This window comes from Macrotis lagotis, chromosome 1 (assembly GCF_037893015.1).
Source record: "Macrotis lagotis isolate mMagLag1 chromosome 1, bilby.v1.9.chrom.fasta, whole genome shotgun sequence".
Classification (NCBI taxonomy): Eukaryota; Metazoa; Chordata; class Mammalia; order Peramelemorphia; family Peramelidae; genus Macrotis; species Macrotis lagotis.
In genome coordinates, this window is record NC_133658.1 from 20,711,689 (window position 1) to 20,782,937 (window position 71,249).

The 71,249-nt window shown below is 39.5% G+C and overlaps 4 protein-coding genes across 10 annotated transcripts; 3 read left to right on the plus strand and 1 right to left on the minus strand.

Moving 5' to 3' along the window:
• The first annotated feature begins 3,771 nt into the window (after window positions 1–3,771).
• LOC141516449 (lithostathine-1-alpha-like) lies at window positions 3,772–8,450 on the plus strand. Its single transcript, XM_074227776.1, has 7 exons — window positions 3,772–3,805; window positions 5,495–5,559; window positions 5,672–5,756; window positions 5,984–6,103; window positions 6,522–6,661; window positions 7,974–8,085; window positions 8,383–8,450. Exons 1-7 carry the CDS (start codon window positions 3,772–3,774, stop codon window positions 8,448–8,450), a joined length of 624 nt encoding a protein of 207 aa, XP_074083877.1.
• An 11,878-nt stretch (window positions 8,451–20,328) lies between these two features.
• Window positions 20,329–28,682, plus strand: LOC141494344 (uncharacterized). Its single transcript, XM_074195436.1, has 6 exons — window positions 20,329–20,517; window positions 21,976–22,083; window positions 23,558–24,103; window positions 24,761–24,927; window positions 26,242–26,354; window positions 28,071–28,682. The coding sequence occupies exons 1-6, from the start codon at window positions 20,406–20,408 to the stop codon at window positions 28,225–28,227; spliced, it is 1,203 nt and encodes a 400-aa protein (XP_074051537.1). The 5' UTR covers window positions 20,329–20,405; the 3' UTR covers window positions 28,228–28,682.
• A 2,051-nt stretch (window positions 28,683–30,733) lies between these two features.
• Window positions 30,734–42,099, plus strand: TPRKB (TP53RK binding protein). 3 transcript variants are annotated; one of them, XR_012470420.1, is made up of 6 exons: window positions 30,734–30,912; window positions 31,161–31,283; window positions 31,976–32,152; window positions 32,549–32,652; window positions 38,707–38,933; window positions 39,127–42,099. XR_012470420.1 is itself a non-coding variant. In XM_074195447.1 (5 exons), exons 1-4 carry the CDS (start codon window positions 30,772–30,774, stop codon window positions 32,633–32,635), a joined length of 528 nt encoding a protein of 175 aa, XP_074051548.1. In that variant the 5' UTR covers window positions 30,758–30,771; the 3' UTR covers window positions 32,636–32,652; window positions 38,707–38,936. The 3 variants fall into 3 exon arrangements, 2 of the variants coding, with proteins under 2 accessions (XP_074051548.1, XP_074051554.1); XM_074195447.1 differs by lacking the exon at window positions 39,127–42,099 and having other exon boundaries at window positions 30,758–30,912; window positions 38,707–38,936; XM_074195453.1 differs by lacking the exons at window positions 38,707–38,933; window positions 39,127–42,099 and adding an exon at window positions 32,929–34,124 and having other exon boundaries at window positions 30,758–30,912.
• Window positions 36,327–60,182, minus strand: NAT8 (N-acetyltransferase 8 (putative)). 5 transcript variants are annotated; one of them, XM_074195460.1, is made up of 3 exons: window positions 60,077–60,182; window positions 48,775–48,921; window positions 36,327–37,116 (listed from the first exon to the last, which is right to left on the minus strand). In XM_074195460.1, exon 3 carries the CDS (start codon window positions 37,081–37,083, stop codon window positions 36,412–36,414), a length of 672 nt encoding a protein of 223 aa, XP_074051561.1. In that variant the 5' UTR covers window positions 37,084–37,116; window positions 48,775–48,921; window positions 60,077–60,182; the 3' UTR covers window positions 36,327–36,411. The 5 variants fall into 5 exon arrangements, with proteins under 5 accessions (XP_074051561.1, XP_074051570.1, XP_074051579.1 ...); XM_074195469.1 differs by lacking the exon at window positions 60,077–60,182 and adding an exon at window positions 48,990–49,094; XM_074195478.1 differs by lacking the exons at window positions 48,775–48,921; window positions 60,077–60,182 and adding exons at window positions 37,475–37,735; window positions 48,089–48,108.
• Between the last annotated feature and the right edge of the window lie 11,067 nt (window positions 60,183–71,249).

The following is a 71,249-nucleotide window of genomic DNA, read 5'->3' on the forward strand; positions in this document are numbered from 1 at the left end:
TGAGTTCTATATTTTTATTATGTGACCAAACTGTTTAAGCTTTGACTTCAGCACTTGACTATTCCAGTGAATAGTCTGAATTAATTTCTTCAAATATTGAATGATTTGATCTTCTTACTGTCCAAGGGACTCTCAAAAGTCTTTTTCCAGATTCTCAATTCAAAAAGCATTAATTAAGCTTCTTTTATATTCCAACATTCACATTGCTACTGGAAAATGAAAATTTTGTCTAGATGAATATTAGTTATATATATATTTATTGTTTATATATCTTGAACACCAAACCCTTGACAGAGAAATTTGATACAATGATTTTTCTCATGCAACCACTTCCCCTCTTAGCCTACATGTATCAGTGGTGTCTGTTTAAATACTTTTATGTTTCAAGTAATTATTTATTTTATCTTTGATTTTATTTATCAATTTATTTTATTTATCAATAAAAGATTTAAATTCTCTTTGATAATTACCTTTATCTCTTATTTGGTCAAGAATGCATCTCATCCATTGCTATGAGGGAGCTTTGTTTTTCTTCTATTTTTTTTTATAGTATGAAAATATTTAGCATAATTATACTCTGTAATCCATATTAGATTGCTCTCTGTCAGGGGGAGGGGGAAGGGAAGGGAGGGAAGGAGAAAAATGTGAAACTCATAACCTTACAAAAAATGATTTCCATGTAATTGGAAAAATAAATAAATTGCTTTAAAAAAGAATTAGAATAAAAAGTAGACAACATAAATTCCTATCTCTCTCCCTGCCCCCACCTTTTTTCTCCCCTGACTTTGCTTTCTGGGATTCTTTGACTTCTTTACTATGCTCTTTACTATGTCCCCTCCCAGTTGCATTTTATATTTTGTCTTTCCCCAGGGGCGGCTAGGTGGTGCAGTGGATAGAGCACCAGCCCTGGAGTCAGAAGTACTTGAGTTCAAACCCAGCCTCAGACACTTAATAATTACCTGTGTGGCCTTGGGCAAGTCACTTAACCCCATTTGCCTTGCAAAAACCTAAAAAAAAAAAAGGTTACATTTTGTCTTCCCTTGATTATAAGGGGGCAAGGGGTATATTTCTCTTTTTGTGACTATTTCCCTAATACTTAGGAAAGTGCTTAGTAAATATTCATTGATTTTTGGAAATGTTCTCATGCTAATGCACATCCTGGCCTTTAGAACATTGACCCTCAAGTTCACTTTTCAAAAGAGACAACACTCATGAGTGAGCATTGAGTGAGAAGATGCCACTTTTATGTACTGGACTTATACCAAATTGGAGAACTTTTTTTCTAAGATTCATAAAATCCAAGAAATTCTGAGATTCATTTAAACATTTCCATTCCTGTGGGCTTACGCATGAGAAGTCAAGAAGCAGAGGGTTAAGGGGTCCATTTGTGTTGCCTGAGGAAGTCAGTTCAGAGAGAACTTATTAAGCACCTACTATGCGCTTACATACCAAATATTGTGCTAAACACTGGGGATACAAAAAGGCAGGTCCCTGTCCTCAAGGAGATCCCTGGCTAATGGGGGATAAAACATATAAATGATTATAGACATGCATACACCATTTATACATGAAAAATTGAAGATGTTAAAGTCTAGATATCCAAAGAAATACTGATTTCTTCTCTTTTTTTCTTTTGTTTTCTTTTTTTTGAAATATTGATTTCTTTAGAGAGTACTCAGTCTTGGGGCAGCTAGGTGATGCAGTGGATAGAGCACTGGCCCTGGAGTCAGGAAGACCTGAGTTCAAATCCAGCCTCAGATACTTAATAATTACCTAGCTGTGTGGCCTTGTGCAAATCACTTAACCCCACTGCCTTGCAAAAAGTGTGTGTGTGTGTGTGTGTGTGTGTGTGTGTGTGTGTGTGTGAGAGAGAGAGAGAGAGAGAGAGAGAGAGAGAGAGAGAGAGAGAGTCTTCATATAGCAGTAGTAAGAAATTAAGACTTAAAGAATCTTACAGGCTTGGAAGAACAATGACCAGGATGCTGGGAGACTGTCCTGCCAGGAAGAGATACTGGACAGTACTGGACAACGATCATGGTCTTTGAGGAACAATTTTGGGCAGAGATATTATGCAACCTTCATGGTTAGATCACAAAGGAGATTAATGATGTTCCCTATTTTCTGTTTCTGTATAAAAATCAACTCTTTCCCAGTTGAAGGAACAGTCATTTCCTTACTGTCCTCCACCTTAAGGTTTAAAGATAAGAGCTTAGAGAATAAAACTTTAAAATGTCTAACCTATATTTTCTGTCACTTTATTTAACCCTGTTTTTAAAGTTTTGTACAACATTGGGATTGACAAAGACAATCACAAAGGAAAAAAGGGAATTTAGGGGAATTGAAAAGCAGGCCATAAAATTCAGGGATAAGAAAAGAAAATAGAACCTTTACCCACAGAACACTTAGACCGGACATCTCTAATCATTATGAAGAAATAGTATAAACAATTCCCTGCCCATGGATTCACAATAGTCCTCTATTGACCTTTGCTTTTAAACATACTGATCTCAACAGACTGATGAGGCTGGTTTTGGCTTACATGCTGGATCTGGTTGACAGATTTATGATGCTAAAGGAAAAAACCCCAGGTGGGGCTTTCAGAGAGATGCATTTCTTCCTATTCAAGAAGACGGAAATCATTCACAAATCTCTCAATGAATGATTTCAATTCTTGTTGTTTGTTCTTCATTCTCGAAAAGGCCATGACAACAGGAAATACCACCATGACATGCAAGCAAATTGGATTTGAGTAAGGGGGACCAGCCTCACTCTCTCCTCTGGAGTCATCTGAGTCCAGTGGCTAGATATGGCTCAAGATGACTGGAGATGGCCCTGGATGCAGTGGAAGACATTGATCTTTAGTCATTGTGACAATCAAATGAGATATGGAAAGCTTGAGACACTTAATAAATATATGCTGCTTCCCTTCACTTCTGTCCTTTACCTACCATTGTGGATTGTTCTGGATTCATTGTTCTAGTGTAACCTGTCACCTCCATGGAGAAGCTAGATTTTCTCACTTCAAGTTCTGAAAGTATCTCAGATTGTTAGGGAATAATTATATTTTCTTAAATACTAGTTTAAAGGAACTTCCCCATCTGGGGTGGGGGAGTGAAGGGTGTTATAAAATAAAACTTTTTGGGCCATGCCCTCAATAATGGCTCAAACTCAAGAACAAAATTTAAAGTTTACTGTATCACCCAAAATAAAAATATATGGAATGTGGCCAGACAATTAAATTCAAACTCATGTCTTTTTTACACAATATTTTATATACGCAAGTCCACAATAAGGAAAAATCAATCATGATAGGGACACATTTCTAAAAAGGAATGGACTAATATCACTTCTCTCTTATTACTGCATCATAGGAAAATGAGGCCAGAGATAAGGAAATGGGGTGAAAGTGCATGCAGCTAGTTGGAGGCTGGTGCTACAAAGGACAAAGGAATGTGGAATCAAAGTGACTTGTTGCTTTGCCCTTCCAAGTGACTATTAAGACTCTGGAAGACAAGCCAGACTGGAAATAATGGACTGGTTCATATTGACTCAGCACTCTCTTCTTCTTTTTTTTTTTTTAGGTTTTTGCAAAGCAATGGGGTTAAGTGGCTTGCCCAAGGCCACACAGCTAGGTAATTAATAAATGTCTGAGGTCAGATTTGAACTCAGGTACTCCTGACTCCAGAGCCGGTGCTCTGTTACCTAGCGGCCCCTCAGCACTCTTTTCAATAAGAGTAAAAAGGGTAGCCCAAATACAATCAGAAATCAGGGATGTATGAGGCAGTTCTCTTCCCCACACTGAAAAGTGAGGGTTAAGCAATAAATCACAGAAGAATCACATTTGAAAGACTAATTTTCAAGAGACACTTTAGTTACTGTTATTAATAGCATCTTTATTTTCCTTATTTTACAGAGAAGAAAACTGTGTTTAAGTGACTTTGCTAACATCACTCAACTACTGTTAATGCGAGGCAGGGCTCAAACTTGTCTTCTTGACATCAAGTTCCATACTCTATCCACTGAAGCACCTCAAAGGGGACCAGATGTTGTGAAGAGTATACACCACTATGTCAGAAGTTGTAGAGGTCCCATGCTTTGGGGTTTGTCTTTTCCCTCAGAAGGTCTAAGTTTATACACTTCCCTTCACCTTCAAATTTTCCCTTTTTTATTGGTATTAGTTTAGGAGATACCCAAATATGTTTTCCCATATATTCGGTTACATGGTCTTTTGTCGCAGATTCTGAAATTTTGCTCTAAGCATTATGCTAAAAAGTGACTAGACTTTGACCCATTATTGCATTGGGAATCATATATTCCGAGGAGGTCCCCCACAGACACCAAAATATTCATAGTAATGCATTCTGTGTTAAATCAGAAACAAAGTAAATATACATTCACAGGGAAGTAATTCAGATTATTTCTGATACATAATGCTATAATTTTGTCCTCTGATAAATGATGAAGAGATTAGAGAAGCATTGGAAGATTCATCAAAAATGATTTCAGAGAAAAGCATTCAGAACTAATTTACAAAATGTATAAAAATGATGACAACTGTGCAATTAAAAGAATAGCAACAATAAAAATCAAACCCAGGGGCGTCTAGGTGGCACAGTGGATAAAGCACCAGCCCTGGAGTCAGGAGTACCTGGGTTCAAATCTAGTCTCAGACACTTAATAATTACCTAGCTGTGTGGCCTTGGGAAAGCCACTTAACCCCAATTGCCTTGCAAAAACCTTTTAAAAAATCAAACCCAGAACTATGTCATTATAATGAATAGACTTGCTCTCCAAAGAAGAAATGAGAAAGCTTCCCTTTTTTGGAGGGGTGGGGATTTTTTGATATGGAACATCAACAGACAAAATACAAGGTCATTCCATTAGACTGCCCCACTCCCAGACCTTCAGGCTCTAGGGCTAAGTTTCCAAACCATTTTAGCTTATTGAACTTTTGTCCTTCAGTCTCCAACCAATCAATGTCTTGCTGAAAGGTGATAGCCCTTGGGTCGATTCCCAGTACTATAGGAATGGGCAATAGGAATCCTCCAGAAAAGGGACTCTCCCTGTGCCCCTCCCAGAATATCCCTTTGTCCCTGTGTCTTAGGAAGAGACCATTGCCAATATCTATCTGCTGCTTGGAGACAGGTGCCATGAATCACCCTATTACCAACATACATATTCTGACATCTTATTACTATTTTTCCCATTCATTATTTCTCAGCTGATTATCAGTTACTTTTCATTCCTGTCCATATCCCTTCCCTCTGAGATTCAAACTATAAAGCTTCTGACATTGCCTTTTCAGACACACCATCCCATAGCCTGGCCAGACAGGTAAGGACCTGAGGAAAAAGAGTCACCTGGAAGAAGCAGAAATTTCAGGGAGGGGGCTGCTTTGGAAGGAGGATTGGTAGGTGGCCATCCTAGAAGTGGAATGGTGAGGCTCCTGAGACTTAGATTCGCTATCCATCAGCTTGTCTGCTGTTCCCCATAGACCTGGGGAAGGGGAGGAGGAGATGTCATGAGAACCTGCCACTGAGTCTGGAGGGACTGGGAATGGTAACACAGAGGGTCTTTTGTCCTCCCCCCCTTTTCCTGATCCCATCTCTTGGTTCTTCTGTAGGCTGAGGTGCTCTGAACCTTAGTTTGTCTGGGCTTTCTATCCCTTCAGATTCAGACAATGGTGCCCCTTATGATGCGCCCCAGCTTCTCAGGACTGTTCTTGGCCTGCCTGCTATTCACAAGCCTGGCACAAGGTGAGTGCTTCTTGTCTTTCCTCCCTGACTTCCCAGATATGCTTAGGGCTAGCCCCATGTGTGTGAGGAAAGGTAGAGGGGGAGCAGACCTAAAGGGAAAAGGGAAAAGGTTGTGGTCTTAGGAATGGGGAGAGGAAGCAAAGAAGAAAGAAGAGGGCTATTCAGAAACTCAAGAAGAGAGTAGTCCCAGTTTCCCTGCTATCTGCTCCAATTTTATCTGTCTCCAGGTGAGACTGCCCCTGCTGCTGCTGTTGCCTCTTTTCAGAGTTCCTGTCCTGAAGGCTCCAAAGTATTTGGCTCCTATTGCTATGGCTTGTTCAGAATGGCACAGACCTGGGACAGAGGTGGGTTGGGGGCAGATATCTCCAAGCAGGGATGGTGATATTGGGGGGGGTTAATCCCAGTACCCCTTGAGGCTTAGTCATGAGCAATTAGCTCTTCCTCTCTCTCCAAAAGGCTCTTAAATTCTAGTTTCTTCATTTTCTCTGATAACCTTCATTCTCCTCCAGTTTCTTCATTTTCTTGATCCAAAACCTTAATTTTCTTCCAGTTTCCTCATTTTCTCTGATCCAGAACTTTCATTCTCCTCTAGCTCCATTCACTCTCCCCCTTGGCATCTCAATCTTTGCTCTTTTTCCAATGCCCACAGCATTTTCCTTTTTCCATCTACTAACCATCCTATTTCTTTGTGGTCCTGGAAAGTATGATATCTGTCTTGACTCCTATTCTTCACCCTGAGGAAAATTCTCTTTTCTCTTCTCCTATAGGTGGACTGCCAGAGCCAAACCTCAGGTCATCTGGTCTCTCTGATGAATGAGATTGAAGCTTCTTTTGTAGCCTCTCTGGTGGCTGAGAGTGGGGACTGTCCTAACCCCATCTGGATTGGCCTCTATGATGCTAACAAGGTTTGTCCCACACAGCCCTTCAGCCTCTCGGCCTGCCCAGATTATTGGGTGGGTGCTCTGGGGACCTTCTCAGGCAACATCATCCCTTTCCCATTTGGAGTTTTAGAAAAAAGAAATTGAGAAGAAGTGAGGGGGCTATTGAAAGGCATGCTCATTTCCGGGAAAATATAATTTTCATGACTCTATCCAGGTAGCTCTAGTCAGAGTCATTCTGTCCATTCAAACTCAATCTCTTTCTCATACATTCCTCATACATTATTCAAACTCTTTATTACTCTTCTTCATGGCTATTCCCTTCATGGGTGGTCATGGTCTCCATCTTGATGGAGATAAAACACAAAATTACCTAACTTTTCCTTTAGAGAACCAAGCAGCTGGTAGCATAGGGAGAGGGTTTTATTGTTGGAAAAGGAATAGCAGGGTGTGGATACCTTTTAATACGTTAACATTTTATCCACTGTGATTATATTTGTAACTGCTTCATGTAAGGTTGGGAGGCAGGATCAAATAGGGCCAAAGGGCAAGGTCCTACCTCAACCCCCAGATATTTGATATAGTATCAGAATATAATCACAGATATTAATACCTTTTTGTCTCTATCTCTGACTGTCTTAAAGGAACACATGCCATCATGACACAGAGCCGAGACTAGAACTCCATTGGTTGGTCAAGGTTGTCTGTGCTATAAATAGTCAAATTGGGGATAGATTAATGTAGGAGATATTAAGGATGGCTCCCTGGAGAGATAGATTTCCCATTAAAGCCCACAGATAAAGAATCCAGAATTGCAGAATTCGAAGATATATCTGAGGCCAGCTGGTTCAATTTGTTACCAAAATGTAATATCCACCTCCCCTCCCCCAGACTCCATACAAATTATCTTTGCTTGAAGACCTCCAGGGAAAGGGAATGCCAAGTAGCAAAGTAGCTCATTCTATTGTTACCGGTTTCTATTTGGGAAGACTTTTCTTACACCAAACCTAAATTCTCTTCTTTATACTTTAGCCCCACTGCTCAAATCCAACTCACATACTTGTCATGACAACATCTCCCTGATATCATGGTCTTCTTCAAGAATGAAGGACAAACATCAAAGCCAAGGAGAGCAATGCCAATTCCTTGTCCACACAACAACGTTTCGGGAATGATTATATAGTATTTTCATGAATACATAGCTGTATATTAGGAATTCCAGTAGGGAGGATGATGTACAGAAGAATTTAAGGGGAGAATAAGTGTGGGAAGTTGTGAGGAGAATGAGGAACAATTGTGTTTGAAGGGTTTTTCTATACTCTCTTACTTCCCCCTTCAGACCCGACGTTGGAAATGGAGTAGCAATGCCTTATTCACCTACCAAGCTTGGACTCAGAGTGCCCCAAGTAACAGTAATCCTGGATACTGTGCGACCCCGACTCCAGAAACAGGTGAGAGCAAAAGAAGGGAAATGACCCAATTCCTATTCTCCTTGTTTCACAAAGAATTTGTGTCTAATCAGGCCACACTCTCTATTTGCTAACTACCATGCTTTTGGGGAGGTGGACTTTTCTTTACCAATATAATGGGAAATCTTTTTGTTTCTCACTTGTGTGACCACAAGCTTATAACTGGTTATAGGTTTGTTAGTGGTTTGGGGAAAACCCTGAATCACTAAGTTGGGTGCCAGGGTTATGGGAATCTCCAGCCTAACTGCTAGTCACCTGATGGATCACATCTCTCTCTAGGATTCCAAAAATGGAAGGATCAATCTTGCAAGAATAAGAATTTCTACATCGGCAAGTTCAAAGCCTAGAAGTTACAAACCAGAGAAAATAGCTGAGATTCTTCCACCATGGAGTCATGTCCTGTGTGACTAACTATAGACTCTTTGCCCTCTCAGAAACATCTTCAATCCACTGTTTTTATAAATTGGTATCTCCCATCCCTTTGTTATTGCCCTTCTGCTCCCTCCTTTCCCTTTATTTAACATCTCCTTCCTCTATTTATAGTTCCTTATGGGCTGCCAAGTGTAAAACATAGGACAATCAAAATAAACTATTATTTCTCCCAATCTGCTTTCCTGCATCCTGCTTGAAGTCTGGCTTTCCAAATAAGGTCATGGTGTATGGTGGGGGGAAGTGAAAGGAAGAGGGGTGTTCTGCATGGATGGGGTAGTACCTTTTGTAGCTTCCTTTCAAAAGCCATGCTCATTCATCCATTAGGTCTTTACTAAGCACCTCCTTTGTATTCAGCATCCCTCGGAGACCACAGGGAAGACCTTGGCAGTCCTATTCGTTTTGGAAATTGATTTTGTTGACTCAAATTTACACTTATCCCTACTCAGATTCATATAATTGCATTGGGACCAATATTATAAACCCAACAAATCTTTTTGAATCCTGACTCTTTCTTCCAGGGTATTTCCTAGTACTGTATCATCTGTATATACTGAACATGCTGGTTATGTCTTTATTCAATCATTGGTGAACAAAAAGACAATTCTGAAAACCAAGAGAGACAAATTCTTTCTCTGACATACACTGTGTATGTAACCCTACTTAAATTGCTTAACCTCTTGGTGTCCCGGGCAATTTTCTAACACTATACATCACAGTACAGTTTCCTGTTGGTCTGGGGAAGGATGGTTCCTCACTGGAAGTGCTATACTGAGATAAATGACAATTTTGAACACCCCTGAACTCCTCTCCCCAGAAAGTCTGAATTGAAATAGTAGATCAAAATAATGTCAGCATAGCAGAAAGGATGCATTTTTAGAAAGAATTCATGATTGTTTGCCAAATGTATTTAGCTCTTTTTGATATTGATGTACCCTGGAAGAGAGAAGTTGCCTTTATGCTCTTACATAATTATGCCTGATACTTAAGTCACCCATCTACCTTGAACCTATGTATAACATCCCACATAGTAAAGGGAAAGAATAGAAACAGAGGCTGGGTGTCCTATGACTTAAGGCTAGCAAGAAAATTCATAGGCCACCTGGGCACAGGAAATTTCTGCCTAGTTCGGTCCATTTCGAGATCAGAAGAAGGATAAGAATTGATGACGGGAATGGGAGGGCCAGCTAAGAATTAGCAGGCCAAGTACCAGTTCTGGTTTTTTTTTAAAGGTTTTTTTTTGCAAGGCAAATGGGGTTAAGTGGCTTGCCCAAGGCCACACAACTAGGTAATTATTAAGTGTCTGAGACTGGATTTGAACCCAGGTACTCCTGACTCCAGGGCTGGTGCTTTATCCACTGTGCCACCTAGCCGCCCCATCCAGTTTTGTTTTTTAAGAAGTTGTAGAGAGGAAGATTTAACTATTTTTAACATTTTAATATATTATTTATTTTGAACATTCTTTTTGTCTTTCCCAGTGGATATTCAAAATTCCCCCAAACCAAAGGTTCAACATGATGCCAAAGAAAGAGACCAGGAGCTCCACATTGATTACATAAGTAATCTCTTTAATCATCACACTGGGATATTTGGATCTGGAAAGCCTGGGACATGCCAACACAATGGATTCCCCTGAAAAAAAACCATGGTAATTATAGAAACAAAGGGAGAAGGAGCTATAGGGTATGTTAGTATAGATGGGTTTCTATTTGGGGGGTTTACTCATCTCAGCATTAGGCTTGGGTCCTAGACACTTGGTGCCATATCAGTGCTCTTTGGGTTAGAGTTCTGGAAATGTGAGGCCATATGTCAGTTCCCTTATTATGACCTCTCTTCCAAATTCTCTTCCTCCTAATCACTCCATCTCCCACCCACTGAGAAGGCATGTAATATGATGTCAAATATATATATATATATATATGTACATATATGTACATATATGCATATATATAAAATCATGCAAAATATATTTAATTATATTTCAAAAAAAAGTAAGACATATAAGGGAACAAAATTATTCTTTGATTCACTCTCAAGTATTCATCAGTTCTGGAGGTGAATAGCATTTTTCCATCATAAGACTTTTGGAATTGTCTTAGATCATTGTATTGATCAAAGTAGCCAAGTCTTTCATAGTTGATCATCATTACAATACTGCTTTTACTGAGCATAATGATCTCCTGGTTCTTCTCACTTCACTTTATATCAGTTCAATTAGGTCTTGTCAATTTTTTTTCTGAAACCACTGTCTTCATTTCTTATAGCACATTAGTCCACCATCACAATCATATGCCACAACCTATTCAGCCATTCTTCAATTGATGAACATTCTCTCACTTTCCAATTTTTTGCCACTACAAAAAAAAGCAGCTATAAGCATTTTTGTACATATTGGTCCTTTCCTGTTCTTTTGATCTCTGACTTAATACTGGTATTGCTGGGTCAATGGGAATGCACAGTTTTATACCCTTTTGGGCCTAATTGTAAATCATTCTCCAGAAAGGTTAGACCAGTTTTCTACTCCATCAACAATTCACAAGTATACCTATTTTCCCACATCCCCATCATTTCTGATAGATATGAGATGATACCTAAGAGTTCTTTTAATTTATCTTTTCTATTCAATGAATTTTAGTTTTTTCATAAAACTATAAATTGCCTGTTTACATCCTTTGACCATTGCTGTTTTCTTATAAATTTGACTCCATTCTGTACTCAGTAAATATTTAAGAAATAAGGTGTTTATCAAAGAAACTTACTCAATTCTATTTATATTTCTTCATGGTCTTAGGAACCTTTTCACAAAATGAAGTCTTCCTGATCATCTCTTTTAAACAGGTCTATTTTTGACTTACATTTTGTTGGACATCATGTTTGCTACCCCTATAATTTTTCAATTGTAACATATCAGATTCTACTCTAGTCCTTTATTTTAACTCTATGTTTCAAGTGTCTTTTGCAAAGAAAATATTTTTGAATTCTGGTTTCTAATCCATTCTGCTATCTGATTCGGTTTTACAGGAGAGCTCATCTCAATCACACTCAATTATGATTACTAATTGTGCAATACCCTCCTCACTTTCTTGTGTATATTCATTTCTCTCTTTTTAAACTGTTTCTCCTCAAAAGCCTGTTTCACTTTTAATCTTTGCTTCCCTTAATATACCCCTTTTCTCTTTACCTTCTACCCTTTTCTCTTATTCCATTTCCTTTCTATTTTCCCATTTGGTATGTTATATTATTATACATAAATGAGTATGTGCATATATTTTTTATCTTTTTGAACCAATTCTGATGAGAATAAGGTCCAAGCACTGCCCATCACTACCTCCCATTTTCTCCTCCAATGTAAAAGTCCTTCCATGCACACTTTTTTATATATGATCATTTACCCTATTCTACCTCTTTCTTTTTCCTTCTCTCAGTGTATCCTTCTTTCTCATCCCTTCATTTTTTTGGAAATCATTCCAAACATAGTTGACTCATTTATGCCCTTTATGTAAACTCCTTTTTAACAGTCCTAATAACAATAAAGTTCTTAGGAATTATATGTATCCTCTTCCCATATATGAATTTAAACAGTTTAGCTTTATTGAATTCCTTATGATTAGTCTTTCATGTTTACCTTTCTTTGAGTTTCTTGAGTCTTCTATTTGAATATCAAACTTTCTATTTTGACTGGCCCTTTATTTCTTAAATTCCCATGTTTCACCTGAAGGATTACACTCAGTTTTTTCTGAATATGTAATTCTTGGTTGTAATCCTAAATCTTTTGCCTTCTGATATATCATATTCCAAGTTCTCTGTTTCTTTACAATGAAAGCTGCTAAATCTTCTGTGATCCTGTCGTACCATGATATTTGAATTGTTTCATTATGGCTACTTTCTCTTTGATCTGAGAGGCATAGAATTTGACTAAAATATTCCTAGGAGTTTGCATCTCTTTCAGGAGGTGATCATAATCCTTCAATTTCTATTTTACCTTCTGGATCTCAGATATCACAGCAGTTTTTCCTTGATAATTTCTTGAAATATGATGTCTAGGCTCTTCCTTTGATCATAGACTCCAGGTGATCAATTATTTTTAAAATATCACTCCTTGATCTATTTTTAGTTGTTTTTTTCATAAAATATTTTACAATTTCTTCAAGTTTTTTCCATTCCTTTGATTTTATTTTTTTTCTTGAAGCCTCATGGAGTTGTTAGCTTTTGCCCAATTCTAATTTTAAATTAGAAGCTTTAATCAATGGGATTTTGTACCTATTTTTCCATTTCTGGAAATTCTGCTTGATGATTATGGGCAAATCACTTAATCTTGTTTGTCTCACTGTTTCATCTATAAAATGATCTATAAAAGAAAATGGCAAACCTCAGTATCTTTGCCAAGAAAATCTAAAAGGGAGTCACAAACAGTTGCACATGAATGAAATGACTGAATAATGAAGGACACAGAGAAAGACCAATATAGTCCCTATGCTCAAAAAAGTTTGCATTCTGATAGCAGAAATATCATGTAAATAGCCAGTTACATTACAAGACATATCCAGAGTATGTAAAAAGGGTGACTATTAAAAATAAAAATTCCAGAAGGGATTTTTGCACAACAATTTTAGAAGTAAGTATCTACAGAGCATCTTGAACTTGAGGTAATGAACCTGAGATAACTCAACCTGCAACTCATAATTGTTAAGTTGGTGTAGGAAGTGCAGTGGCAGAGGTGGGAGTCATAAAAATGTTGTATTTTTATGTTTGTATGGATGTATGGATGTACGGATGGATGGATGGATGTATTTACATACTTAGAGAAATGGGTCATTAGTTTGCTCTATTAGAGAAATGCCATAGGAATTTACACAAATTTTAGAAAAATATTTAGGAAAGTGTTTCATGCTATTCTTTCATGAAAGATGGATAGATGTGTGCTGAACAACAGAATAATTTAACGGGTTAGAAAAAAATTGAATCCCTGGATGGACCAGAGTAATCATTAATGGTTTGATGTCAACCTGGAATGAAATTTCAAATGAAGTGCCCTGTGGATCTGTGCTTAATCGAGTCCTATTTAAAATGTTAATCCATAACTTACATAAGAGCATAGATTACATATTTATCAAATTTGTAAATAATATCAAGATTCAAGAGATGCCATTCAAGATCCTAAAAGGTCATGACAGGCTAGAACACATATCAAATATTTCTTAAAATGAAATTTGGTAACAAGAAATGCAAAATCTTACATTTGGATTCCAAGATTTAACATGTGAAGATCTGGTAAGTTTACAGGGCAGGATGCTCAATGTAAACTACTTAGGTCATCTGTCAAATCAAAAAGTGACTTTATGAGGATCAAATGAGATACTGTTTAAAAAATAATTAAAGGGGAGGCTAGGTAGTGCAGTGGATAGAGCAAAGGCCCTGGAGTCAGGAGTACCTGGGTTCAGATCTGGCCTCAGACACTTAATAATTACCTAGCTGCATGGCCTTGGGCAAGCCACTTGACCCCATTTGCCTTGCAAAAACCTAAAAAATATGATTAAAGCTCAATGCCTAGCAGAGGTATGATATAAACACTAGCTATCATTTTTCTCCTCATAATCATGATGCTCTCTTCTAGGGTTCCAGTTTAAGTAGGATATGGATAAGCTGAAGTGTCCAGAAGAAGGAAATCATGTTGATAACAGTCATGGGACTATAAAAATATAATACAGGAAGATTTCAGATGAAGAAGAGAAAAGAAGGAATTCTAGTGAATGAACACCTTTCCTCCCCTAGCAAAATATGAAATAAAGTCCCTATCTGAGAAGGTGGGGGGAAAGGTATTCTCTCTGAGACTGGAGAAGAGATATTATGGTGAGTAGTATTGCTATTTATCATTTATTTGCAAAGAGGATAGATGATACCATGCAAGAATTGAATATAAGGTGCAAAGTCATTGGCCTCACTCTTCCATAGGAATGTTCAGGGATGTTCACCTGGAGAAGAAAATATTTGTGGGAGATAATGAGAAGTATAGTAATTGTCTTCTACTCTCTGAAGGGCTAACATGTAGATATTTCCCCCTTTTCCTATTACTAATATGCCTTATTAAACCTCAACTTTGGATTACTTCTGCCATATTACTAGATGCTATTTGCTAGGGAAAAAAATCATGATAACTGAGTCCACTAGAGAGTCATGTCAAATCAATTCACAGGTCTACCTGTCACCCAGAAATAATTCACATTCAGATTTCATTTTGTTTTGAATTTCTAGTGTCATAGGAGATACTAAATGAATTCTTGATAAGTGGTAAATAATAATTATCTCATTTTATAAAGGAGAAAACTGAGTCTTAGAAAATTTAAATGACTTTTCCATGATTACTGGTTCTAGAGGAAGCAAGGAACAGCAGGGTTAGAGTGACATTGACCCCTTAGAATATATTAGGTAGTCTAACACAAGCCTAATTCTGCAAAGTCCACCTAAAAACTGAAATCCATCAGAAAATAGCTGAAAAAGATGGAATTACTTCTAGTAGGTTTCAAGAAACAATCCTATGCTTAAGCATCCAGCTAGTTCCCATGAGATTTTGATCCTCATTCAGTTAGGAACATGAAGGCAGGTAGCAGGAAACAAGCAATTCTAAGGTATTATTTTTTGCCTGGCCCATCAGATATAAGGCAGAGATTGACAGAGGCAAAGATGGAGAAGTAACTCTGGTCTGTGGGCTCAGCACAGAGGAAGGGAAAAAACCTTATGGGGTACATTGTGGTGGGTGATGAGGAAGAGTCAACAGAAGGCTTTCACTGGGGAGTTAGGTAATAGAAGGGTCAGAGTGTTGAACATAAAGATAAGTTCAAATCCTGTATTGGAATTTACTAATTCTGTGACCCTCTATGAGGTCACTTCTTTTTTAAAATTTTATTTATTTTTCTAATTACATGCAAAGATAGTTTTAAACAATCATTCATTTTTTGGTAAGGTCTTGAGTTACACCTTTTTCTCCCTCCCTTCCTTTCCTCCCCACTTCCCCTGACAGAGAGCATGTATAACATTGTTAAGCATATATCTATATTAATCATGTATGAAAGAAAAATTAAAATCTCCCACATGAGTGGGAGAAAAAACATAATACATATAACAAATTTTAAAAACTGAAAATGAAAAGCTTTGGTTTTCATTCAGACTCCAAAGTTTTATCTCTGGATGTGGATGGTATTTTCCATTACAAATCCATTAAAATTGTCTTTGAGCTGAGATGAACAAGTCCATCATAACTGATCATCATGCAGTGTTACTATTGGTGTGTACAATGTTCTTCTAGTTCTGCTCACTTCACTCAGAATCAGTTCATGCAAGTCTTTTCAGGCTTTTCTGGTCCCATCCCTCATGATTTCTTACAGTACAATAATACTCCATCACATTCATAAACCGCAATTGATGGACATTGCTTCATTTTCTAATTCCTTGCCACTCCAAAAAGACCCACTAAAAATATTTTTGTACATGTAAGCTTTTTAAACATTTTTGTAATCTCTTTGGGATACAGACCTAGTAGTCGTATTGCTGGGTCAAAGGATACGCACAGTTTTATTGCCAAATTTCTCTCCAGAAAGGTTAGATCAATTCACAACTCCACCAACAACACATTTGTGTCCCAGTTTTCCCACAGCCTACCAACATTGATCATTTTCTTTTTCTGTTATATTGACCAATCTGATAGGAGTGAGGTGTTACTTTAGATTTGTTTTAATTTGCATTTCTCTAAATGATTTAGAGCATTTTGTTCATGAATATAACTTTAATTTCTCCATCTGAGAATTGCCTGTTCATATCCTTTGTTGAGGTCACCTCTATACAAATGGTTAATTATTTCTCAACAAAGGTTTCCTATATAAGACTATGTGAGCAGTCTTCTCTAGGCACATGGGGAAAACAGGAACAAGGATAGTGGAGAAATGGAAACTTTAGACTAATACTTCTCTTTTTTTATCTACTGTTCCCTGACTCTTCTTGGGCTACTTGGCGCCAGCCACTTCATTTCAGTGGAACTGGGTGTTTCATGAACTGTACTGTGGTTTTAAAGCTCAGGTTATCTGGAGACTAAAATGAAACCTAAAATCATAACCCAGTCCATACTTTTAAGGCAAGGGAGACCAGAAGGAAAGAGTGAGAGCAGATGACTCCCTCCACACACACACACAAAAAAAAACCAGTTTGTGCCCATAAACAGCTCCTCATATCCCAACATGACCAGCTTAGACTTTGCAGCTTTGGGTTGTAGATTTACAGCTGCAAACAGACTTGAAGATCACTGAGTACAAGATACCAGCAGGAAACAAGTAAATATGAGGTATTACTTTTCCTGGCCCACCACATGTTAGGGAGAGATTGGCAGAGGCAAAGATGGTCCGTGGGCTCAGCACAGAGGAAGGAAAACCTTACAGGGTATATTGAGATTCAAAGGGGAAAGTGATTCATCTAAAGTCACCCAGAGAGCAAATGAAAGAGACTAGAATGTGAACCCAGGTTTTTTGACTCCCAATAGAACTTATTCTTTCTGTATCATTTGATTTACTTTTAATTAAAAACCATAAAGATGTATATGAATGTTCTTACTGCATCTCCTAGAAAAGATCTATAACCACTCAAAGGAACTGGTCTTGGTCATCCATAAATCAGGAGTTTCTGAATCCTTTTTTAATATCAAGACCCTTTGGGCAGTATCTGGCCAAATATTAAGCCCCTTCTCAGAAGATGGTTTTTAATGCATAAGATAAAATACACAAGATTATAAGGAAATCAATTATATTGAAAGGAAGTTATCAAAATACATATTTTTTAAAATTTTACAGATCTCAGGTTAAGTATCCCTGCTGCAGAGGAAAGAACAAGTGGATGAAGAATGTATACTGTCCAGATTATTACAAGCGTTTGCATGAGAAATTTTCAGAATTTTTCCATTGGTGTTCACACATATATATGCAAATTTATAGTAGACAGCAAAAAAAATGATGATGAGGTTTTACTGCTTACCCTATGGGGTAAGCAATTTAAAAAATGGACAGTGATTTAGGCCCAGAATGGAACAAAAATAGGAGAATGGCCTGCACTGCCTTTGGAAAATCCATAAGCCATTTTAATGATCCCAAGTTTCCAATGAAAACAAAGGTCCATCTTTTTCACCACTATCAATGTGGATGACTTTGTTTTTTTGAAACATGGTATGCTTAGTGTCTGTAGAATTAAAAGTGAATATCCTAATAGAGAACACTGGACATGTCATTAGTGGTTGTAATTAATGTCATGAAGAAAAGGATTAAAAGATGTCATTAGTGAAATGTATGACTGGTTGTCCAAGAAAAGGATGACAGCCAGGGACTGCACTGATATTCTTGTGACAACAGAAGAAATCAAAGAGGGCCTCTAGATCCACTGTAATGGATGAAGAAGTGAATGACTCAAAGAGGATAGACAAGCTGGGATGGGTTGCAATATGATGCACATTGTCCTGCATTATAGGAACATTGATCCATATAAGGATAGACAGCACAAAGTCACACATATTTCATTCCCCTCTTTGGAACACGGCATGCATTTGAACCAGACTGAGAAACCAGGGGGTGTCTGAGACTAAGTATCTAATCTTTGATCATAAAACATATCTTTCCCCTTTCCAGGGAAGGTCATCTGGCATACATTAAATTTGAATATGGATCTTGGGGTCATTAGCACCCAAACTCTAATGCATGTAGCTATACCCAAGAGAAAAGAAATATTTTAGAATAAGCTAGAGTCAGTCTAGGAAAATTTCTTGAAAAAGAAGGGAAATCAGAAGCTTTTAAGAGAGAAAGAAAGGTCAGCGAATGATAGAGATGAAGAGGATTAAAAAGTCAGAAGACTTAGTGGATCAGAGAACAATAATAGAAACAAATTTTAATCAAAGGAAATGACAAAAATGAGTCAATATAATTTATGAGATAAAGTTAAATGATTCTTTAGGGGAAATTTCTATCTCTTAATAATTTCATCAACAAAAGAGGGGGGGGAACAGATCAATGAATTGGAGAACTGAAAAAAATTAGAAAAACAATTAAGTTTTTTAAAAAATCCCAACTGAATAACAAAGTAAAAATCTTGAAAATCAAAGAAGAGATTAATGAAACTGAAAGAAAAACTTTTAAAAACCATTGAAGTGATAAATAAAACTAAGTGCTTTTTAAAAAAATCAATAAATAATTCACTCGTATTATTTTTTAAATGACAGAAGAAAACTAAATTGTATCAGAAATGAAAAAGAATTAACAATTGAAGATCAAATAAGGAAAACTATGAGGAATTATTTTTGCTATTTATGCAAAAAACTGATAACAGAGGAAGCAGATGAGCATTTTAAAAAATAAACTACGGGGGGTGGCTAGGTGGCGCAATGGATAAAGCACCGGCCCTGGAGTCAGGAATACCTGGGTTCAAATCTGGTCTCAGACACTTAATAATTACCTAGCTGTGTGGCCTTGGGCAAGCCACTTAATCCCATTTGCCTTGCAAAAACCTAAAAATAAACAAACAAATAAATACATAAATACATAAATAAACTACAAACAGAACAAGAACAAGAAATAAAAATAAATTACTTAGAAACTGAACAAGCTATAAATGAACTCCCAAATAGGAAAACACCAATGGATGGATTTACAAGTGAATTCTATCAAATATTCCAAAAATTAATTCCTATAAAACTAGGAAGAGAAGGAATCCTTTCACATTTATACTATGTTAAAACTATGAACTTGATAACCAAACCATGGAAAGATAAAAAGAGAAAGAATATTGTACAGCAATATTTCTAATGAACATCAATACAAAAATATTAAATACAATATTAGCAAAGAAGCTATAACAACACATTAAAAAGATTATGAACAAACAGGTTCGATATATACTAGGAATGCAAACTTGGTTCAGTGTAAGAAAAGCTATACACATAATAAACTATACTATTAATAATAATAATAAAAATTATTTTTAAAACATATCAACACAGGTAGCTAGAAAAATAACACAAAAAACTAACAACAAGATTATTTTGCAAAATCCAAAATTGACTACCATCGAAAACAGCAGAAAGTATTGTAATAAATGGATCTTTCTTTAAGATATCTATCTACAATGAAGACCCAATCTTGTATGCATAGGACACATGTAAAAGCTCAAGATCTTTCAATTAAATCAAAGACAAAGCAAAGATGTCTATTACTAATATTATTTGATGTTTAGAAATGCTAATTATAGTAATATAATAAGAAAAGGAAAATGAGGGAATAAGAACAATAAAAAGAGGAACTAGTCTTTGCCATTTACAAACCACATTATGGTCTAGAATGTCTATCTAGAAAACCCAAAAGAGTCAACTAAAAATTTAAGCAGTAATTTCTGCAAAGCTGCAGGATATAAAATCAATCCAGAAAATCCTTGAACGTTTGCATGTATTATGAACAAAATCCAACTGGAAAAGAAAAAGAAAGAAAAAGAGATTCATTCAATAATGATAGGATATATAATGGGAATGTTTCTACAGGATCTATACACAATTGGGAAATATTCCATAGAAATAAAAATAGATTTAAATAGAAATATTCATCATTCATTGCAAAGCTGTAACAAAATGACAACTGAGAATTCAGGGGCCCTGGAGTTTTTCTACTTCAAATCTGATCTAGCAGTTTCTACCAACTCAGCAGGGATCTGTGACTGGGTGTCATCTGCACAGGGTCTTAGGTCTATAGAGGTCAAGGGGATGTATCAGTTTTACTTCCCATTACTGTTAAAGGGGTAAAACATAAAAGGATTCTTGGAGTGTCCAGCAATAAAAACAGGATTGAGAGCATCCAGCGATGTACAGAGTGGACCAAGAAGACATGGATAGACAAGAAGGCCAAGAAGACACGGAAAGCCAAGAAGCTCATTTCAGTGCCCTTAGCCAACGCATCTTCCTGTGGCCCCAAGGTAAACCTGCCAGAATTCCTGCCCTTCTGTATCATCTTCTATCAGACACTCTCCTAGGCAGAGCTGAGCTCATCTCACTATGCCTCCTTCAGCAGATAGAGCCTTTACTTGCTGTTTAATCTATGGGTATCTTGCATCTATTTATTTATTAGTTGCCTTCATTACAATGTGAACTTTGTAACCCTAGAGTTTAGGTAGGGACTGTTCCTGGTACAGTGAGTCTTTCGCATATACTTACTGATTGTTTGACTTGGTGTACGGACATTCAATCAGAGATAGGGGATAAGTGGGTTAAATGGAGCCAGAGAACCAGTCCTACCTTCCTCCCTAGGGACCATTCATAGAGGTAGATATCTTAGTCTGTGATTTATTTCCTAGGGTCTGTCAGCCCAAAAGTATTTAAGGGACTAGTAGTTGGAGGGACAGGGGAAGCAAAAGCTCCCATAGGAAGCCAGGAAAGCTGAGAGGGAAAGGGGGAAAGAAGCAGAGTATTCCAGGTATGGAGTTTTCCAGGACAAAGGCACAGAGTCTGGAAATAATGTTGTATAGGTGGAAGAACAAGAATGTACTAAGTATGTCCTAAGGACTAAAAACTAAAAAGATAAAGAAAGGGGAAGGTTGTGAAGGTATTTAGATATCAAGACAATATTATATTGGATCCTGGATAGGGAGCCAGGGTTTATATAGAGAGGCAGAAGCTGAAGGAAGTGAATGATCAGAAAGGGCACTTCAGGAAAATTTACTGTGGAAGATAAATCAGAGAAGGGACCTGAGGCAGACCCTGGGATTCCTCCTTGAGAGACAGCACCTAATGGTGCCATTCACAGTGATCTTCTTGGCACTTAGCACAAGCTGATCATATTATAAATGCTTATGGATTGATTTCCTTCCAGAACCTTGAGTTCAGAATCTCCTAAGTGGGAGAGTAACAGTGTTTGTTAGCCCACTTAAGAGTTTCCTTTTTTCCAGATCCCCCCCACACACACATTTTGTTTTCCTTTACCAACAAAAAATCAAAAAGCATTTATTAAACAGCTACTACGGGTGAGATACTGTGCCCATTAACAATACAAAGAAAGACAAAAACAGAGTTAGCCTTCAAGAAACTCATAGTCTAATCGATATAACAGGTAAACCATAGATAAACAAGATATATATAGTCTTTATATATAATTATATATATATATATTATACATATAGTATATATATAAAGTCTTCTTTATCTCAGGATCTGAGACTTTATTCTCCTTTGAGCATTTCACAGCTTTCTTCCTTTTATTCCTTTATTTAGGGAAACTTTTACATACCCTTGGTAAGGATTCTGATTGAGGAACTTGGTGGTCTCTGCCATCTTGCCAAAGGGTTATTTTATCCATGTTTCCCAGAGAAGAAAACTGAGCCTTATGGTGGTTGGATGTTTAATATTAAAACCTTTAAGACACTGTTCTCATTCTCCAGGATTATTCTCCAAGAAAGAAGCGTTATCATTCTCCACGAAGTCAAAGATGATCAAAAGCAGCTTGATATTTCTGACTGTACTCTCCTTCCTTGTGGTCTTCATTGGGTGTAAGTTCCCCTGCAACCCTGGAGTATAATCCACACTGATCTCAGTTTCTGATCTAAGCACCCCCTTTACTTCCAATGTGGCTCAGAATAGACTTCTTCCTGAATTCCTGGGTCCATGGATAAATAAAGCTGCCCCCAGTTCCCAGATCCAACCATAGGACCTCAGGGCACTTGTCATAATGCCTGTCCTCAGAAAATTCAGATGCTGTCTCACAAGTCAGGTAGGTCAGTTTGCCACATCTCTACTGCAGCCTCTTGCCTCTTACCTCGAGTTGGAGTATCTGTTGGCTTTTCTCCCTCATCCTCAACTCTCTCCTACCTTTCAGGGCTTCTGGTGCTCTAATCTTGGAAATAACAAGTTTGCAGAATCAGAGATCTCCAAAGTAGGTAGACTCTACTTCAGTCAGTCAAAAAACACTTACACTCTACCAGGCCCTATGTTAAGTACTGGTGATAGGGATAAAGGCAAAAATACTGTCCCTACCTTCAAGGAGACCACATTCTAAAAGGAGACAAAAATTAAAATAACAAAGAACATACAAGATGTAGTGTAGATGTGAAATAAACTCTGGGAGAAAGAGTGGAGAAGGAACCAAAGATATAAGGTTGAGTAGTAATGAGCCACAAGGGTCATCTTAATAGTCAGATTATGGTGAATAACTACCACTCTGGGAGTCATCAGGAAGAGTGACTTCTGCTTACATTTGAATCACTAGATTGCCCAGTCCCTAGTGTCTACTCTACTCCTCTAACCCAATACATAGAAAAAATGAACTACCTGTTATGCAAAGACCATACAATCTGTCCTCATGCCTCTTGAAACCAGGCCAAAACCAATAGCTCTTTGCATCAACATTAGGACACATCATCATATTTATTAGGAACAAGGCAATAGATCTGGAGATATTATCCAATCTCTCTGCCTCTTCCCCCTTTTACCAGGAAGAGGTCAGTATGCATATATGAAAACTGTGTCTGATGCAGGCTGTATGACCTGTTACCCTGGTGATTCAGTGGACAGCATCCAAGAGACAGTGGAGATGGTATCAGGGTTTAAAGAAGACCACATCTGCAGTCCTCATCTGCAGAAAGGGATCTAATCAGATTTAGACTCAACACCCTTGGGATTCAAACAACAGATTTCTAGGTTGCTTTTAGGAGCCCTAAGATAGAATAAAAAAGCATCAGTATAAACATGCTATGTGGCAGGCACAAGCAAGTGAAACAGTCTCTCACCTCAAAAAAAATATACCCTAATAATCCTGAATAATTTATCCCTAATAATGAAGTTGAAAAAAAAGGATGGTGAGGTATAGTAGGAGGTGGGGAAGAGGGAGGTGGAGAGTAGCCTGGCTTGAATGGCTCACCCATCAAAGCTGAGGTCCAAGAACAGAGTCCAGCTTCTTCGGATCATTCTCATTGTTCTCAACAGTGTCCCTTTATCAAATGCCTGCTCTTTTCCTACCTCCTCCAGATTCCCAAATACTCAGCAAGATAGCCAAGATGAACATTGCCATCCAGAAACTTCAAGGTTCCTCTTCAGGAAATGGCAATGATAAGATCCAAGTATCAAATAAAAGTCTGGAACATGCCAATGCCCAGGCTCAGATGGCAGATAGCAATATGAAGAATACCAGTGATGAGATCCAGGTATTAAAAAAATGTCTGGAAAATGTCAATGCTCAGACCCAGATGGCAAACAACAATCTGAAGAATGTCAGTGATGAGATCCTGATATTGAAAACAAGACTGGAAAATGCCAGTGCTCAGACCCAGAGGGCAAACAGCAATCTGAAGAATGCTAACAATGAGATCAAAAGATTAAAGGAAGTTTTGGAAAACACAAATGCTTTAAATTCTGAAACCCAGAGCTTAAGAAGTGATTTGGAGAAGGCAAATGGAGAAATCCAGAAAATAATGGGAAATCTGGCAAACACCAATAATTTAAAAGTTGAAATCCAAGGCTTAAAAGAGCAACTGGAAGATCTGATGGCACAACGGCACCAGCAAAGTCATCAGAGTGAGTAATAGTAATAACAGTTTTTATCACAGAAGGTTTCTGGGGGAGGGCAGGTGCATGTAATCATAGGCTTTAGAGATGGAAGGGTTCTTAGAGATCATTCTGTCCAACTCCTCTGTTGCAAAGATAAAGAACCTGAGACCAAGCATGCCAAAATTGATTTTCTCTCATTAAAGATTCATTTCTTTGGGTAAAACTTAAATATATTTGGGAGGTAGCTCATCCCACAAAAAAATGACCCAAAACATTCAATCATAACTATAATCTTAACTTTTGTCCATGGAAAAAAGCACCTCATCAATAGTTGTGGCACATGGACAGAGCAAAGAACAAATGTCCAGGTCCCTGTCCCAACTCTATCACTAACTTGGACCTTGGGCAGATCACAACTTTTCTGGGTCTCCGTTTCTATACCTACCAAATGTAGATGCAAACTCTAGTCCTGCTGACTTTCCATGTGCCAAGGAACAAATAATGAATACAAAAAGTCCCTTAGAAAAAAAAGGCACCAAACATTTGAAACATCCCCTCCCTCAACCAGGACTCCAAACTGGGTTGGTCATGGGATTTCTGGGAATGTCAGCTACCCAGGGAGTGTAGAAAAGTCAGTTTCTCGGCCTCCCTTTTCAGAAGCTCCTAATTCCCTCTATTTCTCAGACCTTTCCACCCTAGGTTCCCTTCTGCAGTTAATCATCCAAGGTTGGAGCTTCTATGAGGGGATGGCTTACTACATTTCAGACACCAAAAAGACATGGGATGAGGCTGAAGGCTTCTGTGTGTCCCACAATTCTCATCTGGCCTCAGTGACTTCAGATGGAGAAAAGGTCTGTCTTCTCCTCAAGGGCCCTAAAGAAAAGAGTGATAAGTGACAGAGTAGGAACTGAAGGGAGAGGATGAGTGTGAGAAAAAGGACAAAGAACCACTTGTGACCTAGGAAACATCTAACAAGTATTTACTATCGTGAAAGACATTCAAGCTCAATTTCACCCAAATGAAATAAAAGAATTCATTTAACAGAAACACGAAATTTCTTCTATATCCAGGGTCCTGAAAGTACAAAGATAAAAAGAAAATGCCCCTGATCTTGAGGAGCTTACATTAGGATGGGGAAATAATATACACATCAAAGTTTTAAAAAAAAGTAATTTTAATGGGGGAGAAAGTAGAGAAAGGACTTATAAAGCAATAAAGTCCAATGATGAAACATCAAAGTTTCTCTACCACCAACCACCAATTTAATTGAATTAGACATTGAGCTGAGCCTGGAAAGGAGCTAGGAATCTTAAGATGTACAGAGGGAGAGTAATCCAGGTACCAGACAGTCAGTACCAAGGACAGAGACATTTCAAGTCCTAAGTCACAGCTCTTCTTCAATTGTCTTTGTGCCAAATTCATCCTCATCCTCTCTCCTTCAGGGCCATGACTGCTTTTGTCTTTGTGTCTCTTAGTATAGAGCTTAATAAATACTAATGGAACTCGAAACAATTTATGATTCCAATACAGCTTATACTATTATCTTTTGAAAAGCAAGTATTGTTATTCATTATTTAATCCTGAACAACAGAATTCTCCATGCTCTAGGGGACCTATAGGAATATTTGAAGAGGGGCATATAGCCTGTGGTGGAGTTGGGGTGGTGGTGAGGAGAAAACGTCCTTTTCTTAAATACCTAGATCTCATCAGTGACTTTGTTCAGATTGCTGTTTGCCATCTAGGTCTGAGCATTGACATTTTCCAAATCCTTCTTAAATACCTGGAAAAATAGCTGCCCAGGGGGCTAGACCATAGAATATCAAGTGATGTACACTGCTGGTCCAAGATGAAAAGGGACCATGCAAACACAGCCTTAGGTCTGGGAGTGAAGGGAAAAGAGGGAAGGATCATGGAAAGGAGAAATATGAAAGAGATGTAGAGGTAAGGAAGGAGAGAATAAAGTATAGGGAGGAGAGCGAGAGAGAGAAAAGGAGAGAAAGGGAGAGAGGTGAAAGGGAAGAAAAAAAAGGAAAGAGACTGAGAGAGGGGAAGGTGGGAGAGCTAGAGGAATGAACAAGACACATCCTTTTGCCTCTAGAGACTATTCTCAGGAAATGGGAACCATGCCCACAACAAACTCATTTTTTGTTAATTCTCCTCTGTAGGAATTTCTGAGTAAGAGGACACATGGAGAGTATCATTGGATTGGTCTAACCGACAAGGACACTGAAGGAACCTGGCACTGGGTGGATGGCACTCCATTTAATGAGAGCAGAGTGTAAGTGAGAAGAATCTCACCAGACCCAGCTTTTCAGAGCTAGGTCAGTGAGATCTAAATTCCAGAGATGGAAGAACCTTAGAGATCATCAAGTTCAATACAGACCTGAAATCACTCACCAAGCCTTTATTAAGGACCTCCTAGGAGGCAGTTAGGTTGCTCATTGGAGAGCAAGCCAGGTCTGGGATCAGGAAGATCTGAGTTCAAGACACAAGCTCTATGATCCTGCTCAAGTCACTTAGCTCTTTTGCCTCAGTTTCCTCATTTGTAAAAGAAAAGTTGATCATTCTAGTATCTTTACCAAAAAAGCCCAATGGGTAGTATGATCCAAGGGGTCCCAAAGAGTGGGACATGACTGAACAACGATGTGCTGGACATTATGTTAGACAATGTAGATGCAAGGACAGAAAGGGAGTTTATGTCCCAGAGGGATGGAAGACACATTAACATATGAATAGAAACAAAATACATACAACACAAAAACCAAAGTATTCCATGGATGGTCAGCCAGATTGTGCAAAGGCAGAGACATGTCCACCAGAAGGCCTAGTCTTGTGCCTAGGCAAGTGATGGCCTTTGATTATTCAGTCCTGTCCCACTCATTGTGTCCATATTTGAAGGGAGTTGGGGGAATTTCTGGTACAGATACAGGAGTGATTGGCCATTTTTTCCCCCAGAGCACTGACTGATGAGGAAACTGAGTCATTATAGGTGTTCAGGCTCACACTAGTGTCATAGGCCAGATTTGAACTCATGAAGATGAGTCTTCCTGATTCCAAGACCAATGCTCTATCCACTATCAAACCACCTTGCTGCCCAAAGGTAAAGGTCACTTGGACATTAATCCACTGACAAATGCTGTCACTGGAGTGGCTCTGGATCCTCTCCAGTACCCTGTCTGGACACAAGGGACTGCAGGCTCCAGAAAAACAACAAACTGAAACCATTGAAAGCAGAGCCACACGCTAGCACAGGTAGTTGTTTCCAATCCTGGATTGCTATCTTCCCGTAAATTGCAAAGGCTGATCCAAATTATAACAAAGAATTTTGAACTAGAAGACACTTCAAGGATTTTCTAGTTCAACCTCTTTATTTTCCAGTAGAAGAAACTGAGACCAGCTGCAATCTAACCCCACCCAGCCCAACTTAAATGCTGCCTTCTTCATGAAGCTTCCTCCCATAATTCGTAATTTGTCCTTAGACACTTTGGTATTTTGTTTGAACACTGTGATATGCTCAGAAAAGGACCAGAGTGGGAAAGGCCCTCAAAGGTCATCTAATCCTACTCCCCTTGTTTTACAGATGAGGAAATAGGAGGCTCACACAGTGGGTTAAAGGGAGCTCTGTAGTAGAAATCAAGTCTCCAGACTCCCAGGGCAGCAATCACACCTCACACCACTGTCATCTTAGAACACTCATTGGCATTTGTTTAATACCTTACAGTACCTCAGTCTTGCAGGGAGAAGGAGTGGTCACAAAAATGAGAAGCAAAGATAGTCATTATCCTTATTTTGTGGAGAACACTAAGGCTCGGAGATAAGGTGACTTGTCCGTGATCCCGGTACTGGGATTTGAATCCGGTAGTTCACAAAGGCAGGATGAATTCTCATGGGCACAAGATATCCTTCACCTGCCCAACACGGATGGTTCAGTGTGGGAAGGGTGTCCGCCAGGACTGCACTGGCTTCTCACGGACCCGGGCTGCTCTTCCTACAGGTTTTGGAACAAGAACCAGCCGGATAACTGGCAGTATGGGAAGAACCTGAGCGAAGACTGCGTCCACATGCAAGTGAACTGGAACGACATGCTCTGCGACAAACACTATCCCTGGATCTGTAAGATGGTGCCAGGACTCCCTGAGCAGTGGCCCTAGATGGTGGGCTCAGCCCCCGGGCCCAAGCCCCTCCCGGGGCTGTGAATCTCTCTGGATGGTCCAGGCTCTGCATCTTCCCTCCTGCCTCAAGACCCAGCTGGAGCCTCTCCTCTCCTCTCCTGCCAAGACATTGCGGGCCACTCCAGCCACCAGAGTCGGTGGTCAGCACCTCACCAGGCTCCCTAAGGGAGGTCGGCTCCAGCCATAGGTCACTTTAACCCATTGTCTTCTTGGGGCTCCCCGGTCATGGACTACTCTTCTTTTCAGTCTGACAGACGGAGCCATGCTCCCCAAAGGGGTGTCTAGAGTCCCCTCCACATAACTGTCCGAACTAAGTCCCTTCCCCCAGCCCCCACTCCCCTCTTAGTGGATGTACCCCGACTCCAAGAGTGCTGGTCACACAAGACCCCTTAATAAATGCAACTGTCCTTTGATTCTGGGGGTCCTCCTTAACAGCTGCAGCATCTCCTCGCCTTAAAAGCAATCTTTAAAGGCAAGCTGGCAGCCCCCCTTCCCCTCAGATTCTGGGAACAGGTGAACCATCTTGAATGCCCCCTCCTCTTGGATCCTAGGGGCAGATGCCCGGTCCTGATGGTCCCCTCTCCTTGGATCTTGGCGTCTGGGAACAAGTGCTCCCATTTAGAATGCCCTCTCCCCCTGGATTCTGCCCTATCAGGAAAGCCCTCCCCTTCGGGTTCTAGGACAGGCGGGTTGCCTGGAGCGCCCCTTGGGTTCTAGGACGGGCGGGCTACCTGGAACGCCCCTCGGGTTCCAGGACGGGTGGGCTGCCTAGAGCGCCCCTCGGGTTCTAGGACGGGCGGGCTGCCTGGAACGCCCCTTGGGTTCTAGAAGGGGGCTGCCTGGAGCGCCCCTCGGGTTCTAGGATGGGCGGGCTGCCTGGAGTGCCCCTCGGGTTCTAGGACGGGCGGGCTGCCTGGAGCGCCCCTCGGGTTCTAGAAGGGGGCTGCCTGGAATGCCCCTCGGGTTCTAGGACAGGTGGGCTACCTGGAGCGCCCCTCGGGTTCTAGAAGGGGGCTGCCTGGAGCGCCCCTCGGGTTCTAGAAGGGGGCTGCCTGTAATGCCCCTCGGGTTCTAGGACAGGTGGGCTACCTGGAACACCCCTCGGGTTCTAGAAGGGGGCTGCCTGGAGCGCCCCTCGGGTTCTAGAAGGGGGCTGCCTGGAGCGCCCCTCGGGTTCTAGAAGGGGGCTGCCTGGAGCGCCCCTCGGGTTCTAGAAGGGGGCTGCCTGGAGCGCCCCTCGGGTTCTAGGATGGGCGGGCTGCCTGGAGCGCCCCTCGGGTTCTAGGACGGGCGGGCTGCCTGGAGCGCCCCTCGGGTTCTAGAAGGGGGCTGCCTGGAATGCCCCTCGGGTTCTAGGACAGGTGGGCTACCTGGAGCGCCCCTCGGGTTCTAGAAGGGGGCTGCCTGGAGCGCCCCTCGGGTTCTAGAAGGGGGCTGCCTGTAATGCCCCTCGGGTTCTAGGACAGGTGGGCTACCTGGAACACCCCTCGGGTTCTAGAAGGGGGCTGCCTGGAGCGCCCCTCGGGTTCTAGAAGGGGGCTGCCTGGAGCGCCCCTCGGGTTCTAGAAGGGGGCTGCCTGGAGCGCCCCTCGGGTTCTAGGATGGGTGGGCTGCCTGGAAGGCCCCTCAGGTTCTAGAAGGGGGGGCTGCCTGGAGCGCCCCTCGGGTTCTAGAAGGGGGCTGCCTGGAGCGCCCCTCGGGGTATAGAAGGGGGGGGCTGCCTGGGACGCCCCTCGGGTTCTAGGACGGGCGGGCGGCCTAGCGGGGGAGTCGGTGTATTAACAGCAAGGGAAGGGGGAGGGGAGGCGGCATACAGCAGGGGCTTAATCAATGGTCCCCCAAAATGCCTAAACTAGCCTCACCCCTGCGCTTCCTGGATGGGGGCGGGGGCGGCAGCTAAGGGGCGAGTAGCCGGCGAGGGCAGAGGGCGGGGTCCCAAGCAAGGTCCCGGTCCCGCCCGGCCCCAAAGGAACCGGGCCAGACCCGGCCGGAAACCGGAAACCGGTAACGAGCGACCCAGGGCGCGATGCCCAAGAGAAGGGGCTGGTAACGAGGGCGAGGGCGCATGCGCGAGCGGGGGCGGGCGGGAAAAGGCAGGGACTGGCCACGGGGGGGGCAGAGCGCATGCGCGAGCGGGGGCGGGCGGGGAAAGGCAGGGACTGGCAACGGGGGGGGTCGGGAGCCAGGGCGCAGGCGCGAGCGGTGGGCGGGCGGGGAAAGGCGCGAGCCGCCGGAAGTGGGGAGGAAGGTTTCCGATTGGAAGGGCTTCTGCGGAGAGGAAGCGCAGGCACGTGAGCCCTCCTCCGGTGGGAGGCGGCGGGCGGGGGCCGGGCGCGGGGCCTCCCTTTCTGGGACTAGAGGGCGCAGCCGCGGCCGGCGGGCGGGTGACGTCACGACGTCGGGCGGCGGGAGCGTGGCCAGCGCCGGCCGTCCCGGGGGCGGGCTCCCCTCCCCTCCCCTCCCCTCCCCTCCCCCGCGGGCCCTCTGAGCGCGCCGCCGGTCTGCGCAGGCGCCGGGGCCGCGATGGCGCTGCGGGCCGAGCTGGAGCGCTTCCCCGGCTGCGCCGCTTCGCTGCTGCTGTTCCGCGACGTGCGCAACGCGGGGGCCCTGAAGCGGGCGGCGGCGGAGGGGCGGCTGCACGCGGCGCTGCTCAGCGCGGCCATGGTCAGTGGGCGCCCCGGGGCCCGCGGTGAGGCCCGGCCCGGCTGGGCCCGAGCTCCGCGGCGCGTGCGGGCAGTCCGGGCCTGAGGGGCCGGGGCGGGGCGCGGCTGCCCGGGCCGCGCGGGGTGCGGGCGGGGGGCGGGGGGCGGGGAGCGGGCGGGGGGCGCGCCGGGCCGCGGCCGCCCTCAGTCCCCGGGGACCCGGGCCGGGGCTCCCCGGCCAGGGCCCGGCCCGGCCTCCTCTCCCCGCAGGTGCTGGACCCCTTTCAGGTCCTCGTGGCCGTCAACAAAGCCGTCCATCTGCACAAGCTGGGGAAGATGAAGACGCGCACGCTGGGCACAGAAATCATCTTCAGCCTGGCCCCGAGCAACAGCGTAAGGGCCGGCCTCGGCCTGCGCGGCCTGAGCACACCAGGGCAGAAGCCTGCGCTCGGGGCGCGGGCGCTGGAGGAAGCGCAGACACGCACAGACGCGCACAGACACACGCACAGACATGCGCACAGACACAGACACACGCACAGACACACACAGACACGCACAGACACAAGCACAGACACACACAGACACGCACAGACACGCGCACAGACACGCACACAGACACACACAGACGCGCACAGACACTCACAGACACGCGCACAGACACACACAGACGCGCACAGACACTCACAGACACGCGCACAGACACACGCACAGACACGCTTACAGACACACAGACACACACACAGACACAGACACGCGCACAGACACACACAGACACACACACACAGACATACACAGACACGCACAGACACACACAGACACACAGACACACGCGCACAGACACACAAATCCAGATACACAGAGACACAGTGGAAAGGCAGGGCATCAGAGGTCGCCCACTTTGCCCCTGCTCACACTAGACATTTACAGACTTTCAGGGTGGGTTTCAAAAATAAACTTGCGTAGACACGGCCGTGAATGGGATTTAAACAAAGGACCTGGCCTCCCCCCGCGGCCGCCGCTGCCGTGGGTGCCCCCCGTCATGGCATCTCCAAGGTCCTGAGGGAATCCTTTTGCTTTCCTGGCAGATTTCAGAGGCCCTGAAGAAGTTTGGCGTCTCAGACGGCGACACTTCAGTTTTAATCGTTTATGTCGAAGAAGGAGAAAACCAAATGAACCTGCAAGACCTCATAGCTCAGGTGGATGGTCATCAGGTTTCCTTGGACGAGCTTCCAGAAATAACAGATATCGCTAAAATAAAAAAGGTTTGAGAAATCCGTGTTTTCCGATCCATAGTGAGGAAAGAGTTTGCTTTCTTGTCATTGACTTGATCAGAGAAGTTCTCCTCGACCTCCAGATCTGGGGCTGAGAACATTTGTTTCCTTAAGCTTTTTCAAAATATCTGAACCCCGCTCACCCTGGGCCAGGTCAAGCAGAGAACTCTGGGGAAGTAACTTGAAAATTTTTTCTGGATTAACTAACCTTGGAGAAATGTTGAACAATGCCTACTTTCCATATTTTTTAATTGATGCTCTTAAAAGTATGACAGTGTTCTTTATTAAAGACTGATGATGACGATGAATTGTTTTTGATTCTCTTTGAGGTAAATTGAGTTAGTCCTGCCAAGTTTTAATGTGCCACATGTGACTTTGTTTTTACAGACATACAAACTGACTCCTAAAGAAGAAAAGATCGGGACATTATTAGAAAGTGTCATTTGCAGAATGTCAACTAAAGATGTTTTATGAAGTAAAAGAAATTATCAGTGAGTGTTTGGGGCATTATTATATGGATAATTCTTTGTATTTTTATTTCTTGAAGTCATGACAGGTGGATTCTGCAGTAGAGTCCTCTGTTATCTCCCTGAGACATACAGGCTCTGGTAATGGCACACCTCTCTGCCCTTCCATCCTGGCAGTGCTTTGGGTGGAACTCGGCATGACCAGTTAGTCAGCAAGTCAGGACATCCTGCCTCTCCTGCCCACACTTGCTCTGCTATGGGATTACCCCCCCCCCCATCTTATAATCTCTGTATTTACAGTCTGCAGGTTCTATACTGCCCAGCACCACGACCTCCCCTCTGCTCTCGGATCCCACTTCATGCAGCTGCTGGAGGGGCATTGCTCAGGCCTCTCTCCCTCTTCACTGCCGAGCCAGACCTCCTGCTGTCTGCCTTTCCTATCACACACTATTCCATAGAGGCAGCCTGGCTTCCAGTGACTCCTCACTCTCAAGATCTGGCCCCCCACACCCAAAATGCATCCCACCCTATCTTCTCCCCTTAGAATCAGCTTCTTCAAAGCTCAGCTCAAGTTCCCTTCTTTCAGTGAGGCAGCTGATGGACCCAGAGTGAGGAGGCCCTGAGTTCAAATCACTTACTAGCTGGATGACCCTGGGCAGTTCAGTTAACCTAGCTCAGTGTCCTTGCCTGTGAAATGGAATAATAAAGGCATGCACTTCCCAGGGCCTGGCACAGAGGAAATACTTATTCCCTTCCCCTGTTCTTAAACCACTTCCAAAGCCTAGTATCCTCTAAACCCCAATTGGCTGGTGTTTATTTTTCATTTACTTATAATACAAATTGTCTCCCCAGATGGAATGTAAATTCCTTGAAAACAGGAACTGTTTCATCTTTTCCCTGGCCTGGCAAATTGTTGGGGCTTCACAAATGCTTCTCAATTCATCAACCTAATGCCATGACCTCAGACAAAGAATTTTCTCATTCCTCCTAGACAGGATCCTTCACATTTCCTTAGTTCCTAGATAAGTCCCAACACTTGTCCCTGGAAGGACCTGCCTGCACCTTTAAGAGCCCCAGCTCCTCTCTTGGGTCCGGGTCCGGGCAGAGCCTCTGACCCTGGACACAGTCCCAGGGAAATAACAAACTGGCTTCCCATCAAAGAGCAGAGACAGAAAACAGGAAAAGTCTCTCCTTTTTCCTCTCCCCATCTGAGCCAAACATGATGAGTGGGGCAGTAGAGGGTCTCCCATGCCGTACAGAAAACAATGACAGTGATGTCCCTGAGGGCAGCCAGATGCTCTGCCAACCTCTCACTACCCTCTAGTAACAGAATGTCTTCTAAACTTCACAACCTGTGATGGAAAAAAGAAAAGCAAAAGAAGGGTTGGGTAGACCCACTTCTCCCTTCACTGCTGTCATTCCAGTCATCCCAGGGAGTTGGGTCTTCTTTGATATCCATCCTGAGCCCAGGAACGTTGACTGGCACAGACTTAAAATGTTACAATCAAACCTCCTTTTACAAATGAGGAAACCAAAGCCCAGATGTAATACCTAGCCAATGGGATGACTATGGTGGGTTCAAACCCCACCTCTGACATAAACACCATGGTGACCTGAGGCAAGTCACAAACCAAATTATATTTCCCCTTTGATAGAAGAAATGGAAGTGGTTGGTTTTAAAAACATGGAAATAATGAAGAGTGAAACAGGCAGAACCAAGAGAATATACATACCAACAGCAATATTGCTCAGAGGATAAGGACCAAGTTCTGAGTATTATAAGTAAATCAACTAGAAAGGACCCATGAGGGAGATGTTGGTTGTGTGTGTGTATGTGTGTGTGATCAAATATATGTGGTTTTATATCTATTATATATAATGTGAAGTCCACATATCTGTAGCCCCTAAAACTAGATGGGGAAGGAGGAAAAGAGACAGTTTGGAATTTTAAAAATAGTTTTTTTAAAAAAATTAAGTTTCCTCATCTTAAGATGGAGATAACACTTTGCCAAAGCTACCTCACTGACTTCAGAGATTTAGATGACAACTGCAAAGTACCTTAAATAAAATTTTTAAAAATGTATAATGGGGTTAAGTGGCTTGCCCAAGGCCACACAGCTAAGCAATTATGAAGTGTGGTGATGAGATTAGAAGGGTTGACCTAGTCCTGGAAGGAACATTTTGTTTCTAAGAGTTGAAACAAGGCAGAGCAGCAGATAGTGGGTAGCAGTGGAATTAAGTGTAAAAAGTCACAAAATATATGTCAGACATTTTAAAGCAATTATTACCCTACAAGTCCCTCAAGCCTGAATTTAAATGGAGGATAGTTATCCCATTGACTCAGTGACTATTTTGATAAAAGGTTAAATGCTATGAAATGATAAGGAACATTAATAAAGCCCCCCCCCAAAGAAACAATGAGGAGTCACCTCCCCTCCTTCATGCTTTTGCAGAGGTGGGAGTCCCTGAATTCTTTGGGGGCAGGGGTTAATTCATTTAACTAATTTTTTTTCTCTTCCTCTTAATTTTTTAAAAAAGTTCTGTTAGAAGGAATGATTCTCTGGGACAAGGGGAATATTGGATGAAATCAAGGCAATGTAAAAATAAATAAACCAATTAAAAACCTATTTAAGGGGCAGCTAGGTGGAGCAGTGGATAGAGCACAGGCCCTGGAGTCAAGAGGACCTGAGCTCAAATCTAGCCGCAGACATTTAATAATCACCTAGCTGTGTGGCCTTGGGCAAGCCACTTAACCCCATTGCCTTGCAAAAAAATTTAAATTCAGGCTTGAGGGACTTGTAGGGTAATAATTGCTTTAAAATGTCTGACATATATTTTGTGACTTTTTTTATACTTAATTCCATTATACCCACTATTTAAAAAAGCAAGGAAATTCAAAGTAATATAGGGGTGGAGAGACATGAACTAGGACTTGCAGAGATCTGGCTTGTTTTTGTCTTTGCAATAAGCTGCCACTTAGATTACTGCTTTAAGCAGTCATATGCTGGCTCTCTCTCTCTCTTTGGAACACACTTCAGTTTAGTCAACAATATTAGCATCTTCTCCATTCCCTTCTAAACTGTAGACACCGAACAAATAAATCAGGCCTTGGTTTGGAATGTGTACTGATTTCTGAGGAGTAAATCTTCACTGAAAGTGTTGGCCCTGCCATTCCAATGGGCTCTAACTCGAAGGCTCACAAAGCACTCTCTACCTCTTTCCCATTTGTCCCCTTCCTACAGAGCCCTGAGCTCGTCCCCAGAAAACCACTTGCTAAATCCAAGCCAACCCTATCATTGCCCCACTTGCCCAAGTTTGGAGTTGTGCTGTAAACGAATGCACAGTCAGTGGTGACCTGGATAAACAATCACCCTCTGCTCCCAGTCCCTGGAGTCTACAAAGCTCCTCAAACGGTCTTTCCATCAAGTCTGGGAAGGTGTTATGGTCACCCGTCTTTTAGTTTTAGGAGATTGGGTGATTTTTTCCCAGGGTCACAAAGCCAGTAGGTATCAGGGGCAGGAGAGGAAGTCATCTCTTCTGCAACATCAGAATTCTCCAGCCATCGGCAAGACTGTTTCTTCCCTTAAAACATTTAATAAATAATTCAGAGCCTCCCACACATTTGTCTTAACATAAACCACCAGGCCAAAAGCACATTTTCAGAGGATATTTTATGATTAGAAAGTCACTATCAGTGATTACAGGTCAGTCAACTTTTATTGATAAGTTCCTATAGAAACCACTAGCCAATAGTCAAAAAGCTGACATGGGCCAAAAGGCCTTTCAGGAAGAGTGGGGTAAGTCATATCTGTAATAAATTAAAGAAAAAGTCTTGAGGGACCATTTGGGGCTATATGGAGCTTCATGGAATTTCCAGAAGCCAAGACTCTCATACAGTCTTCTTGCTGGATAATTCAAGCTGGCAGTGACCAAGATGACACCATCATATCCCTTTTCCCGGGCAAATTGAAGCACAGTCTGAGTCAAGGTCTTGGCAATGCCCTGGCCCCTGTGCTCTGGTCTCACAGATAAGCGTAGCAGTTCTGCGTAGTTTGGTCCTACTAACATCCCTTGGGCAGGGCGGGCACATACCAGGCCCACCACCTGACCCCCAGATTCTGCCACCCAGAAACAGGATCCTCTGTCATTGACGTAGGATGCTCTGATGTCCCACATGTCAGTGTGCAAAGCGTGATTTATGTAATGGGAAAAGGGATGTCTAGCAGCCAGCCATAGGATAGCCAAGAGTCCCAGGAGGGCCAGGAGAGACAGAAGGGAAGAGCCAGAGAAAAGGTACAGGGCTCCTGGGCCCCCCAGCAGGAGTAAGAAGGTTCCAGGCTGTTTCAGCAGATGCCGGAAGTTGACAACAGCTAGCTGTATCATTCCCTTGGCAAATATGGCTCTCACCGTAGACCAGTCTTGGTCCTGGTATCTTCGGATTTGGAAGGGAGCCATGAAATCCGCTGCTTCTACTAAGTCCTCAGGGTCCTGGGGGTGAAATCCAAGTGAGTCTCTGCTTTTCCTACTCCACACCTGCTCCCACCTATTTGCTTTTATCACTCCATCTTTCCTCCCAAAGCCCACCTCCTGCCTCTGAACCCCAGAGGAGACACTGTCAATGGGAGGGTAAAGGAGCTCGGCCCTCTGCCTACTCCCGAAGCTCCTTAGAGACCCCCTAGAAATATTTAAGGTGGGGGGCAGGCACCACTGGAGACAGGGAGAAAGAAAAAGCATGATCCATCCAGGACCAAATCTTTCAATGGGGGTGGAATGCCTGCCCTCCCAGTCCCCAATCCTCAGGGCAGAGGATCTCCCCAAAGAAGATGTCCTTTCCCTCTCCCCTCACCTGTGCTCCAGACTGTTCTGTTGTTGCTCAAAGGAACTGCCTGTGTACATCAGTCTACAGCAAACTGACCCATCCTCCTTTCTGGCCACTCCTCAAGATCTCCATGGGAACTCCCCAAGAAGCCTGGCAGAGGACAATGGCTTTCCTTATGCAGGGGATCTCTGGTGGCAATGGGGTCCTCAATTTCTCACTCACTCTCTGTGGCTATCTGCCCTACTTTCTTCTCATTGGAGACTTTGGGGATCTTCCTTCATAGTTTGTCTTTTCAAAAAAGAAAAAACGAACTATGCTGAGATATTTAAATACATATTCATACCCACACTTTACAAAATAAGAACTAAGAATATTTCTCATTTTTTTTCATTTATAAATTATTTTAAACTTTTAATTAATAGTACAAATAAATTCCACCTAGGACAGCTAGGAGGAACAGTGAATAGAGTGTCAATCCTGGAGCCAGGAAGATTTAGTTTAAATCTGATATCAGATACTTACTATGTGATCCTGGGCGAGTCATTTAACCCTATTTGCCCCAGTTTCCTCAACTCTAAAATGATCTCTAGAAGGAAATGGAAAACCAGTCCAGTACCTTTGATAAAAAATCCCCAAAGGGGGTCACAAAGAGTTGGACATGACTGAAAACAAGTGAACAAATCCTAAATCTCTATTTTTCTTTTCTTCTTAGTGTCAACATGACCTAATGAATAGGATTAAAGGAGTTCTGAATTCAAATCCTGTCTTGGATACTTACTAACTTCTGGGTGACCATTGCTAAGCTTTAAAGGCATGTCAGAGCAAAAGAGCTAATCTAAGAGAAATCCTCCAACTTCTCCTTCTAATACCTGTCCATACACAGATAGGGTAATACAATCTACTGTTTTGTTTCACAAATATTCCCAGTAAACCAAATTTTACCTCAGCCACAAAAGAAATCATGACTTGCCTTTAGTAAAGACAAATATAAATAAAGTTAGGCAGAAAGTCTAACCTTTGTCCAGGTGTTAAGAATTTTCCTAAATGGGGGTTTAGGATGATTCGAATTTAACCCTTAATTTTTCATCTAAAATAAACTCCCAAAATCTGAACAGGAGGGAACTATATGGGCCTTATAGTCTATTATATCATTTCTTAGACTTAAGGTGAACTAATTAGGAATTCTAGCAAATCATCACAAATAGAAGAGGTCTCTTCCCTCTCAGGAGGATCCTGACCCACAGTCCTGTGTCCTACAGGCTTCATCTTCAGTGACAATGAATGGAAAGTCGGAGGGCTCACCAGGAATAAAAACCCCTCTAAAGAGAACTGCTGCTTCCCGGGAGAAAAGCTGGCCCAGGGCCTTTTTGCACAGTTGCCAACAGGAGCTTACAACTGCTTTCAAGCAGTTGGCTGCTGCCACCATGAGAAGTATGACAGACACTGACATCCATCTCTGAAGTGCCTACTGTGAGCTGACAGTGGTGTGAGTGGTGGGGTTTTATTTTTTTTTGGGGGGGGGGAAGTTGCCTTTTAATTTAATCTGAAGCTAAACATCTCCCTAGGAGGGATCTCCTGGAGGACATGCCAAGAGGGATGGCTCCTCCCAACCCAGGATCTTTGTGCCTTATCAGTTATTCTAAGACCTCCACAGAGTAATGTGAATTTTTCCCTTCCAGAATGTTGCTGCCACCAGTGACCATTAACGGGTATTAGAAGTCATCAAATACAAGCAAATAGAAAGATAGTTCCAACTGTCAAGAAGTTTACATTCTAATTATCTGAAAAGCAAGAGGCAAGGAAGAAGACATCCTTTCAGGGGCCTGTTCCAGAGAGTCAGAAGTTTCTGGAAACTTAACATAGGGCGAGGGAGCCTCAAGGGTGAAGAAAAGTATTGTCTTTACAAAGGAAAAAGAAACAGACCAAAAAAAGCAATCTAAAAAACTAATAAAAGAAAATATAAAGCTAACTTTCATAACATTAAAGGGGGATTAAACAATTTAATAAAATGAAAAAGAATGACAGATAATAACAAGAGATTTTAATGTCCCCCTCTCAGTTTTGGACAAATCCAACAGAAAGATAAACAAATGAGAAAATGTGAAATTGGACAAATTGTTTGAGAAATCAGAACTAAAAGACTTTAATTGTATTTTCTAAGTGGGACTATTAAAGATTACATACATAAGTATATATCAGAACCTCGTGAACTTTTACAATAATAGACTATGTATTAAGGAACAAAAGATATAGCAAATAAATATAAAAAAGGAAAAATTATTTAAAATATTTTAAGATCATGACTTAACAAAAATAGAGTATAGTGATCCAAAGAATGGATCATTGAAAAAAACTAATAATTATGTAAAAGAAATTTATAATTTATAATGCTGAAACAACTTGCCAAAATTTCTGAGATACATATAAAGTAATTAGGGTCAGGGAGAGATTATATTACTAAAATATATATTAAAAATAAAAAAGAAGAGGATTAATGAACTGAATATGCATTTTTAAAAGCCAACAGATAAACAAACATAAAATAAGCACAAAAGAAGAGAATTAGGACAGCAAGTGGGAAATGAGTGAAAAACACTGGCTCCTTGTGATTCAATTCTGGAGCTAGCTCAATTCCCTTTCTATTCAATTATGGGACCAGTCCAAACTTTGCCTTGTGAGAAAATTTTATTCAATTTTGAGACATGGGAGACAACCTTATTCTTTTGTTTGAACGTAGCTTTGTATGACTAGGAAATTGGACCATCTATACTTGCTAATTGGAGAGCAAAAACCTAGGTCATGCTGATCAGAAACCCAGTTAGATTCAAAGATCGATGCAAGGAATTTCCTCACAATTATATATCTTAAGCAACACATATATTTTATCTGAAAACTATCCCCATTCAGATAGTTTTTATGTTTGATTGTTTTCAGGTACTTTGGGGAGTGGGACACCTCCTTTTCTGATTTTGGGGAGTTGAACTTATACTCTCTTCCCAATTCAGAAAGTCTCTAATCTTTCATTCAAGTAGAAATGAGATTACTTAATGTAATTTTTAATTTTAATTAATTGGTCTCATTTGATTAATTGTTTTTAATGTACAAAAGTCTGTCTCTCATCTATTCAGGGTCCAGCCTCAACCTAAAGAGATCTGGTTCTGGTTTGTGGGGCAGTTGGCTTACATTGCTTTATAAATCAATATGCTCAGATGATAGAACCTTTGTTTCCTCAATCAATTCATCGTTCACCTGCTACCTATTAAAAGTTAGAAGAGAAATAGATAAATTGAAAACCAAAATACTAGAAAAATAATAAGAAAAAACTTTTGTCCTTTAAAACAACTAACAAATTATATATATGTAAATATAGCCAAAGTGATTAAAAAAGAAAAGGGCAGAAAATCAAATCTGAAAAATAGAAAATTTACAAGGTGAAATCTCAACAAAACCAGAAGAAATAAAAAAGAATCCTCAGAACCTGCTATTCACAGGTATATATAAACAAATCATGAAGACAAAAGAAATAGAAGGATAACTCCAAAAATACAAAATATAAAAACTATCATATCTTAATAAGTCCAAGCTCAGAAAAAGAAATTGAATTAGCAATAAAGAAACTACCAGAGGAAAAAACAAAACAAATTCTGGTCCTGATTGATTCAGAGAATTCCATCAGACTTCTAAAGAACAATTAGTACAAATACCACACAAATTATTGTCAAAATTGAGAAAGAAAGCATCCTATCAGATTCTTTTTATTACACTAATATAATGCTAATAACTAAATTTGCTGGAGACAAATATCATTCAGAAGGAGAACTACAGTCTGATACACAAGGGTGTGCTGGTAAATATTATCAATTGGCTCTCCAAGAAAATTCTTTTAAGTTTTACTTGCTTTGTTCACATTCTCCATCACTTCCTTAGTCTAAGCAATCCACAAAACAATAATTTGAACTCTGCTTTTGTAGCATTTACCTATTTCCAAGGTATAAGTGTTTGCATGGATCCTTTTTTGTTCCCTAACCATCATTACTTTTTACAACGACAACTACAAATATTATAATTAAAACTTCATCTTGAAGAAACCTTCTCTAATTTATTTTGCCATGGCCAAGACATCGATGGAAGCTAAAAGGAACTGGTACATGATTCAGATCTGTGTCTGTACTGAAGAAATCATTAACTAAACATTCAAGTTTTATCCATCTACATGACTATCATTCAACTGAACAGAAAGTCTTGTAGCACATCATCTATTCACATCCAGTGAGAGTTTATAGTTCTTGTAAGTTGGTGAAACATTAATTGGTACTTAGTTGGAAAGGGGCTGAGCTCAGATTACCCATAAAAGAACTCTGTACCCTAATTGGCCATTGTCAGTAAAGTAGAGGGCTGAAGGACAATGGGAAGTGTATGATTCTGATGACCTTAACAACTGGCCCTATAATTACTCCCACTCCCCACTATATAAAAATAATTTAATCTCTAGGGAGGATGTTTTTCAAATCTTGGAAAATTCTTGCAATAAAAAATTTCTTGTGGTATGTTCCCCAGTAATTTCATTGTTGAGGTTTGATTTCTGACTCATTATCATCTTATTCACATTTCAATTAAAATAAAATACCCACAGTCACTCAGGAATCTGCAGTATTTTAGTTTTAATTTTTTTAATTTTTAATTTATGGAATAAAACAAGGATATCTGTAATATAATATAATTTTAAAAGATTATTTCACTTGAAACTTTATTTTAATTTTCATCTTACACTAATTTAATAATTGGATCTTGCAAGCTGACCCAAGTAACATCCCTGCCAATAATATTGCGGAATTTAAAATATGATATTCAATCCCATGAAACAGATTATAACAATTTATGTTAAGTGCTTTGCAAACTTTTTAAGCTATGTCAATGCTAGCTATTCTTATTTTTATTCTGCCCACTTTTTCATTCTGTTTTCCCTCATACCCACTGAAAGGAGAGTCATGGAGAAAATGAAAAAAAAAATCCAGGATTTCAGGCCATTAAAACTATTATTTGAAGTGGGGTTTTTTTCTGTGCTAAAAGGGAAACTATCAAATACTCTGTATGTGGGAAATGCAAGTAAGGGGGATAAATCTTACTCTTGGGAAACAGGAGCTCATATTAATTGAGAGAGAAAGAAATTTTGTACTTTGGTTAATTTTTGAGTATATCCCAGACCACAGCTTGAAAATGTTCCCTGAACATAGGAAGCAGATCAATCACTGGCTATCCAGGAAGGATAGAGTTTTGAGTGTCAGAAAGGTGGCTCCCAGGTAACTCTAGCAACATCTGGCAGCTGTACAATATACTACATTCTCTCCGTAGGTAAAATGATTGACAGCTCTATTTACTGCCCAAATGGCAGAAAGCAAAAGGGAGCCCTAAGGATGGTTGACGTCACTAAAAATCTCTTCTACCTCTGCAGCCCCCATAGTGGAATACATTGCTCTCATTTAAAAGGTAATAGGAATATTTAATCCATTTGGGAGTGGGTCTCAAGGCCAACACAGTTATCCTATGTCCAAATGTTTCTGCGCTCCCCCACACCCAAAATGACTTAGAGGTTATATCTGGCATATCCAACTCTTAGGTCTTGCATTCACTTTCTATGTTCAACCGTGGAAACAGGTCAGAGAGTATACAAAATAATTCTGCATGAGAGTGGTTATCTGCTTAAATTTTATGGAACCCCCTAGGTTTATTCTTTACATTTGGGGGAATTTACAGAACATCATCTTGCCTATGGTAGTGTTAGCCTTTTGCCTTATTATTCCCCATGGTGTATCCTTGGGAGTGGAGATACAGAGTTACCTCAGTGCCATCTTTCCTGTTACTAGATCTTAGCTCATTCTGATTCATTAGGCATAATTTTCAGAAGAATCCCTTTTATGACCAAAGATGAGTGTGTTCAACTAGTATATTATCTTATCAGCTTTCCTGACTATAACCAATCATTTTTCATGACTCAATCAAATACAATATGAAAGAAGAAATGTGATTGACTCTGGAAATATAACAACAAAAAATTATCCCTGTCCTTGTGTTTTACTGGAATATACCATGCAAATAGATAATCCTGAAAGTAGAAAACACAAACACTGACTTGAATCAGAAAAGGTGCACTAGAATTCTAGCAGGCAGAGAAGGCATAGAATGCATTCCAGGATACAAGTCAATTTGTGTTTAATCTTTACCAAGTTTGAGACACAGAAAGAAAACCAATTTTAACTTAACTGGTGCCCCAAGTTAACTTTTCAGACTCATTAGATTTTCCTCTCTCTCTCTCTCTCTCTCTCTCTCTCTCTCTCTCTCTCTCTCTCTCTCTCTCTCTCTGGCACTCTGATAACCGCTCATATATCCTTCCCTCTATTCTTCACACATGACCTCCATCTCCTATCATCATGCTTTCCATTGACCGCCATGATGACTGTAATTCACTTTCTCCTTAATTCTGCCTCTTCTAGACGCTCAAAGTTCATGCTCTCATTAATTTTATTCTTTGATTCAGGGCTTTGATTCATTCATTTTTTTTTTAGGGTTTTTTTTTGCAAGGCAAATGGGATTAAGTGACTTGCCCAAGGCCACACAGCTAGGTCATTATGAAGTGTCTGAGACTGGATTTGAACCCAGGTTCTCCTGACTCCAGGGCCAGCACTCTATCCACTGTGCCACCTTGCCGCCCCTCATTCATTCTTTAATCTGTATTCTTCAAAGAACCAAACCATCTAAAGTAGCAAGGAAAAGTTTTAGTTTCATTCCTAGAAGTATCAATTCCTGAAGGAGGCAACAAGGTTAGATCCTTTGCCCAATGGTAGGAGTTTCTCTATACCCCAAATCATTGAGACCAGTTCTCACCCCTGAGTCCCCATAATCTTTTTTTTACCAGTTGCCATGTGATCTCCTCTCTAAACCCATGCCCTCTTGGCTTTCTTGAGGCCAAGAAGCTCTCCTGAATAAGAACGTTATCCATGAAGACACAATACTGTTCTAGAGCAAATGACTAGCTGTCCTCAATGTCTGAAATGCTCTCTATACTCATTTCGATCTCCTGACTCCCTTGACATCTTTCAAGTCCTAACTAAAATTCCATCTTCTACAGGAAGCCCTTCTTCATCTCTCTTAATTACAATGCTTTCCTTCAATCCATTCTTTCTGATTTATCTTGGAGATAGCTTGCATGAGCCCAGCCCCAGGGCTATTTGGTATAGGACTCTCTGCTAATTGGTGAGGAGCCATGCTCTGGACCTGCCTAAGTGGTAAGAGGAAAAAGGAAAGGAGAGTTGAGTTCTGTCTTTGGAGTCATTCCAACTTCTCTTCTGGTTTCTGTAGGAAGAGAAAGACTCAAGCAATAAGCTGACATGAGAAGAGCTATCAGTCTCTATCATGTTCCTATCCCAGAATCTGAAGCATTTTATCCTTTAGGTGAGATGCTTGTATGTTAATAATTTGGGGGAAGAAACTTTGGAGGAAAGATTATTTTCTTAGACTGATCTTTTTGATGTATTGATGAATTCTGAAAGCAACTCTTCTATCTATTTCTTCCCTAGACTGTTCACTTGAATGGATAACTGTTAACTCTTTGAGTTGGATCCTGAGTTATTTGATTTTGGGGACCCCCTTGTACCATAAGAGTGGAAAGAATGGCTGAGGCTGGAACTCTGTAAGATGTTCTCATTTAATGAGTGGGTTTTAGGGTGGGCTTATTGTGCAAACCACAGAATACACATCACAAATTTGAGGGATTTTTCCACTTAGGTGAGATTATTAGTTTATAAGCTAATAATCTGAGAGGAGAAGTTTGGAGAAAGGGTTATTTTCCTAGACTGAGTTTTTTTTTTGTTTGTTTATGAATCCTGAAGCCAACTCTTTTTGCCTCATTTTTTACCTAGACCTGTTTACTTGAAAGGACAACTGTTGGAGTTAAATCCTGAGGGTTTTTAAGACTGATTTGCCTGTGTGTGTGTTTGTGTGTGTGTGTGTGTGTGTGTTGATGAATTAATGGGAAGGGAATCCAGCCTTGGATATAAAGCTTAATGCCCCATTTTTCTCATTAATGAACATTAATCAGCAGTTTAGCTTGAATTTTAAGCTTTCTTCCCATAAACTCACAATATTAAAAAAATCAGATAAATATAATTTTAGCCCAGTACCCATCTGAGAGGAGTATCTGGTCCCAACTTTTTGATTTCTCTCCTGGAAGTCTCCTTTGGAGAAAAGTGTCTTGCCTCCCTGTGAGCCACGTCATATATGGACATACACAATCTCTATTTGTAATGCAGCAGAGAAACTGTGATGCCCTTTGTTATCATTTGCTTATTGTTTTTCTCATTAAATTGTGAACTCCTTGAGGGCAGGGCCAGTCTTTGGCCCCTCTTTGTGTCCCACACCACAGCACAGTACTGGGACATAATAGATGCTTAATAAATCAGTTAGTCTGACTAACTGATTGGTCTTCCTGCATTTCAAATTCATGCAGATTTCACCCATTATAAAATTTCTGCTTCCCTTTTGGGAGGGTACATTAGTGGAACCTTTAGGGTAGAAGGAACTAGAATATCTAGAGATATTCCAATTAGCATCTGTTGCCCTTCAACCCCAGGGAATAAGATCTCTCCCACCTGGGTAACACCCTGGAATCCCACCCCCACCCTTCCTGTCTCCTTCTCTATGTGGTCTCCTATTTTAATATTCTTTTTAGTTTATTTTTAATTTATGGAAGAAAATAAGCATTTCCATAGCATAGTATAATAAAAAGAATGATTGTGCATGAAACTGAAACTGTTCTGTACAACTTGCTATTCTTTTCAAATATAAAACAAAATTATCATGTAAATTTCTTTTTTTTTTAATTTTCTTCCCTCCTTCCCAGGATGACTATCATAAGACTCAAATAGAGGTTTGTGTGTATATAAAATTATGCATACTTCTATGTAGCAATTCTTTCTCTGGATGCAGATAGCATCTTTCTTCATATGTTCCAATAGACAAAATAAATTATTCACTCAAAATCATTCTTAAAAAATATTGCTGATACTGGACACAAGGTTCTCCTAGTTCTATCTTGAAGAAATTTTTCCATTTTTTTTTATTTTTGCAAGGCAATGCGGTTGAGTAACTTGCCCAAAGTCACACAGCTAAGTGTCTGAAGTCAAATTTGAACTCAGGTCTTCCTGACTCCAGGGTTTGTGCTCTATCCTCTCTGCCACCTAGCTGTCACTCCATTTTTTAAAAGATCATTGAACTCATCATTTCTTATTGCACAACAGTATTCCATTACAATCATTTACCATATCTTGCTCAGTCATACCCCAATTGTTGAGCATCCCTGCAATTTCCAGCTTTTTTAATCAACTCAAAAAGAATTTCTATAAACATTATTTAGATTATATTCCTTTTTTCCCCAATCATCTTTGGAATTAATCCCCCTTTTAAATTGTTAGCTCCATGAGGACAGAAATCATCTTTCTTTTTAATAATTTAGCCCCAGTGGTTTTTTTTTTTTAGTAGGCACATAATAAATGTTTATTGAATTGGATTGGATTAGAAAAGTTGATAGAATCACATCACCAAGAATGGCAAGGAAGAGGAATCCACTTGGCTCCAGCCACAAGAATGAAGCATAAGTGGGCAGAAGCACCCAAGATTAGACAGCATTAAATGGAATTTTCCTAACAATTAGAGCCAACCAAGTGGAATGGGTATCTTCAAAGCACTTCCCCTCATTGAAGGTGTCTGAGCAGAAACTGGATGGCCACTTATCAGGCACATTGTGCAGAGATTCCTGGTTAGCAGTGGATTAACTTAGATGCTGGTGAGGTCCTTTCCAAGAAAGAGATCCTATGATTTTACCCATATAGAATCATTTTGCATGGGAGAAAGTCTTTTGCCACAAGGAGAGAAAACCAATGGTGCCGGCTGACCACCTTGAATGAGCACTGATTATCTGCAGAACACTACTGTGATCCAAATCTAGAAAAGCTAAAAGCAAAGATGGTTGAGGGAGTTTTTAGATTTATAGAGGGACTGTATATTCATAGTAGAAAAAAGGAATCGCTGCCATCCTCCATTTTAGGGATTCATAGGCTTTATGTGTTTTCCAGAACCCCATCTTCTCATACACTCTTTGAGCTGGGCGATTAAAGATCAGGACATTCAGAATCACAATACCATATCCCTGGTCCTTTGCAAATTGGAGCAAAGTCTGGGTCAGAGATTGAGCGATCCCCAGACCCCGATAGTCCTGTCTCACAGACAAATGTAGCAGCTCCAGGCGTTTCTGCCCTCCAGGAGCCGGTTGAACCGGGCAGCCACACACTGTACCCACCACTTTACCCTCTGACTCTGCCACCCAGAAACAAGATCCTCTGTCACTAAGATAGGATTTCTTGATGTCTCTCATATCAGTACGCAAAGCGTGATCCAGGTAATTGTTGAAAGGATATCTAACAAGGAGCCACAGGATGGCCAGGAGGCCTGGGAGAGCCAGGAGAGACAGGAGCAAGGAGCCAGAGGCAAGAAATAGTGCCCCTGGACCCCCCAGCAGGAACAGGAAGCTTCTGGGTTGCTTCAGCTGATAGAAGAAGCCAGAAGGAATGTGGCGCAGTATTCCCTTACTAAACATGTCTATGACAGCCTCCCTGTCTTGGTCCTGATATTTCCGGATATGATAGGGAGCCATGGATTCTTCAGTTTCCTTCTCCTACAGACCCTATAGAAGAGAGGAGATTGGCAGTGTCCTTATCCAATTCAGCTCAGTCATACCACCTCCCCTCCCACAACTCACCTTCTATTCCTGGAAGGAAAAAAGCCATTACCTGGATGGGAGGATTGAGAGATAAGGAAGGGAAACTACTCTCATTCTGTCTTCTACCACCCCTTTGATCCCATCCAGAGTCAGTCCAAGGATGAAAGGAGAAAAGATTGCAAACATCCAGTATCTTTCCGAGTCACTCAAAATGACTGAGAGTTTTTCCTCTCAGTCCAGAACCTCCTGTAGTCCCAGGTCATAGAAGCATGACCTAGAGGCAGTGGGGTACCCTGGAGAATACTGGATCTGGAGTCAGAGGTTCTAAGTTCAAATCTTGCCTCTCATCTTCTACTTGGGTGAGTGTAAAAATGTCATCTAACCTATCTTGGGTCTCCGTCTCTAATCTGTTAAATGAAGTTGAAGTTGGGGAAAGAGAGAAGGATGGAATAGAGAGCATCTTAGGTACCTATTTACTCTGACTCTATTGACCTATAGAGAGAGAAATCAGAAGCAGGTGGGAATTTGCTAGGGAAATTCCCTCCTGTCTCCTCACCTGTTGATTTTCCAGATCCCAGACACTTCTGTCCTTCGTAGCTGGTTCTGTTGCATAAATGTGCCCTTTTTGCTCCTATAAGAGTCTTTCTGAGTGCTTTCAAACCCACATGTGACCAGAGGGTCAATGTCCTTTCTCCTGTTGAACCTGTATGATTGCGAGCAGAATCGTCACTTTTTCACTTCTTCCCCTGAAAAATCCTCCCACTTACCTACCCAAATAATGAGTGTGGCAATCTGCCTGAGCCATCATGGTGTAGGTATCTGCTCTTCCCATCTCTGAGTGAGTCAAGCTGGTCCCCGATATGAGGCAGAAGCCAACTCTTACCTCAATAGCCTCTGGATCTTTTTTTTTTCTTTTTGCTACACCCCTCCTCCCAAATCATTCCTTTGGCTGTGATTTGGACTGAACCAAAGGTATTACTTAATGAGCATTCTCTGATGCATCTATGAACCTTTGTATGTAGTGTTGTCAGCAGCCAATATTCAATTGCAGACTCAGACCTTCTTTAGGACTGAATATTGATGAATTCTTAGGGAAAGACATCATCCGAGGTCTCAGAACTTCACAACCAGGGGGACTTCAAAAGGAACAGACCTTCCCATCACTAGAGAAATCTTCAAGCATAGCCTAGATGGGCATATTGTAAAGAGAATTCCTGTCCAAATCTGCTTTAGACCAGGTAATCTCTCCTAGTTCTTTCTCCTTTACAATTCTGAGATTCAATGATTTATTTCAGACCTTTAACAAACCAGAAGTTCCCCACACTTACCTTCTTTCTTTTTTAGGTTTTTTTTTTGCAAGGCAAATGGGGTTAAGCGACTTGCCCAAGGCCACACAGCTAGGTAATTATTAAGTGTTTAAGGCTGGATTTGAACCCAGGTCCTCCTGACTCCAGGACTGGTGCTCTATCCACTACGACACCTAGCCACCCCTACACTTACTTTCTGACAACAGGAATGACAGAAAATTTTTCTTAAGAAGCAACTATTTGCTAAATAAGAAGCTAAACACTGGGAATACAAATTCAGAAATGAGACAGTTCCTACCCCCAAGGAGCTGACTGCCTAATAAGGAGAAACAACACAGGCGTGGCAGTAGTTGCTATTGTTCAATCATGTCTGATCCCATTTTGGATTTTCTTAGCAAAGATACCATAGTAGTATGTCATTTTCTTCTCCAGCTCATTTTACAGATGAGAAAACTGAGGCAACAGGGTCACCCAGTGAGGAAATGTCTGAGACCAGATTTGAACTCAGCAAATGAGTCTTCCCGATCCAGGTCCAATATCCTATCCACTGAGCCACCCAGCTGCCCCCAGCAAGGGAAATGGAAGGGAATTTGGATCTGAGGAATCATAAGAATGGTTAATGGAGGGGCAGCTAGGTGGTGTAGTGGATAAAGCACCGGCCCTGGAGTCAGGAGTACCTGGGTTCAAATCTGGTCACAGACACTTAATAATTACCTAGCTGTGTGACCTTGGGCAAACCACTTAATCCTGTTTACCTTACAAAAAAAAACCTAAAAAAAAAAAGAATGGTTAATGGAGCAAGGAGGGAATTACCTAATCTGCTCAAGTATCGATTTGGTTGGTTTCCAGATCAAGAGTTCAACAGTTGGAAGAGGGGGGGAATGTTGAAGTCTGCAGGGCAGAAATCATGACACGGTTTTAGAGGTGTCGCTCACAAAATGTCTCTCACTCATGACTCCACACTAATTGTGAAAATCTCAGAAAAGCGCTTTCAGTGTAGCACTCAAACAAGCAAATGAATGAATGAGTGAGTGAATGAATGAGCAAAGAATGTCGATTATGAGTCGATTAGGTGCCAGATATAGTGTGAAGTGCTGAGGACAGAAAGTAGAAGTTAGTCTTCTCCAGAAGACTTCTGGCTTTCACAAGAAGCTAATATTCCAATTAATATAGATATGTTCAAATAGGTGTCTGATTGATGGCTAAAAGGACAACTAATTTTATTTTATTGGAAAGAAAATGCAGAAAAGACTTGTGTCAAATGTATCAGTAATACAGGAAATAAGAACTGGAACTAGGGTAGAGTTCCTTGGGTATAGCGCCAGGACACCAATATTTAGAAGACATACTTTCTCTCCATGATCACAGATCTTCTAGGAGGGTTCTGCCTTTCCTCTGGTATGTAGCTCCCTGCTACCTCAAACTGTGATCCAACTTCTTGTGGAATCACATATATACATATATATATATATATATATATATATATATATATATGTATATATAATTATATATTTCTGTCCATATATTATTGTAGCATACATTTTATAATATAATTTTTAGTATTATTGAAGCTATTTCCCCATTAACTTTTTTTTTCTCAATTAAAGTTGTTTCCTTTGCTTCTTTTCTTGGTTGAGATTTATTTGGAGTTGGTCATATTTTATACTGGTTCCTCTCCATTGACCATATCCACTTTCCTCTCCCCCGGTCCCTACCACCTCCACAAGGTTTGTGTTTTTCTTATATTTGGAAACCTATTTGATTAAGGATGGGAGGAAGAGAAAATAGATTTGTTCCCTTTTAAAATTAATTTTCTAATTTACAAAAGCAAACAGCTAAAACTTTTCCTTTTTAAAAAAGTTATTTAAAAATAATTATTTTTGCAAGCATCTATTGTATTTCCATGCCAACTCCTCTTCCCACCATTGAATAATTTTTAAAACAATAATAAAATCCTTGTTATGCATATTCCCACATTGAATATGTGCAAAAAATGTCTTTCATTCTGCATTTTAAATCAAACAGGAAATGGATAACATGTTTTACTCTTCAATTCTTGTTTTTCTTTTTCACATTGTTGTCATTTTGTAAATTGTTGTCCTGGTTCTGCTTGCTTCCCTCTGCAACAATTCATGAGTCTTCCTAGTTTTCTCGGAAACCTTTCATTTCACCATTTCAAATGTTGCAACAATCTTCAATTATATTCATATACTTTAATTTATTTAATTATTCCTCAATAAGGAGATACCTCCTTAATTTCCAGTATCTGGCCATGAAAAAAGTTGCTATAAATATTGTATAATGAGTCCTTTTCCTCTTTTTTTAGATCTCTTTGCCAGTATAGGACTAATTGTAATATTACTGGGAAGAACAGGATTGACTTAGTGATTTATGGCACTTGGTTCCAAATTTCTTCCCAGATTGACTGAACCAATTCACAGCTTCATGATCAGTGTATTAGTAAGAATATTTTCCCACAGCCCCTCCAACATCTTTCATTTAGTTTTGGGTCATCTTTAGCAATCCGATAGGTGTGAGGGAGAATTGTAAAGTTGCTTTCATTTGCATTTCTCCAAATTATTAGCGGTGTGGTGCATTTTTATATAGTTGTTGATAACTTGAATTTCTTCCTTTGAAAACTGCCTATTTATATGTTTTGACCAATTGTCTATTGGGGAATGGTTCCTGTCATAAATTTGCATTCATATACCTTGAAAATGAGATCTTTATCAGACAAACTTATTACAAAGATTTTTTTCCTGATGACCTAGAAATAGTTTTTCTTGTTCAGACAGTCTAGGAAGTCCCCATGAATGAGTTCCCTTGGTGTATGCCAACCATATTCATAGCAACCATTTTGGGAAGACAAGCATTTTATCAAAGATTTCATCTTCTAAGATAACAAAAATAAATATAAATATGCAATCTTGGTTGACCTTAAATGACCATAATATGCTCCTGGGGCATTTTATTTTCAGTTGATAGCACCTAAAGGGTGTTGTTCCTTGGGGCTGTTCCCTGGATCAAGGAGTATGGGGAGATGGGGGTTTGGGGAAGGATTTGGTTTCAAGTCTTAACAGAATGGATGTCCTTACTTCACACCCATTCTCTTCTGTTTGGCAGATGTCTAGTTTTATCCTGGGCCACATGTGAGCCAGCCAGCTAGGGCCTTGTCCAAAGTCCAGGGGCACTGGCAGAGAACCCATGGTGTTCTGACATCCCTGTGATCATCCCTATAATAGCTTTTACCTTTACTCAGGAAACCTTGGGTGATCCCAAAGTATCCCAGGAAACATATAAATCTGATCACCAATCAGTCATTTTGAATATATGACATTTGAGCCTTCCAGTTATGGAAAAGATTTTTCTTCAAAACGGGCCCTTAAATTCCCTAGTCCTTCCCCCCATTCATACTTTGGTGGACCTTTGCCCCTTGCTATTTTGTAAAATAAATCAATGGACCAGATCAGCCCAGAGGATGTTTAGACAGAACATAGTACATTGACTCTGAAGTATCACAAGACTTCTATGGGAGCAGGAACCTCTAGAATCTGACATCAAGGAGTTCATGGGGTCAACCAACTGACATCTGCAATGTTCCTGACTGAAGAATTCCTTCCTCCCAGCTCTCCCTAGATTAAAGAAAAATCTATAAATGTCCATATTTATATATATGTATATAAAATATATTTGTGTATGTATATATATCTATATATCTCTATATCTCTATATCAATATATATGCTTTGTGTGTATGTATATGTGTGTGTGTGTGTGTGTGTGTGTGTGTGTGTGTGCCTGTTCCAAGAAGAAAGCCCTTCTTTTTAGTGGTAATGTTAGAAAGACAGAATGATTCAGGAACCAGTAAGATCAGAGCACTCACAATGGAGGCACACATATCACCCATGGAGTACACACAACCCAAGCAGTCAGGCCAATCCACATCTTTATTGCTGCACTGATGACATCATCATGTTGTTTTCAGCAGAGCATTGTGTCTGCAATCTTCTGGACATCGAGTCATCTCAGTGGACCGTCACAAGGTCTCTGCTAGACATCAAGTTTCATCTCTACTGAAAGTTGTCTTGCCTCTACCAGGCATCTCTGTAGACATAGACCTTTTATCTGGTATCATGTGGTAGATACTCTTAGCTGCTCCTGAGTTTCTGTTCCCATCCATATGGATGAAGTAATTAGCAAGCCTCTCCCTGATTAATCCCTTATTCCGTAATCAAGGCTTCCAATGTGGCACTTGTTAAAAAAAATAGTTCAAATGCTCTTATGGCTAAGATTAAATTTATTCTTTAGCTGTTCTTGTTTGGTGTTAAATCAAGGTCCATGGTCTGAGATGACTTCTTGATTAAGTCTTACAATTCTACTATCTTCTTAATTCTAAGTTGTCCTCCAAATTTATTTTGGGAATTCTTTCCCCAATCATTCCCCTGGTGAGCCTAGAGGAGTAATCCTCCCCCCATCCTCAAAATTCTCTTGGAAGTTAAGACAAGAATTTAAGGCCAAGTGAAGCAGTCAGGTACCATATTTCTGCAAATACTATGTCCTATCAAAAAGATCACGGGGTGGTTGGACATTTTAGGGTGAGAAAGCCCTGATTCTAAAATGAGACAATATTTGAGGCATAGTTTTAAAGTACAGAAGTTAAAACCAAAATGACCATTCACATCTTTCATGGCAGGAAGTAGAGATCTAAAAAGTGCCAGATGGTGCCACCTCTACCCCTTGTAAGCTTAGAAAGAGATGAGATAGGCATTTCCCCAAATTAAAGATTAGCAGGTTCACCTAAGGGAAGCACTGATTATTGTGGTTGCACAATTCAGTTGCTTATCACCTCACTGGAAGAGGCAGGTCTAAGGAAAACTAGGGATATAACTTTTTTTTGCTAAGGTGAGAGGGTGATCCAAAACCAGTGAACCAGGAGGCTCACACCATGAGGCATTTTCAGGTCATCTGGGAAGAAATTTCAGCATTATCACCTCAAAGAAGATTCTACATTATTCCTATGGCAAGGATGGATAAATGAGTGAATGATAGTGTGTATTCATTAATTACTATCTGCTAAGCCCTAGTCTAACAAATAGGGATGAGAGCACAAAAATAATCCTTTCCCTCAAAAAACTTATTTTCTAGTGGGAACCCTAAATCATGCCACTTTCCCTGGCATCCATCAGGGGAGAATAATGAGTAGTTTCCAGGGTTAGTAAAATCTAAAAAAGTCATCACAAGACTGCTTAATTATCTGTCCAGTAGAGACCAAAGGTTAGCTTACTTTTATCAAGTGCTTTTCAGTTTGCAAAGCAATTTTCTCCTAATAATCTTGTGGGATAAGTAGGGTAATTATTATCCTTATGTTCTAGATGAGGGATTTAAAGCTTAGAAAAGTTCATGGATTTTTCTAGACTCACAAACCTAGTTATTTGAAGAAACAAGGCAAAAGGCTCTAGGTTTCAAGCTAGAGAGGACTTTGAGGTTTTCTGGCCTAAGTTTCATTTGATAGATAGTAAACCAAGGACCAAAGAATTGATTTGCCTCAGATCACACACAGCTACATAATGGTAGCATTTAGCTATGACCCCAGATCCCCTGTCTCCAAACAACCCCTGAACATTAAGCTTTACTCTTTGAGGTTCACTCAGGGGAAGAAAGGTGGTTAATCTCTTTATAAATGGAACAGGTACCACGGGTATTATCATTTTACAATTGAGAAAACTCAGTCTCAGAGACAAGTGATTGTCCAGGGTTACAAAGTCAGTATTTGTCAAAGAAAGTATTTGAACCCAAGTCTTTGGGAATTCTGGAGAACTCCCAATCCAATTATCAAGCCATTGTGGCAAACTGCTTTTCATCATTCCATCTGGGTATCAATCTGGGGTAAGTAGAACTCCAAAGACCTTTTGGTTTTTCAATCTTAAACAAGATAGGTAAGCAGTCATCACATAGTAGACAGGTGGCTTTGGAGTCAAAGAAGGTTGGGTCTCAATTCTCTCTTCTGATTTGTATAAGAAATGTGATCCAGGACACATCTCTGAATATATCTGACTATATCCTCAAGCAACTGTCTAAGCATATAACTTACAGAACAATTAATTTATGTTGCTAGAGAAAGTTCCCCATACCACTGAAATTATAGGTTTCTTCTCCCTCAACACTCTCTCTCTCTCTCTCTCTCTCTCTCTCTCTCTCTCTCTCTCTCTCTCTCTCCTCTCTCTCCTTTCTCTTTCAGAAACACCCCCCACACACACACACACAAATACTGTTTAATACTGCATATAGGAGTTGAGGAGTTGGTAGAATTTCTTTGGTACTCATTAGTCCATCAGTCATTCTGAAGGTTTCAGATTATGTATCTTCTATAGTTCTCCTTTGGTGAAAGGAGTCTAGTTGAACCAAATAACCTCAGGAAGAGGCTTGGGTATGCTTGAACTGCCAAGGTCAATACAATTATTGACAATCATCTTTTGATTGCACTCCATCTTCTCTCTCTTTCCCTCAGTGAAATTTCTTCAGTCCCAGAAACAATCCCAGTTTCAGGGCAGTTCTTCATAGAAATATAGAGTGACCTGCCCAGTGACATGATTGTCAGTGTCAAGAGTTTTAACTTTTTTAACTTTTTTAATCCAAGAGATCATGTGGGTGATTGAATAAATATAGTCAACAAATGTCAATTAAATTATAGGGGAATGTGGTTCAGATTCTAGTTCTATTAATTATCTCTGTGACTTTAGGGGAGCACTTCATCTTTCAGAACCCATTTCCAATTTGGATCTCACTTATCTTCTCAAAACTGCTTATATCACTCCCCTTCATAGGCTCTACATCCCAACCAAATTTGACCCCGCCCTCAGTGATGCTATAGAAATGCTGATGAGTCTGTTACTGCTGTTACTGTTGCTGTTGACATTGGCTTTAAGCTTGTGTAGGATGAGCTAAGTGGAAAATGCCACAAATAAAGCTATCAAAATGGTAAAGGCAACATGTTTGGAAACCATGAGTAGAATGAACTGAGTTTTGGGGAGGGTTCATGCATGGGATGGGAAACCAGGTGGAGCAGTGGATAGAGTATTGGTCTTGGAATCTGGAGAATCTGAGTTCAAATCCAGAAACAGACACTAGCTGTGTGTTCCTGAGTAAATCATTTAACCCTTTTTTACCTCAATTTCCTCATCTGAAAAATGAGCTAGAGGGAAAAAAATGGCAATCTGTTCCAAGAAAACCCCAAATAGGGTAAAAGACCAGCCAAAAACATTACACTATATCTCTTCCCCTCTATTCATTTGCACGTGCCTGAAATATAGCTCTACCTTTTAAACATTTTAGTTTTCTTTGAGGATTGACTCAGAGATACTTTCTCCTTTTGGAAGTCTTTTTCTACTTTCTCTGGTTATTACTCCTTTTACCCTTCTCATTTTCCTGTCTGTGTCCATATTGTATCATTCTAGAAAAAGGTGATATTCATATTTGTGTGCAAAATTCTTGGAACAAACATGAATTTTTGTATTGTTTAATTTTATGACAGAAATGATCATGCATGAATGCTCCTGCTGACACTATACTACTTCCAGATGTCTGACCTAGACTGCACCAAATAAAACCAGATTCTTGTTCATTTTGTTCATTCTTAGTCAAGTGTCAGATTTGGTTCCATGTGAATGTTTCATTGAATTATTGTTGCATTTTGTTGATTTTTAAAAATGGAGACTACTGGGGCAGCTGGATGGTGCAGTGGATGGAGCATTGGCCCTGGAGTCAGCAAGACCTGAGTTCAAATTTGACCTCAGACACTTACTAATTACCTAGCTGTGTGGCCTTGGGCAAGTCACTTAACCCAATTGCCTTGCCAAAAAATGGAAACTACTTTAAAGCAATGTGCAATAGTCAAAGCTCTTATAATCCTCAGAAAACAATCAAAGACCTTCTGGGAGACCTAGCAGTTGGAGGAGTTATTATTGATTCTTGTATAGGAAGAAGCATAGTCTTCTTGAAGTTGGAAGGATAAGTGAGACCAAACAGTAATAACAGCTTCCAACCATTGCTTAAAGAAAAATCCTTTCCATGTACAATATAATTCAAAGACCAGAGTAAGATTAGTAAAAGTTAACTGTCACTGATGATGTGTGTATCCATTGTCTTCTTCCCATATCATTTTAATTTTTTCCCACTAGCTCTCTCAATTTTGGAAGTTTTTGTTCCATGTAGTAAGGAGAGGATGAGTTTTCAATATGAAACCATGTGTTCAAAATGTTATTAAATTTTTATGGATGAATATTATGGTGGGTTGACTATGGGCAATCGTTATATCTACTATAATTCTCTGGAGTCAGTTTATCTGCTGAATTCAAAAAGTCTAATTGGGGATTTATTTCAGGAGTAACAGATGAGAAAGTCATTGAATATATCTTAGTTCCCCAGGCAATCTCTAAATATTTTTATCTGTTTTTATCTGTTAATCTATTAATTTATAAAGCTAATTGACATGACTTTTTAGGTATATAGAAGGTACTGAATCATTGCCACCTGCAGTGATGGATTGCACAGTTTCTACTATTTCCCAGCTTATCTGCTTTAATCACTAAGTCTGACATCTTTAAGGTTAGCTTTCTTTAATTACTGGTGGCAATAACCTGGTCCTGCATTATCCTTATAAATTGCTCTGATTCTAATCCAAATCTTTATGACTTGAGAAACTGACCCTAATTTGTATGCACATTGCTAGCTTAGTTCATGTGGATATCACCCACAGAGAGTCTTTTTATTCCACTCTTGGATCCTAGTTAATTGTATTTGAATGCCCAGGACCTAGCATCGAGTCTGGCACTTAACAAATGTTTAATAAATGTTTGTTCATTGTGGATTGTTTCTATCTGCAGGTAAACCACTTCAGTTACCTTTGATAAATCTGATTATCTATAACTGCTATCCACTGCTTAGTGAAATAATTTCTACTTAGACCAAAAGTATATCTGTAGATTTTGTAAATTTTTATTTATTTAAGGCAAGGGGTTAAGTGACTTGCCCAAGGTCACATAGCTAGTCAATTATTAAGTGTCTGTTTCCAGATTTGAATTCAGGTTCTCCTGACTCCAGGGTCAGTGCTCTATCCACTACATCACCTAGTTTCCCCTTGTCTCTAGATTTTTGACTTGTTCATCATGTTCACTAAGAATGGTTTCATGGGGAAATGTTGATTTCTATATCTCTGCCTTACAATGATGAAGCATGGGTTTCATGGATATTGAATGGGTTGCAATTATCATTCTTTTCTACTTAACAATCTATGAACTATTATATAGGTGAATAATGGAATTTGTTCTTGAATAAAGTAGCAATGGTTTTAATCATTGTGGGAAAGAATCAAGTGTTAAGTGTTTGCCAGAATCTCATAGACATCTGTGAGAATAATAAATCACAAAAGCCAGGATATCTGGTCTTTGTGTAAGCCAAAAGATGCCAGCCTGTTTACAGGGAGGGGAGAGTAAGACAAAAGGAAAGATGATTAAAGAAATAATTTTGCAAGTAGTCAGGCATTGACCTAGGGTCTGTGTCCTTCTTTGCACCTGCTCAAGTAGGTTCATGCAAATCACTGTACACTCCCCTGTGCTAATGAGTATAATGAGCAGGGTGGAGAAAATGCATGGGAGTGAATGTAACAATTAGATTGTGACCCTGGCCAATGATTGGCACAAAGGGGGAAGAATGTACCTTTCCAACTGTATATAAGTCAACATTGTCATAATTTGGGGCCCCCTTTCCTTAAGACAGGAGGTCTTTCTTTGCAAAGATGTAATAATAAAAGTCATTTTAATCACTCTGGACATTTATAATGATGAGCCATTGATAACAATCATCATTGTTATTATTGCAGTACATGAATGCACATTTCTGTTGCATTTTCCAGTTTGTTTAAGCTTTTTCTTCCTAACACTTCTGTAAATAAAGTTTTTCTAGCTCATGACTCTGTGAGCCATAGAACTTATTAACAGCATTTCCAATCTGTGAAACTGTTAGAAAATTCTTTGACCTCCCTGGAACTCGGCTTTCTCATAGACAAGATTAAGGAATTGGTCTAATGGCTTCTAAATGTACTTCCAGCTCCAAGTTTGTGATCACATTTAGGTTTATCCCCGTGTCACAAATGAGAAATCTGTGGAATAAAGGGGTAAATTGAACTAACCACAGTTGCATAACTGGTAAGTAGAGGAATTGGAATGTATCCCATTTCCTGAATCTGAATTCAATAATCTTTCCATTAGAACATAGTGGTTCACTAGACCCTTGAAGGGTAAGGTATAAGAATCATTGATTTAGGGGTTTTCATTAGCTCACTTAAAATGGAAAGAGCAAAAGACAAAATTCATTTACAAATCTCCTTTGTCACTACAGCAACAGAATAAAATCATTGGCAATATTAAGAAACAGCAAGCTAAAGTTGCAGTAATGAGACTATAAATCATTCTCAATTCAGGGAAACACTATAAAATTATTGGCAATAGTAAATGAGAATATATAATATAAATGAGAATAGAGACACCTGACTTGCCTGGGGAAAACACCAAAACTTGAAGGTCTAGCTGGAAAATCCCGAAGAACAACTTTCAGAGCCCAACTGAGAAAATTCCTCACAGAATGTCCTCTGTAGCAATTGGATTCCAAAGCTCCCTTTCCCAGTGCGAGCCTTAAGTAGACCTTCCACACAAAGAAGGCATTATGCCAATGGAAGAGAAAGTTCTGCTCTCAACCTTTTGTCCTTGGAGCTGGTCAGGCTCTTTGGACACTTGGTGATATGGGGGCTGGTTATCACCCCAGATGTGAATTGTTTTTACTTTCTTTTCAGAATATCCTTGGTGCTGGGGGGGGGTATTTGGGGGACATTTAAGAGCTTTCTTTATTAATCCTTCTTTCTGCACTAAAATATGACATATCCACATTATAGACTGAATACATTTTTGAGGGTAAATTTTGTACATATCCTTTTCATTTTATAAAGCATGTAATAGCAATATAAACATAACATTAGTTAGGCTTAAAACAAATACTAGTATAGGGTTTGCTAAAGCTAAAAACTATCTTTGAGTGAAGGTGACTTAAAAAGAAAATCATTAGTGTCTGAGATAACTAAATATGACGTATCCATTAATTTTCCAACAACAAGATGAGTTTGTATTTGATGTTCTTTGAGTGTTCTTTGATTGTTTAGAAGTAGCTGAATCCAGTACAAAACCACATCCCCCACAATACCAGGGGAAAATCAATGTCATATCTCTTGCAATATCAGGGGAAAATAAAAATCCCATCCCATCCCCCACAATATTGGGGAAAAGCAAAAACATCACTCTGACAGTGGAGTTCAACCAATGTCACATCAAAAGGTACCTTTCTGTTTACAGAATCAAGATCAGTTTGATTATTAGATAAAAGGAAGAGATATAGAGCAGATACTTCATATTGCATAGAGAAATTACATAGATATGAGATTGGAGGAATGATTCAGCAGGCAAGGCTCTATCTGCCACATATCCCTTGCAAATTCTAATCCTTTATGACAGGATGTGCAATTCTCCAAATCATGTGTAAAATTCATAGAATCTATATACTTTCCATTAACATGAGGAAGAGCAAAATGTAATTAGAAAGACTCTACATGAAAATGATATAATATATCAGAGGTTATAACTTCAAAGTATATCACAATTCCAATACATGCAGATCTAGAACATTTCACATTATCTGTGAGGTCCTTAATCCAAGGTTTTATGGGAATGTAGGTAGATAAAGTTCTCCATCACATTTTTGGGTTATTAGTAAATTAGCTGTCTCTGGATATTTTCCTTTTGTATTAAGCTATATAAATTCTGTAAAGAACATTTGGTCTAACTATTACATTGTTGGTGGAGTTGTGAACTCATCCAACCCTTCTGGAGAGCTATTTGGAACTATGCCCAAAGGGCAACAAAAATGTGCGTACCCTTTGATCCAGCAATACCACTACTGGGTCTATACCCTGAAGAGATGATGAAAAAGGGTAAAAACATCACTTGTACAAAAATATTCATAGCAGCCCTGTTTGTGGTGGCAAAGAATTGGAAATCAAGTAAATGTCCTTCAATTGGGCAATGGCTTAGCAAACTGTGGTATATGTATGTCATGGAATACTATTGTTCTATTAGAAACCAGGAGGGATGGGAATTCAGGGAAGCCTGGAGGGATTTGCATGAACTGATGCTGAGTGAGATGAGCAGAACTCTGTACACCCTAACAGCAACATGGGGGCAATGATCAACCTGAGAGGTTGGAATGAGCGATTCCATCAGTACAACAATCAGGGACAATTTGGGGCTCTCTGCAATGAAGAATACCATCTGCATCCAGAGAAAAAAATGTGGAGTTTGAACAAAGACCAAGGACTATTACCCTTAATTTAGGGGAACAAAACATATCTTATTGTCTGATCTTGCTATCTCTTATACTTTATGTTTCTTCCTTAAGGATAAGATTTCTCTCTCATCACATTCAATTTGGATCCAAGTATACCATGGAAACAATGTAAAGACTGACAAATTGCCTTCTGTTGGGGGGTGGAGGGGAGGAAAGTGAGAATTAGGGGAAAAATTGTAAAACTCAAAATAAAATCTTTAAGACAAAACAAGAAATAGAACATTTGGTCCAACTAAATAAGTGACAGATAAAGGTACCAATTTGTAAGGTATCCATTTCTGAAGTATTAAATAATTATAGCGACTGATTCTTCTGATAGTCTAAAGTTCATTGGTGGGGAAGGATTATAGTGGGCAGCCATAGAGTATTTATTGTTGAAGCCTGAGCTACATCCTTGCCAGTCTGCTGGACAGGGTCCCCAGTGCTGAAGAGTTTACTATACCCAAATCTGCTCCTGCTCCCCTAAGGAGGGGATCATACTAAGTCCTTTTTCTTCCACTACACTGAGGGAAACATGCTAAAATGCAGCATACGCTTTTGTGTATTTTGGGTGACATTATCTACAGATCTTAGGTATTCTAACTATAGCAGGTTCATGTTGTTTTGGAGAATTTCTTGGTATTACTCGTATATAATCAGCCCACCATAAACAACTGATTATAGGGGTGGAATTAGTGCACCATTCTATAGGACCTTGACTGGTAAAGTTACCAGAGGTTCCATAAAAAAGAGGATAATTGGATTGAGTACATTGTTCTTTGTTCAGCTGGCTTTCTAGGATAGGGATGAGGGGGAAAAGAAGTTATTATTACAACAGATAAAAGAAACATCAGATGAAATAATCCAGTTGAGATCAATTCCAGTCATCATCCAACAACCATATATTTCTACAATTTTAAGTCTGCACTGTTTATAGTAATATTGGTAACGATGCAAGCAATGTTAGCAGAGAAGATATGTATCTTGTTTTTTGTCTTTAGTGCTGCTTCCCCATCCAAAGTATAAAGTGTTGTTGGTTGATAGCAGGTTAATTCCTTGAGTGGTAGTGGGGTAGGGCAACAATTATAACCAGGGAGTCCAACTGAGTCCATGAGGGGAGCCACACTTAGGATCAGTAATCCTGGAAAATACTTATTCAGTAGGAAAACTCAGGTTGGAGGGTTCGCATATAAAGTATCATTTCCTGAATAGCATACAAGGACTGTATTGTTTTTCCCTTCAGGCACTATCTAGGTGACCTTAGATTTATCTGTTGGCTTACTTTTGACCCAAACCTTAGACCCTATTTACATTTCAGTTTTATCAAATCCTCCTGTCCTAGAAATAACAGGATCAAGTTTATCTTGTTTACTCTATTCATAGTTTAAACAGGGGATTCTAACCAATTAGGCTATTCTTTTACCTTCAAGGGTATGGTAAGTTTTGCAATATAATTTTTATCTCATCAGAATCAATTACTCCACCTAGAATGTGCATTCACGAGGTAGCCAAACTAGATCAGGATAGAATTTGTCCATCCACAGGGAATTTTAAACCCTGTTCCAATACTGATGACTCTATTTGGGGCAAGCCACAGATCCATATAGGTCATAACCCATTGCTTCCGCTGTTCCATGGAATGGGGGCATGGCCCTAGAATCCAGTGTCCACCACTTTATATGCTTTTCTGGATGAACAATTTGTGCCCTTATTTGTTAGTCATTTGAAGTCATCATTCGTGACAATGGGGAGCCATTTCCCAGGGGATGATCGTTTAACTGTTGTAATACTTCAAATAAATTATCCTTCCAAATGGAATATGAATTATCACCTAACTTCTTCAAGTTTTCTTTTTAAAAAGTCCATTCATCCTCTCAATCAAATCTGAAGCTTAAGGATAATATGGTATATAATAAATGCATTCAATATTATGTTAGTTGCAATATTTATGTATGTATATAATCAGAATCAATTACTCCTCCTAAAATGTACATTCCATGGGTAGCCAAACTGGATCTAGATAAAATCTATCTATAATATCCACAGGAAATGTTCATCTCTGTTACAGTATGATGACTCTAATTTCCTTTGGGGCAATCCATAGATCGTCTATAGTATATAGAACCAATTTGTGCCAGGTGATATGCATCTTCCCAATTCTCCTAATATTTTAGGGGGCACCTGTTTTTCTTTAAACAAATGGCAGAATTCACAACTGTCTGTGATTTGCTGCAATGTAGATAGGAGTAGGGATAATCCTTTTTCCAGAGCCCACCTTTGTGTAGGCTGTGGGCCTAAATGTCCATTTGACTAGGTTAACTTCATCACCATCCACGCTAATAGGATCTTCCTTTTGTCTATCCGAAATCTTTGCTAGTTGATCAACCTGCTGCTTGTATTCACATTCTTTATCCACCGAGGTATGTGCATCTGCCTGAAAAGCTACCTTAGTATGTTGCACAGTATCCCATATATCTTTCCACATGTGTTTCCCCCAAACTTCTCTTCCATGTATTTCCCATTTTTAGCATGTCAAATTGACAGTCAGGTAATTAATCCATTCACCACTTAATTATACTGAATTCTTGGGCATAGTCAATTTTAAGTGAGGCAGGAATCCCCATTATTCATGCTATTTTAGGAGTTGAAGACCTCAAAAGAATTTCATGATTTAATGTAATATGCTCAGTTTCCACCAAAGTTCACTAGGATGTTGATAATTGCTTTTCAAGAGGAGTCCTCTCCTGCAAGTAGCAATCTAATGTTATTTTTTTTAAATTACCCCAATCACTTTTAAGGAACATCTCAATTTAATACAAATCTGGGTGATACAACCCCAGAAGAAAATCCATAGCTTATCAGTTGATTCATAGCTCTCTATAGTCTTTTCTATTTTTATATTGGTTATAAATCAATTTTCAAGACTTCTAAAATCAATATTTTTATTTTCCTTATACAAAGCCAAATTTGCTCACACCTTCTATCTCCATGCTTTAACCATCTTCAATCAATTTTATATAATTTCCATATGATTTGAAATCCAGCCTTCTCTGCCTCGTTATTTTTCCTTGCAAACCTTTTTAATTATTATCTTCACAAGTCTTTCAAACCCATTATTCAGATTGCACAACTTGAATTTTCCCTTAACATATTGTTTAACCATATTTCAGACTGTATTCAGCATTTTTTTTGTTTTTCCTACATATTGTTCATGACCAGATCCAATGATTTATTTAAAACGTTACTTTGATAGCTATATAGACATAGTTCTATTTCTAGATCCTTGGACAAGATTTATCTAAGTCCCTTATTCCACTATATACCTAAAATTTTTCAGATTGTGATAATCCCTGTACATTAGTTAGATTAATTTCCCATCGGGTAAATTTAGAATCATCCTCCTTAAAATTTCAATTCCTAATTTGTGCTCAGAAATGGGAATAATCACCACTGAGTACTTCTTTTTGGGTAATTGATCTACCTTCATCATTATTTTAACTTGTTTTGCCTGAATTTCTTTTCCTCCCAAGTCTGTAATTGCAATGGTCACTCCATTTCTAGACTTACTAGGATTGCCACAAATCTGCCCCAGTATCAATAAGTGTTTTCGTAACAGTTGTATATCCATTTTCCAATATAAAATTAATTAACTTTATGTGAGTAATCCCTCTGTCTGACCTCCATTACTGGGGTTTGACCCGATCCACTGTCCTCCTTCAAGATGCTTCAGAGATAGGTATAGGGAGGGTGCAGATGGAGTAGCCTTAATTTTCTTATTTGTATTTTCTTGTCCTCCTTTCTTCTCCTTATACATCCTGAATAAGTCAGGAGTAGAGAGTCCATCAGTCTTATTCCTGTCCACAACTGCTCATTAGCAGGGCAATAAACAAATCAACTCTCAAAATACACAAAAAGACTTGTAAAGAATCAAATGCATTCTTTTTTTTGTATTTATCTTGAGACTGACTAGTAGCATGTTCACCACTCCTATTTCCAGATTCATTGCCCTCAGTATACTCACAGTTGCCTAAATCCTCTAAATGGGAGATTTTATCCAAAACCTCTGTCACTAAGCAACAATGTCATTATCAAACTTTCGTATCCAGGAGGGGCCCCTCCAAACCAGATGATATCTTTCTGCATCCCCCACCTTAATATGAAGTTTCTTTTTATCAGCCTTCCCCTTCCTTTTCTCATATTTAAGCGTAGCCTTCTCAGCTACAGTTTGATAGTTTCTCACCTAGTCTCCTAATATAAAATTCTGATGTTGCAACATTAACACTTTCCCCTGAAATTCAATTAATTCCTTTTCAATAATCATTTTCTCTTTAACAACCTTATTTCTTAACTCACACATAATCTCTTCAATAACATTTTTAGATTCCCTAATCTGTTTAAGGAAAGGCATTTTGTACGGCACATCCTGCTCGTGAAGCCAATTTGTAAGAATCATTGATTTAGGATTCAGATTTGCTCCTATAAAATGAACCACACTTAAAAGGGAAAGAGTAAAAGACAAAATTCATATACAAAAGCTGGAGGAAACAATCTCCCTTGTCACTACAGCAACAGAATAAAAAGTATTGGCAATATTAAGAAACAGCAAGCTAAAGCAGCAATAAGGAGAATATAAATCATTATCAATTCAGGGAAATACTATAAAATTATTGACAATAGTAAGACACAGCAAGTTAAATGAGAATATATAACATAAATTAGAAAGATACCTCACCAGCTTGGGGAAACCATCAAAACTTGAAGATCTAGCTGGGACATCCTGAAGAGCAACTTTCAGAATCTGACTGAGAAAGTTCCTCACAGAATATTCTCTGTAGAAATTGAATTGCAAAGTTCCCTTTCCCAGTGTGAGTCTTAAGTAGACCTTCCACACAAAGAAGGCAATATGCCAATGGTAAGAGAAAGGTCTGCAGTTTCTCATGATCAAGTGTCCTTGGAGCTGGCCAAGCTCTTTGGACACCTGATGATAAAGGGTCTGGTTATCACCTTAGATGTGGTTTGTTTTTTATATGTACAAGGAGGTCATTCAGGGTATATCCTAGGTACTGAGTGGGGGTTATTTGGGGGACATGGAAGAGCTTTCTTAAGGGATGATTATGGATAATTTATCTTAGAAAACATTTAATAAGCACACTGAGTGAAGATGAAGTTGTTAGACCTTGCCCTGCTTCAGATAGCTCTAGAAAGATCAGGGCAGGAAACTATCTGATACCACTGTGTTCTTTCTCAGGCTTCCTTTGTTAAGGCCTTTAGAAATAAAATTTTTTGAAGAGAAAATTGCTATGCAGAATTGGAAATCCAGGTTCTTACCTTGGATATGCTACTGCCTTGCTGTGGGACTTTTAGCAACTCACTTCCCCATTGTTTTTCATTTTCTGCTTAAATTATGAGATTGATGGCCATGTTTAAGGAAACTGAATATAGAGCTAAAAGAATAGGAAGTTGAATCCCCACCTTCTCCTTTATTACCTGTGACACCTTTGGAAAGTAATATTGTGGATCTCCTTGTTTTCATATGAAAATGAGGGTGGGGAAGATTAGTCTTCTGAGATTCTTTTTAGATCTATGATCCTAGGAATCTGGGAGTCTGTTCCCTGAAACAGAAGCATGACATTATTTCTGCCACCAGGGGGTGCAAGAAAGACACTCCAGGAGCTGTTCTTCAAACATGGTGCTGAAATAGGAATACTTTCTATGCTACTAGGGACAGAGCTTTGAACTGTTTGAGAAGGGAAAGATGCTTCCTTTGCATCTGTGGCTACAGTCAAGTTGGAAAAACTTTTTATCCTCAAGGATCATGCTGGAAGAATAGAAAGATAGGATTTTAGAATTGAAAGTACCCTCAGGAAGCTCCTAATCCATTTTTCCCATTAGACTAAAAAATGGAGTCTTAAGGGGTGGCTAGGTGGTGCATTGGATAAAACACCGGCCCTCGAGTCAGGAGTACCTGAGTTCAAATCCAACCTCAGACACATAATAATTACCTAGCTGTGTGGCCTTGGGCAAGCCACTTAACCCTATTGCCTTGCAAAAACTAAAAAAAAAATGGAGTCTTAGATCCCAGAATTTCTAATTTGAATTGGAAGTGAACTTTTAGAGGTTTTTAGTCCACTCTCTCATTCTTGCAGAAGAAGAAACTAAAGAGAAGGGAAGAAATTTGCTTAAAGACCCCTGGCAATATGGTGCAGGATCATAGAATTATATAGAGGTACAGCTCAAAGGAATCATAGAGGTCATCTATTCTGACACTTTTATTTTATAAATTTATAAATAAGAAAGCAGAGACCCAGAGTGGTTAAGTTACTATCCAGAATTACACCCATAGTTAGTGGAAGGACCAGGGCAGCAATGAATTGGGTGAAATCACAACAAAATCAAAAGAACCAAAAAAAAATAATCAAAATCTTTTATAAGTAGTTCTATGCCAACAAAAGTGAGAACACAAGAAACAAAAATACCCAAACTGATAAAAGATAAGATAGAGATATTAACTAACTCAAATTCAGAAAAGGAAATAGAACTGACTTTAAAGAAACTTCCAAAAGCTTTCCAAAGGAAAAAAGAAGCATTCCTGATCCCGAGTTCAGAGGAGAATTCTATCAGTTATTTAAAGAATAATTATTCTCAAAAACTGAAAGAGGAGGCACTACCATACTCTTTCTATGAGATAGCTATAGCCCTAATAAATAAATCAGAGAAGGAAATAGCACAGAAATCAAATGATGGAAAGATATCATTAATGAATATCAATTTTAAAATATTGAACCAACTCCTATCAAGCATGCTACAGTGACCTCACTGGATTTAAACCAGGATGCAAGAATGGCTCATACTAGAAAAAAATAATGTAATTAATCATATTAAAAATCAAAACTTCCAAAACCACATGATTGCCTAATTAGATAAAAAAGTGAGAAAAGAAATTTGAAACAGTACAAAACTCATTTATGCTTTTAAAAAAACTTCACAAAAGGCATCTAAAACCAAAAGCAAACATAAAACAAATATACTAGACCAGTTTCCATCAAAGTGAAACAAGAATGCTCAATCTCTCCACTATTATTTTATATAGTTCTAGAAATGCAGGCAACAACAATGAAAAAGAAAAAGAAATTAAAGATATAAATATAGGTAAAGAGGGGTTAAATTTATCCCTGTTTTACTGATGATGCAGTGTACTTGGAAAGTTCTTGAGGATAAGCAAATACACTACTGAAGACAATACATTCATTAAAGTTTCAGACTACAAAAGAAACCCTCAAAAATTAAATGAATTTCTATATAATAATTTTTAAAATCCAAAAAACAATAATGGAAAGAGAAGTCCCATTCTAAATAGCTACAAAATGCATAAAATGTCTGGGAATGAAATCTCAAAATACACAAAAAGACTTGTATAGAATCAATTGCAAAGTGCTCCTTAAATAAATAAAGAACAACTTAAAGAGTTGCAGGAATATTCATTGCTCATGACTAGACCATGCCAATATAATAAAAATGACAATGCTACCAAAGTTAATTCATTCTTTTATTACTATATTAATGAAATCACCAATGGGATACTTTACATAACTTTAAAAATAATTACAAAATTAATTTGGAAAAACAAAAGATCTAGACTAACAAGGGGAATTATTAAGGATAAAAGAAGAATGGCAATTCCAGACCTCAAACTATATTATGAAGCAGCAGTCATCAAAATTATCTGATATTCCTTAGAAAAGGTAGAAGTAATGATAAATATATTGATCTACTACCATTTCAAAAGACTGATGATAATAAAAAATTCTATCCAACTCTAAACAGAAAGAATTGATAGATTCAAAGTTCAGATTGAAGCATTTTTTAGAACATGCTTAATGAAGAAATATGTCTTACATGACTATGTGTAATGGGTATTATATTTATTGCCTTCTTAAAGATGGAAAAGAGGGGAAGGGAAAGAAATAGTTGAAACTGAAAATAAAATTCAATTGAATTTTTAAATAGAGAGGTACATCAATAGAACATACTAGATAAAGAGAAATAAAAAATAATGAAATATAGTAACTCACTGTTTGATAAAGAAGAAAAAATACCAAAGAAATAACTTCCTATTTGATTAAAAATTGCTAGGAAAAGAGGTAGGCTGTCTGACAGAAATTAAACTTAGACTAGCACCTTTTCCCACATATCATAATACAGCTTAAATGGAAATGATTCTTAATAATTCTTAATAAGATCATATAAATTAGAAGATAAACAGATCATATGCTCCTCATATCTATGGTTAGGAGATGTAGTTTTAACCAAACATGAGAGAGAGTCAAATTACAAAAGATAAAAATTGATGACTTTGATTACATGGAACTGAAAAGCTTCTGCACAGACAATATTAATGCAACTATGATAGGAGGAAAATTGATTTGGAGCGGGGAATCTTTCAAACACATAAGGGTTTGGTTTCTAAGATATAAGAACAATTAGCAAATACATATACATATATATATATATATATATATATATATATATATATATATATATATAAGATTAATAGTCTTGTTCCAATAGATAAGTGGTGAAAGAATGTTATCAAACAGTTCTCAAAAGAAGAATTACAAAGTAGGCACAACTATATGAAAGAACAGAAGCTTCTTGAACAGAGATCTGGCATGTTCAGATTTGGATTTTAAGAACATTATTTTATCAGCTAAGTGCAGGATGGATTTAAAAGAACAGAGACTTGAGGAATTATCATTATTATTAAAATAATAATGCTGATAATATTACTCCTACTAACAATGATAATGGAATCATACAGTACTGGAAGATACCATCTAGTCCAATTTCCTCATTTTGCAAATGAGGAAACTAAAGACCTAGAGAAGTTAAGTGATTTGTACAAGATCACACTGTTGGCAGGATTCAAATCCAGGATTTCCATTTTTGTTTGCTCCATATACTGTATCACTCAATATCTAAAGAACTGTGACTTCATCCATGTGTGTCCTTCTTCTAGCAATAACCTTCACAACCCCATTTTCAGTTAGATTAGGGTCTCTTATTCTGGAGAATATGATCTTGCTTTTAAAAATATTTTTACTAATTTATTGTAACCAAGGACTAAAGCACATTTCCATATTGCCACTGGTGACGAATAAGAATTCAATGCTTGACCCTGAATGAGGAGGCATGGCGCATCAAGTTGTATACTCATTGAGTGCAATAGTCTATGTATATTTATATAATTTTTCATAATATGTACTAAATTTAATGTATTTAAAAACATTATTCTAGCTTTC

Bases quoted from the DNA above. Each gene is read 5' to 3' on its own strand.
- LOC141516449 (XM_074227776.1), top strand. From the start codon at position 3,772: ATGTATGAGGCAGTTCTCTTCCCCACACTGAAAA. The intron at 5,560-5,671 runs GTAACACAGAGG...CTATCCCTTCAG, and splicing joins GTCTGGAGGGACTGGGAATG to ATTCAGACAATGGTGCCCCT. The intron at 6,104-6,521 runs GGTTGGGGGCAG...CTCTTCTCCTAT, and splicing joins ACAGACCTGGGACAGAGGTG to AGGTGGACTGCCAGAGCCAA.
- LOC141494344 (XM_074195436.1), top strand. From the start codon at position 20,406: ATGTACAGAGTGGACCAAGAAGACATGGATAGACAAGAAGGCCAAGAA. The intron at 22,084-23,557 runs GTAAGTTCCCCT...TACCTCCTCCAG, and splicing joins CCTTGTGGTCTTCATTGGGT to ATTCCCAAATACTCAGCAAG. The intron at 24,104-24,760 runs GTGAGTAATAGT...TCTATTTCTCAG, and splicing joins GCACCAGCAAAGTCATCAGA to ACCTTTCCACCCTAGGTTCC.
- TPRKB (XM_074195447.1), top strand. From the start codon at position 30,772: ATGGCGCTGCGGGCCGAGCTGGAGCGCTTCCCCGGCTGCGCCGCTTCG. The intron at 30,913-31,160 runs GTCAGTGGGCGC...CTCTCCCCGCAG, and splicing joins CGCTGCTCAGCGCGGCCATG to GTGCTGGACCCCTTTCAGGT. The intron at 32,153-32,548 runs GTTTGAGAAATC...TTGTTTTTACAG, and splicing joins ATATCGCTAAAATAAAAAAG to ACATACAAACTGACTCCTAA.
- NAT8 (XM_074195460.1), bottom strand. From the start codon at position 37,083: ATGGCTCCCTTCCAAATCCGAAGATACCAGGACCAAGACTGGTCTACG.